This window comes from Xenopus laevis, chromosome 5L (genome assembly GCF_017654675.1).
Source record: "Xenopus laevis strain J_2021 chromosome 5L, Xenopus_laevis_v10.1, whole genome shotgun sequence".
NCBI classification, from domain to species: Eukaryota; Metazoa; Chordata; class Amphibia; order Anura; family Pipidae; genus Xenopus; species Xenopus laevis.
The window spans coordinates 101,443,954-101,516,042 of record NC_054379.1 but is presented as its reverse complement, the minus strand read 5'-3'; the positions used below and the strand labels follow the sequence as shown (position 1 = coordinate 101,516,042).

The window sequence follows — 72,089 nt, the reverse complement described above, 5'->3', positions numbered from 1 at the left end:
ATGTCTACTCTTTCAGAAGCAATGTGACATTTGAGTGGATACACCCCCTCTTCCCTTTAAGCATGCATGTGGTCCTCTCTTCCGACACCCCTGGGCTCAAATGGTTTATAGTTTAATTATTTTTTCTTTTTCTTGTTTTCTTTTATATCTGCATAATGCACTAGTCTACGGTGTACGACTCATATCCATCTCTGTTTCCTACGTTTACACACTAATGGTATGCACCCATGGGCGTTACTCCATAGGACCTATTTGTACGATTGTGAATGCCTTACCATTGGATTACCTAATCTGATGTGAAATGATGAGTCTGAAATGTGATAATATGCAATGATTTGTTAAAACTTCAAATAAATAAAGAGTTATTAAAAAAAATAAAAGTATCAATAACGATAAATTGGTAGTTTTACAGAACAGTTGTATTTAGATGTGCTCAGTAACCCCCATTTGAAAGCTGAAAAAAGTCAAGGCCATTTAAAAAGTTGTTTAGAATTAGCCAATCTATAACATAGTAAACGTTAATTTAAAGGTGAACCACCACTTTAAAAAGAAGGTAAAACCCAACAAGTGAAAATACTTTATATATATATATATATATATATATATATTATTTATAATAATAATTGTTTGTATCTGTTTTTTACATAGCACTGTACAGCATATATATATATTAAAAAAAGCATAAATCTATATGCTGCAGTGGTGCAACTAGAGTCATATGGACCAAGTGTGTTTTTTTCACTCAGCTCTAAATGAATAAATTATCCCCTGTGCAACAGCATATTTATCACAGTGGACAAAATGTTTCTATTCTGGCATTTAAAAGGTAGCACCCACTTCCATGTAGATGTAAAAAATTCACTGCTATAAAATAAAGGCAATATGCAATAAATATACTGTTACTTGTGCCAGAAGAACTTCATAAAATCAGTCAGTTGATTAAAGTCATTTAGCATAATCTTGCCATCATTGATTGGACTCAAAATTAAAGTTTAGCAAGTAGGCTTCAGGGATCAATTACAGAGGATCACAACAGAGATTTGCTTCCAGTGGGAGGAATGAATACCAAAGCAATTTGATATACCTGTGATTATAAAACCTAACATTAGGTTCAACTGCCTTAGGCCATCAGTAGATTAAATTCAAGGGGCCTACAATTGCTTAAGCCCAAATAATACTGTACATTTTCTGTGCTGGATCTCACAATTGTCCTTGCTGCGTACAATTCAGTATTTCTGATTTATACTATGCAGTATCAATTATATGTAGAAATTGTATCTTTCTGAGACTCATTTGCAAATAAACAATTTGATAGCTCATAGAGTTGATGATAGTGCAGTTTTCTTTCATGGCATCATTAATCTTGCTGTTCTGAAGTAGCAGCAATGATGTTTTGTGCTGTTTTGCAAGAAAGTATCCCCACTGAGAGTGCCTGAGTATTGTTATTCCATATACAATTGGAAGCAGTAATAAAGCTTTAGAGCTATCGGGGTTGGAATGACTTCCCAGAGTACTACAGGGTCCCCTTGTAGCTTGCTAATAGAAGTGAATTGCTGCTCAGTAACAGGGTTGCTGGAGTAGAATAACAAGACTGCTCACAATAGACTCCTGCATAGGATAGAAAAGTCTAACTTTGCAAGATCATTGGGGCAAATTCACTAAGCAACGATAATACGCTAGCAACACCTTTGCCGCACTTCGCCAGGCGATCCAAAGTTGCACTCAGGGAAGTGAAAGGTAGCAAAGTTGCGATATCATTAATTCGTCAAGCAAAGCGAAGTTATGCTAGTGATGCCTAATTTGCATATGGTGCCAAGTTAAAGTACAATGGACGTATGTGTAGCAGCAAATACATGATCCAAAGAAAATTCACTGGCACACAGGTACAGCTAGCAGGGTAAACCCTTGCTAATTTATTAAATGGTTTGCAGCAAACCATTTAATAAATTAGCAAGGGTTTACCCTGCTAGCTGTACCTGTGTGCCAGTTAATTTTCTTTGGATCCGTCATTTCAAGGTGGGACGCCGATTCCGCCATTGCTGTGCACCAGGGATTATCTTTGATTGAAGGCCAGGGTGTGCGAGAGCATCTCGCTAATTTAGCAGCAAATACATTACACTACACAAGCCTGGGAAAGCTTTATAAAATAAAATAAAGTTGTAAAATAGAGTTGTTACTGTATATTGCCCTAAACATGTGCCCACTGTATAGTTTAGGTGCCATATGTTAGGAAATGTAGGGGGAAGGAGGGTACCCCCAAGAAAATTTACAATCTTTTTCAGCCTATCACCCTTAAAAAAGTAAAAGACACCAGCGTTTTTTGGGACATAGAAAAAAATTTCAACTTTTTTTGAAGCAAGCCCTATCTACTCTATTGCACTTCGCCTGGTCTGAGGTGGCGAAGGCAAGTCTGGCACAAGAGGTAACATTCAGTAAAATGCGCAAGTTAGTGAATTAGCGTAGTTACGTCCCTTCGCCATGGCGCAACTTCGCCTGGTAGCGCTAGAGTAGGTCCACTTCTCTAGCGAAGTTACGCCAGCACCCTTAGTAAATGGGCGATGTAACAAAATGATGTCACTCTGGCGAATTTGTGCTAGCGTTAGCCTCTTTGCGCTTTAGTGAATTTGCCCCATTGTATTTCATTACTGTTACACATGCAAATACTCTTCCTCTATGTCCTTTATGTAATGTGCACCTGGATTCAGGATAACATAGGGAGCTTAAGGCAAAAAAGGAAAAATGTAAGGCAAAGTACCATTGCAAGGCCTTAATTTTGTAGAATGGAGACAGACAGGGTTGTGATTGGTTAGGCTGAACGCATGCTTAATTGCAAATAGGCTATAACTAGAGTGAGAAGGCAAAGCTATAAATATGAATCACTATAACACAAAAACAAAGAAATAAATATAATGCATTCATATTAAATATAACTATAATGTGTTCAAAAAATGTTAAAATTTCAACACAAGCTCTGTGTTCAACTTTGTTTAACGACCAGGGGCTTGCTAGCAAAAAAATGGAAAGGACTCCCCCCAACGATGCAGGAAATTCGGAATAGACTGTGGTGGACTATTGAAATGGAGAAATTAAATGCTCTTATGAATAATAGATTACACAAATTTGATGAAGTGTGGAATATCTGGCTATTTCGAGAAGGCTTACTGCATAGACAGGTATAGCGTTTCAACCACCAAACTTCCTATCCTCCTCCCCCCCCAGTTTTCTCCTCCCCCCCACAATATAGTTTTTCTCATGTTTGAATATGACTATACGGTATTTCACTGCTTAACAATAAGAAACGAGAATATTCAGGATGTGAATGTATGTCAAGAAGTTCTTTATTCATAACTATATGTTTACATGTAAGAAATACATTCCATTGTATGTCTTTTTTCGGTCAAGCTTTAATAAATACAAAGTTAAAAAAAAAAAAAAAAATGTTAAAATTTCAAACACAATTTAAAAATTCCTCTAGTTCCCTTTAACAAAGAGCTCAATTGAAGAGAAATATATACAAAGGGAATTAAGAGTGTAAAAAACATGGCTCAAATTTCCTACACTGTCATTTTTTCCTTTGTCCCCCTATTATCATATTATATTATTCCTATCATTGTCATACCCAGTGAGACTCACTCTGAAAGTTTTACCAGGGGAGGTTGTTCCAACATTTGGATTTGTTAAGAGTATCAAAAGCAATTGAGTTCCTCTACCCTCACAATCCCTTTCTGTAGCAGCAGAAGAAGAAGAGGAAAAAACAAGTGAAGAACCAAGTAAAGCTGTTAGCAGGCTTACCCCCTTAGGTAATAAAAGGCACAAAGTTTGCACAGGAGCATTAACCCATAGCAACCAATGAGATGTTTGCATTTAGACAGATGGCCAGTATATTCTACCTGCTGATTGGCTGCTATGGGTTACTGCTCCTGGGCAAACTTAGTGCCTTTTATTACATATGGGGGTTAGTACTTAATCAAGAGTATCTTTTGATGTATCTAAGAATCACTTCCATGGTGGTTGTGTAAGATGTAAGAGAGAATATCCCTCCTCGCAGAATACTGTATGTATTAATTTTTCAGCAGTGGAAACCCCAAAGCATCATCCAGCAGTAAGATCATTTTACTTCATTCCACACCATCAGCAATATCCACTGACTACAATGTCTTCTTTGCTTTCTTATTGTCTAGTTCAGTGATCTCCAACCAGTGGCTCTTGAGCAATTGCTCCCAATGGCCTTTAAAGCAGGTGTTTCTATTTGAATTCCTGGCTTAAAGGCAAGCTTTAGTTGCATACAAACTAAGTATACTGCCACACAGAGTCTCCTGTATGCTGCAAGTCCACATAGAGGCTACCAGTAGCTATTTACAGCCCACATTTGGCATCCCCAGGAACTTTTTCCATCCTTTTCATGCTTTCCAACTTTTTTTACATTTAAATGTGGCTCATAGGTTGAAAATGTCGGGGGGCCTTGATCTAGTTGTTGAACACAATCAGATAACTTATAGTTTAAAAAACACTACCCCATCTTCTTCACTTGGAAACTTGGAGTTCAGAAACAGCAAAAATCCAATTTATATTTGATACCTGACCATTTTTAGCCTCATTAATAATAGCAATTATGTATACACCAAGCTGCACACAAACAGTTCATCACACAATTCAGTCATTTCAGACTCAGCAATGTAAGGTAAGACTCATAACTAGCAGCTTGGTAACATATGCTGTAATGTAGTAACACAGCAGTTGTCTGAACAAAACACAAAATCAGGTCAATCAGTGAATCTCCATCTGTGCATATGTAGTTCATCTAACATCCTAAAACATTACTGGGCTGTACTTTTGTATGGGTATCTAACCAATTGTCCTGTATGGTGATCAGTCTAATTAGTGCAATATGAAGTCCCCCTCCTCAGGTTTATAGTGTCAGGTAGATTGAAAGAGGCATCAGTAGCTCTGGAGTTGACCAAAATGCTGGAGCATGGGTAGTATCACTTTCAACAAGTTTTAGTGAAGTATATATTGTAGAAAAAACATTCTTCTTTCACAAGTAAATAAAATGTTAGAGAATGATTGGAGAAACAAGTGGAGATCAGCAACAAAAGAAGCAGTTGTTTTCATGATCATTCATACACGGTTTCACAACTGTGTATTACTGAATATACTGTGGGAGTCTAATCTAAAGAAACCATCACATAGAAGCTTTCCAGTATGATATACAAAAATAGAACTCTAATGACCATATAATAACAATAAAAATGCATAAATAAAGTCGTTCAGCCCACTTTCTGATTGGAAGGGTCAGTGGACATAGCAGCCAGATAGCGGGTAGACATTGGATTGAAGAAGGGAAGTGAACTATTCAACATGTCTTTTTTTCAGTCTTTAATTGAGACATCTGACCCATCAGAAGCGCCTCTGCTGTATTATGTAATGTTTTCCTGTTCTTAATATCCTTATAATATCCTTATATAAAGTCGTTTTTGCTTTTCACTTCTTTGTTTGGGAACAATGCTGATGCTGATGTAAAATAAAAATAAACTGCTTAGTCCTTATAATAGTTTTTACACTGGAGTGTGCATGGGGCACTGACGAAGGATGGGGGTACCCATCCATCGCATGGGGCACTGACGAAGGATGGGGGTACCCATCCATCGCATGGGGCACTGACGAAGGATGGGGGTACCCATCCATCGCATGGGGCACTGACGAAAGATGGGGGTACCCATCCATCGCATGGGGCACTGACGAAGGATGGGGGTACCCATCCATCGCATGGGGCACTGACGAAGGATGGGGTTACCCATCCATCGCATGGGGCACTGACGAAGGATGGGGGTACCCATCCATCGCATGGGGCACTGACGAAGGATGGGGGTACCCATCCATCGCATGGGGCACTGACATTTGAATATCTATGGGTGTTGAGAGGTGTAGTTTAACACCAGCTTGGGGCTGCAGGACAGTGCTGGGCCATTCTGGCCGGGCTCCCCAGGCAACTCGGCTGATGGTTTCACCCCCTCTGCTCCACTGCACACGACATGGGAACGAGTGCTGGAATGAGCGCGCACGTGTGCGGTTGAGTGCAAACAAGCGATCACTTGGTTGTACGCAAGGGAGCATGTGCAGATAGGCACGCATCAGCAGGAGTGAGCTTGGCCCCATTAATGAGGTAATACTGCCGGACTAGGGGTAGGCGACAGGGAAGGTACGTGCCTGGTGTCCCCCAAGGTTTGCACCCTAGGCACGTGCCTCTTCTGCCTACCGAAACCTTAAAAACAAAGGGAACCAATGGCTCAGCAAAAAGGAGATAAAAGTAGCGTCTGTATCCAATCCAGGATTTGAACCCGGAACTACCAGTCTATAAACTGGTTACCTTACTTGTTGCACCACAGTGACTACTCTATATGAATGGCTTCCTGATGACCTCCTGATGACCTATGTGTTTTCAGCCTGGGTTTATGAAGTATTACTATATGTTACATGCAGTTTTGAAGCAGATAAAGCATTGTTGTTAGAGCTATTCTAATAATGCTTATGATTCAGGCTTAAAATCATTATACACCAAACATACTTTGTATAACGCTACACTCTGTATACCTTCAACCCGTTTCCATATCAGCCATCCTTTATATATGCTTTGCTAACTGCTTTACTAGTCAGGTAGTAACCAAGCTAGAGGTGTCTCTGATCTAGAGTTATCACAGCCTGGAAGTGTAGCATCTATGCTTTACGGCTCTCTAAAAGGGATATGGTGATGATTGACTCGCTACATGATAGTGAAGCATAAATTATTCCAAATAGCATTAATTAGCAGCCACATTTCTTCAATGGATGATTACAACATCCACTGTGGAAACACTACAAACACAGGGCTCTTGTCAAAGGGCACCTTAAATGTCAATGCCGTGTGTTCAGCAACTTAGCAGTGAAACTCCAGCGTTCCTTGTGATGAAAATTGCATCCAGTCCATCCAACGGAATGTCTCTTTGAAATCTTAAATACAAAGGGAACCAATGGCTCAGAAAAGAAAGATCTAAAGCACACATTCAGGAAGATGGGAGAACACAGGATTTGAACCCAGGACTCTCAAACTATAAATGGGTATGGATGGGTAGTCTCAAACCATAAACCAGTCACCTTACATGCTGCACCACAGGGTTTTCTCTTTATGAAACTGCCTCCAGATCACCATAACAAAAGAATGTCTCTTTGAAACCTTAAATACAAAAGGAACCAATGGCTCAAAAAAAACCAAGCGTTCATAAACTGGTCACCTTACTTGCTGTGCCACAGTGTATACTCCAAACATAACTGCCAATCCATCAAATCCATAAAATGAATCCCATCCTGGGGTCCAATGGTACCCCCATCCCTCGTCAGTGCCCCATGCGATGGATGGCTACCCCCATCCCTCGTCAGTGCCCCATGCGATGGATGGCTACCCCCATCCCTCGTCAGTGCCCCATGCGATGGATGGGTACCCCCATCCCTCGTCAGTGCCCCATGCGATGGATGGGTACCCCCATCCCTCGTCAGTGCCCCATGCGATGGATGGGTACCCCCATCCCTCGTCAGTGCCCCATGCGATGGATGGGTACCCCCATCCCTCGTCAGTGCCCCATGCGATGGATGGGTACCCCCATCCCTCGTCAGTGCCCCTTAGATCTACCAGGCAGCTGTTTTCGTGTGTTAGTGAGCTGCTATCTGGTTACCTTCCCATTGTTCTTTTGTTTGGCTGCTGGGGGGGGGGGAAAGGGAGGGGGTTGATATCACTCCAATTTGCAGTATAGCAGTAAAGAGTGATTGAAGTTTATCAGAGCACAAGTCACATGACTTGGGGCAACTGGGAAATTGACAATATGTCTAGCCCCATGTAAGATTTCAAAATTAAATATAAAAAAATCTGTTTGCTCTTTTGAGAAATGGATTTCATTGCAGAATTCTGCTGGAGCATCAATATTAACTGATTCATTTTGAATTTTTTTTCCCATGACAGTATCCCTTTAACTACAATTCCCAGCACCCCCTGTGGCTGACTTGTAGTTATAGAATATAGTGTGTTTGGTATTTCTTGTTTACTTGTTACAGCTTTTGAAGTGTTAGACCATTTACTCTGCTGCTCTTTAGCTTTTAATGTCAACTGTCAATTTCCAACTGCCATTGGCCAACTGTCCCACTCATCACTCATCCTAGTGGCCTCAGCATTACAGTAGATGATAAGTAAGAGAGGACCCTAGAAAAAGGACAAGTAGCACAAAATGGTTATTTATAAGGCACAACCATATTCAGTAGCGCAGTATTGAGCTATTAAGGGAAATCCAGTATTTACAGATTTATATAGCAAAGAGGGTTCAGTTCACAATCTCTTCTCTCTCTCTTTGTCTCCCCATAAAGTGAAATACAAGCGATTTCTAGTGATTCTCAGCGATTCCTAGTGACAACCTCAGCGATTCCCAGGAGCAGAAGGAGATAAAGAAGAAACACAAAAGTCTTTTTAAAGACTATCAACTTTCATCAGTAGCAGAAGAACAACTTGCCCAACCCATTGTGGGTTATTTAGAGGAAGGTAAGAGTCCTGCATTTTCCCATCCAGGGCCACCATCAGGGGGGGACAGGGGGGACAAGTGTCCTGGGCCCAAGCATGAGGGGGGGCTTAGCAGTGCTGTACCTTTGAAAGTGCCAGCCCCCCTTGAGATCGCCCGAGCAGCGCGGCCATTCTTCAAGTCCCGAACAGCCGAAATCCGGAAGTGCCGAAAAGCCGAACAGCCAAAGGACCCGAAGTCACGAAAACAGCTACGAAAATAGCCAAAGTCCTGAAGCACTGAAAAGACCTGAAGTCACGAAAACAGCCGAAATTGAAGTCCTGAAGAGGCGAAAAGATCCAAAGTCTACTGAACACCAATTTGTGGGGTTTTTTTTGTGTTTTTTTTAAAATCCACCAATGTATTATTTTAATATTCTAGAGGACCCTGCCACCAATGTTTTTTTAAAAAAAAAATTTGGGGCCCCAATTTTTTTTAACTTTTAAGGGGGGCCCTGGAGTCAATGTTTTGTTTTTTTTTAATATTCTTTGGGGCCACAATATTTTTTTTTACTTGTAAGGGGGCCCCTGGCACCAATACTTTTTATAAAAAACTTTTATGGGGGGTCCTGGCGCCAATGTTTTTTTTTAACTTATAAGGGGGCCCTGACCATCAATAGCTTTTTTTATAACTTGTGTGGGGGGGTTACTTTTTTAGCGCTGATGTCTGTGTCGTCTTTTAACTGTGATGTGGTGTGGGTGAGATCTGGGGTGGGGCTCGGTGCAAGTGTGGGTGGGGCCCAGGGGCCCCCGAAAATTTTGTTGTATGGGGCCCCGTGATTTCTAATGGTGGCCCTGTTCCCATCTGTAATATGTATTACATAGTAGATGAGGCTGAAAAAAGACACACGCCCATCAAGGTCTACCTTTTTGTGTAACTGCAGATCCAGAGGAAAGTAGGGCTCTGGCAGAAATAATGGGCTGATTTGTGGACCAAATAAAATGGGATGGTATTGTCTTAAAATGGGAACATGAGGAGCTGGTGGGGAGGGGCATTCTATATACATAAGTTAGCATTTGTTTCTATTTGGAACCATATTAAAACCATAGTTTCTGAATGAAAAGGGTTCTTATTAAATAAAGTGTAAATATGCTGCTGTTTTTACCTCTGCTCTTTATTGTGTTTATTTGGGGGTCTTACATCTTTATGTTAACTCTAACCTTCCCAAATCTCTATTTTATATTACAGGAACATCAAAGATGGGCATGAGTGCAAGAAGCAGGCTTTACTAACAGTGGCGCTATGAAAAGGTAAAGGTGCTCACAGCTAATTTCCTTTCCTTCTTTCCATTTTATTTTCTGACTGCTGAGAAAGGTATCCAAGGGGTTAAAGGAGGGGCTAACCCAATGCTAAACATGGCATATCTTCTGTGTAAATACAATGAAACAGAAATTTGACAGGGTTTAGCATAGTGTGTGCCCTGACCTCAATGTTTTCTTGCTTCTTACATTTTTCTAGCACTCACGGTGGATCTCGCCTGATCTGAACATCTTTGAGATCAGGGATTTTGAGGATCCACTCCCGGGCCTTATCTCAAGTGCATCAGGGACAAGATCACCAATGGCATCGAGTTTGCTCTCTACGATTTGTGGATGGCCAAAGACTGTGTGAAGATTACAAAATGGTGGAAATTACACCTTAAAGGGATACTGTCATGGGAAATTTTTTTTTTTCCAAAACACATCAGTTAATAGTGCTGCTCCAGCAGAATTCTGCACTGAAATCCATTTCTCAAAAGATACATGCACAAAAACGGATCGCTGGCTCCAATCTCTGATTGGACCAAATTATCTATAATCTGTTATCTTGCTAATTAGATTGTTGAATGTTTAAATACTTCAAATAAATCGAGCATAACGCTCATAAACAAAAACATCAACAAAACCAGCTAGCGACCACTAGGTAATTCTCACCGAGTGGAACAGGATGGCCTGGGTGTCCAAACCCCAAGCCCTTCACTTGAAAGAAATCGTTCTATTGCAAATAAGGTAAATTCAGCGTTGCTTGTCACTCACCACGTTTGTCAAATGGCCCGGGTGCCGTGCCCCGAACCCGTAGCTTAGGCGAAACCAATCTTCAGAAATAAATATACACGCACTCCTGCAGCCGTGACAAGTTGAGGTAAAAATTGTAGCTTTATTCCATCATGTTTAAAAGCAGCGTCCTAACGCGTTTCGTATCAAAGGATACGTAATCATAGGCACTAGTTTGCATACAGCCGTTACAACTATTTAAACATAATTAAAGGAAATGACGTCCATATTAACCTTACATAGGTGTTCTCAATGGACTCAAAAGTAAAAGCAATCAACTCTTAACAATCGGAACAGTAAAACTACAGAGTAACTTTTTCTAATACAAAATGTCATCGTGTGAGGAAACACTTAAATATGTGTCATTTTTTAAGATCTACATCATTGTAAACTGTGCATCAATTTAAACCATACATCAATTAAATAGATATACAAATCATTTACATGACACCAGATCAATTAAATACTAAAAAACGTAAAACACGATTAATACATTAGATTCTACAGATTACACTCAAATGCAGTTGCTATAAACCTTAAATGTATACATTAATAATGATAATAAGCCAAAGCATCAAATGTCTAAGGCCTATGTAAAAAATTACTTTTCTACACTGGATAATTCATATGGATAAGTGTCATCATACAGTTAATTTACATTTTTCGATAGTACCTGAATGCTAAAAGACATAAATTCTACCGGACAGCTAGACTGAATTCTAACCTTAGCCGTCTGGTCTGGATTCACAAGTATCAAGATTCTGATAAAAAACAGCAAAAATCAGAAATGAGTGGAGAGGCATATTTGAGTTTCAACAGAATTTATCATGTTACACATCCATTGTCAAACGTGACACGCAATATCAAACCGAAGGTTTAACCCTTTCGGTTGTCTAGTGTCCAATGTAAAGATCCAATATGCTTCTCTATGACGGAGTTTTGAGATTTTATCTCCGCCTCTCGAGGATTCATAAATCTTCTCAATTCCCTGGATTTTAAGATATTTAATGTCACTATTGTTGCAATCTAAAAAATGCCTGGACACTGTTGTACTGGTACTATGGGACTCAATACTATGAATATGCTCACGCATCCTGCATTTTAAGTTCCTAAACGTACTTCCCACATACTGAATATTACATTTTTTGCAAGTTAGCAAATACACAACATATGTAGTGTTGCAATTAATGTAACATTTGTTACGATAGATGTAAGCAGTACTACTGCTGGTAAACTCAAGGGATTTATCTATATATTTACAGGTTACACAGCGACTCGCTCCACAACGATAAGTACCGACTGTGCTCAGCCAGTTTTTGGGACTATTTAATTTTTCACACACATCACTTGGTGACAACATGTTCCCAAGTGTTCTTGCACGTCGGGTTACAAACCTACACCCATTTTCCATTACTACCCGTAGTTTTTCATCTCCATTCAAAACCGGTAGGTATTTTTTAACTATTCTCTTGATCTTATAAAACTGCTTACTATATGTGGTAATGAACATGGGTGCGGTACATCTTGTGGACTTATCAGGAACTTTTTCTCTATTCAACAATGCATTTCTATTTTCTCTCAGTGCTCTCACAAATGCTGTTTCTAAGGATGCTAAGGGATAGCCTCTAGCTAAGAATCGATCTCTCAATTGTACTGACTGTGACAGAAACTCAGTTTCCGTGCTGCAATTTCTTCGCAGACGCTAAGAGTTGATTGCTTTTACTTTTGAGTCCATTGAGAACACCTATGTAAGGTTAATATGGACGTCATTTCCTTTAATTATGTTTAAATACTTGTAACGGCTGTATGCAAACTAGTGCCTATGATTACGTATCCTTTGATACGAAACGCGTTAGGACGCTGCTTTTAAACATGATGGAATAAAGCTACAATTTTTACCTCAACTTGTCACGGCTGCAGGAGTGCGTGTATATTTATTTCTGAAGATTGGTTTCGCCATTTCTCAAAAGAGCAAACAGATTTTTTTATATTCAATTTTGAAATCTGACATGGGGCTAGACATTTTGTCAATTTCCCAGCTGCCCCTGGTCATGTGACTTGTGCCTGCACTTTAGGAGAGAACTGCTTTCTGGCAGGCTGCTTTTTTTCCTTCTCAATGTAAGTGAATGTGTCTCAGTAGGACATGGGTTTTTACTATTGAGTGTTGTTCTTAGATCTACCAGGCAGCTGTTATCTTGTGTTAGGGAGCTGATGTCTGGTTACCTTCCCATTGTTCTGTTGTTTGGCTGCTGGGGGGGAAAAGGGAGGGGGTGATATCACTCCAACTTGCAGTACAGCAGTAAAGAGCGATTGAAGTTTATCAGAGCACAAGTCACATGACTTGGGGCAGCTGGGAAATTGACAAAATGTATAGCCCCATGTCAGATTTCAAAATTGAATATAAAAAAATCTGTTTGCTCTTTTGAGAAACGGATTTCAGTGCAGAATTCTGCTGGAGCAGTACTATTAACCGATTCATTTTGAAAAAAAATTTCTGGCAGGACTACAGATACATCAAGGCCCACCTGAAACACCTCTACAAAGACCTAGAGAAGATCAACAAGGCCATACTGATTAAGAACAATGAGAGATATTCAGTTCTCCAACAAAGGAATTACCATCTTATCCCCAAACTTTGCAATAGCAGGCACTCCTTTCAAAGGTCACACCGTATAGACCTCACACTTGAGAAAGGGTCCATGTGACTCGAAACATGTCGTGTGTACAATAAAGCACTAACGCAGCAGAGCTCTGCAGTCTATGGCATCCTTTCACTATTCTTTTGTTGAGAGATATTCAGTTGCAGTATATAATCCATCCTTTTTTTCCCCACACTTGGTCAATCATTTAATTTTGCTTAATCACCTGATTTGTGCTTAATATGCTCCTAGATATTACAGGTATGGGATCCGTTATCCAGAAACCCATTATCCAAGAAGCTCCAAATTACGGAACATCCATATCCCATAGACTTCATTTTATTCAACGTTCCATGTACTTGATTCAACTAAGGTATAGTTATTGGAAGCAAAACCATCCACTGCACTTTTACCAGCGGTGCTTTCAGCCACCGTAGTTCCACCAGTGGTTCCTCCCCTTTATCCAAAGTATGGTGTTACACACAGGAACTCCTTTAAGCCACTTGGTAGACCATGCATTCCTTTTCATTCCATCCCTCAGACTGCAAATGCCAGGGTCTGCAAGCTGCCCGGGGTCCAATAGAATGGAAAGGAATGAAGCATTCATAGTGCAGCTTAAATGTGCCCGTGTTTTTGCTGCCATTTTCCCTTCTCTTTCTCATCCTTTCACCGCAGTCCCTTACCTTACCATATTCCCCCCTCTGCTTCCCTTAATTCAATGTGGCGCATTGATCATGGGAGCAAATCCGATCGCCTTTAAGGGGTCAGGAAGGAATTTTTCCCTCTAGTGAAGGAAATTCGCTTTTCAGAGCTTTTTTGCCTTCCTTGCGATCAAAAAGTGCAGTTTATCTTATTATTAATAAAGCTGTGGATTACACAGATTAACCACAGTAATTGTGTGTATCTTTATTGTGGGTATTGGGCTAGGGATTTGGCAGGGATAACATATAGAGGGGGAGGGAGAGAAGTTAGAATAAGGCTCTTATAGAGCAGGAAATTGTTGCATTGGTTATGTTTCTCATTGGTTCCTAACAATGAACTGAAACAACATATAACTGGTGTGTCAGTCCTATTATCCTCCATATGACTTATAGGAACCTATGTAATACTGAGAGCCAATAAACATCCTTTCCAAATCTCACCCTAACTGGCCTTTGGACTACGCTTCCCTTTGGACCTTTGGAAAAGGGCCGGCCCCACAGTTTAGAAGGGCCCTGATGGTCTGTGTTGGTTTAAGGAAGCCATGAAAATTTAATATTTAGAGAGAAAACCATTATTTGCAGATCTGCAACCAAATTCTGTTTTAGAATCATCATCTCATGCTCTTTTACCTTAGTTGTCTAAAATTCCCTGGAATTAGGAAGGAATCTACTCATTTAGCCTCTTCAGTAGATAATAACAAAGGCAAGTTATACAGGGTTACAGCTGGATTAGGTGGGATATTTATATAGACTTGACACTGCCCAGCCTTTATCACACCCATTTATTAGTGTAAGAAGGTATAATCTATAGAGGTTTTATGAAACAGATGTTGAGAATAAGACTCCTGGAATAAACACAGGGTTGAACATAGCTAGCTGTACTGTATGGAGGAAGGTTATACGAGCTAAAAGTGCATTACACAATTCCCTCTGTAAAAAGCTGATAAAGCAACAGGGTAATACTGAGACTGTGGGTGGTTAAATGACAGCAAGACCAGCAGTTTAGACATACAGTATGAATGAGGGTATTATAGATAAAGGGATCATGCAGGCAATTGGTTGGCAGAAGTGATGTCATGTGCACAGTGTAGGGGGCGTGTTTAGGTCAGGTGCCTAGGGTGGCATCGAATGTAAAAACAGCCCTAGGAGAGAAACAAATTATCTGAAATGAAATGTTAGAACCTTAAAATATTCAATATCATGAAATCTTTATGAGTAGTAAAGGGAACCAAGAGCACTGCTTGTGGCATTTATTTCAGAACATGGAATAGTACATTAGCTCTGATCTCTGTTTGCAAGTGATATCTATTGTTAATGTGGCTACACTTTCGAACAAGTTAAGCCTATTGTGTGTATGTCAGAGCACTGGAATGAGATACCTGTACTCGGATTCTTTCTGGCACATCTAGATAAGTACATCAAAAGGGATTCTTTACACTTACATATTACAGCAGAGTTCTGGTAAGCCCAGAGGAATGCACAAGATGACAGTTTTATGGTATTTCTCTTCACCAAAATGCACCATTTCAGGGGCCCCTAACTACTCAAAAGAAATATACTAATTTTTGAGATACTATCTAGGCAGTTTTTATTGTGCATCATAGTGGGATGTCTAAGCAGTTACTGAATGAAGTAACATTGCAGTGAGTTGGGACAAAGTGTATCATTTACGTTATATAAATACTTGAAGTCATATGGTGTCTGAGCAGCACATAACATTTTACAGACAACACAAAGACAAAGGAGGTATGATAATAAAAAAACTTTCACCAGGTGTAATTACTTAGAGTCAGCCCAAGTGTCAGTGGGCCCTCATGCTGCTAAACATTTGGCCTATTTCATGGCCATTCCCTATTTCTATGAGAACAAAGTGGCTAAATAGATGGAATGATAGATTATAGTATGTAAAGAAAATAGACTAGGGGAATAGAGGTTGAGTGAGGAGAGGAAGAATAATAGTACTGAGAGTGGGCCCCTGGTCTAAGGTTTTTGGGTGGGCCCCTGGTGTCCCAGTCTGACACTGATGTTTGTGTGGCGGGGTAAGTGTCTTCTCCCTCAGGGTCCCGGGCTGTGTCATTACAGATGCACATGGGCAAGATAGGCATGAAGTACAAGTCCAGGGGGGGCAGAGCCCCCCCCTATATGTGGACGGCCATGGGGGGCCCATGAAGCCCTAATTCATATACAAATTCAATAAAAATTTATACAACAGATCAACCTCTAGTCTAGACATGTTGGGGGGCTTGAAAAATAATTTGCTGTGGGTCCCTGTAATATTTAGTTACTCCATACCTCCCAACTGTCCTGTTTTCAGAGGGACAGACCCTCTTTTGACAGCTCAACCCGCAGTCCCTCGTTTGTACTGAAATGTCCTGATTTTCTCTGCACAGAACAGCTAAAAAAAGAAACAATGTTTCTAACTTAATTGGCTTTTGGCAGAGAGCCCAGAACAGCCACAGCTGCAGATAGGATACTTTTGTAACAATTTTGAGATAAGCAAATAAGTAATTGTAACAATATAAGAAATATGTTCAAACTTTCATAACCTGCAAAATTTAGTAAAATGAACATGGTAATTAGGGGGTGTGGCCACAAAAACGGGCGTGGTCAAAAAGTTATTCTACTGGAGGGCCATATTCTGTTATGAAGGACTTGTGGGCCACAGTGTGTCATGAAATGATCAGGGAAATGCTAAGGGACACAATATATATAACAAATCAAATATATTATAAAATCTGTGGGACATAACTTGTCTGGCCAATCACATACTTCCCCTCAATTTAAAAATGGAATGAGGAATAAATTAGACCTGCCTGGACACTCCCCTGATTTTTAGGACTGGGTTTATGTAACTTCTTCTACTAACTTACTCCAACAGAGGGAAACACGATACAGTCCCATTAACTTGCAATAACGCCAATGATCAGTAGATGGCAGCAAAGCCTTAGGAAAAAAAGTTCTCCCATTTTGAGTCCCAATGCAGGAAAACGAAAGTCTATTTGCGTAGGCGGCACTTCCGCAATTGTAAAGTTTAAATCGCAAATAATAATAAACCATAAAATCCTTAATGGATTGTGTTTATTGTCAGCAGGACGTGTATGTGTCTCACGACTGAATATATTCGCTCTGAAAGCGGCTGAACTTTCTTGGCCAATCCCAGTGCAGGTCGCGGTTGAAAGGTTAGTAGCTGGAGGCGGAGCCAAGAGAGGTGAGGCTCGGGCTCACGGGGCGCTCGGGTGTTTATTGATTATATAATGTGTAGCAATCAGAGGCATAATCGTCATGTCCAACTTGCAGCCGCGGCTCTGTTGCTGTACTACAGCTTACAACATTATTGCTGCGAGAGCATAATAGTTGGAAGTAGGGTCGCCACCTTTGCTGATGGCTAAACCCGAACACGGGGGTGGGGCAGATAACATTGGGGGTGGGGCAGTGATGTAAGAACAGGCATGATGACATCAGAGATGAGCACAATGATGTTGGTGGAGTTATGACACCAGGGCAAGGTTAGGGTTGCCATCTGGCTGGTATTTTAAAAATGATGGTTGATCCCAATGTTAATAATAGGAAAAAAAGATAAATATATAGGAAGGCTAGTATTTTTTTCCGGAAAAGGTGGCAACCCTAGGCAAGGTTATTGCATCACTTAGATGCAACTGGCTGGATTTCTATCAAGTATTCTCAATGTTTTAAAGTGTTGATGCCCAGTTAAAAACCACACAGGTGGCAACCCTATCTCTCGCTATATTCTGCTTGATGATTAATGTCACGAAGTTTCCGAAAAAAGAAATCGGAAAGCATTTGCCGGTATGGAGCTGCTGCACATGCGCCCGAAAGTCACAAAGTTTCCGATTTCTTTTCTCTGAAACATTGTGACTTTCTGCGCATGCGCAGTAGATCCACATCGGCAAATGCCTCCTACTGCGCATGCACCAGAAAACGCTGCTGAATCCAGGAAGTCGCTCGGGAAAAGATGGCTGCTATGAACTCAGCAGGAGAGGACCTGCACAGAGGGGTAAATAGCAAGTTAGGGGCATTTGCCCGGGGGGGGGGGTCTACACAGGGGAGGAGGGGGGATTTTTGCATGTAGGGGTTGACTTTTCCTTTAAACCCAATCCTTTAATTACAGGTAGGGTTGCCACCTGGCCGGTAAAAATGATGGTTGATGCCAATGTTATTAATAGGGAAAAAAGATAAATATATAGGAAGGCCGGTATTTTTTTTCCAGAAAAGGTGACAACCCTAACTACAGGTATGAGAACTATTATACAGAAATCAGTTATCCAGAAAGCTCTGAAATACAGCAATGCTACTTTAGAAAAAAACATTCTTATTTTTGATTGATTTGCTTTTTTTTGTATCTGTAATAATAAGAAATGAACTGCACTTGATAGTAACTAAGCCATGTTGAGGTGAGTATCTCAGTGTTTAAATGCTTTTGATGTATTGCCCAGATTATTGTTCCGGTTTCTTAAGGCTGAAAACCGAACAGGAAGATCAAAACCAAAACCGAACAGGTGGCAACCCTAGCTGAAAGGCTTAAGGCTGTGGGTCAGACCCTGACTGGTAATCTGTAGATTCTGGCAAATGCCAGAGGGGCTGCTGTAAGTTGCCATTTTTGGGCTGTTGGGGCCTCTGTGTACTTGAAATGGCAGGGCCTATTTTGAATCTCAGTCCAGACCTGCTTGGGGTATGTAAGAAACTTGTTTCTTGATATTTTAATTGTTAGGCTGGTGACTGCACACATTGCCTGTGCCTTATCAGGCCTATAGGGTTGCCACCTGGCTGGTATTTTACCGACCTGGCCAGAAAAGGTGGCAACCCTACACTCCTATGATGGTAGGAGGAATGTTGTAGTTTGATAGGTGAACATATAGGCAAATTAAGCTCATTTATAATGCAGGGCATGCAATGCAAAGTCCATGAATTATGTAAGTTAATTAGTGCACCATTCTCATGGGAGTGTCAGGAGATGCATCCCCAATTGGGACCCTGTTCTTACCGACTGCACCTCCTGCCCACCACTGGATTTTAGAAATGCCCATTGGTGCAGAGAGCAGCATTTCCCAGGGTGCAAGTGAGCATTAAGTCGGGCGGCCCCTTGCACCCTGTATTGCTCTAACACTTGTGTCCTGGGGGATAATAAATTGGGTTGGAGTGGGCCATCCAGGGCACCAGGACTACGAATGAAGGGCCCTCTTCCAGGTGTACAACCTAGGTCCATCTCCACCCCACAGGTAGGCTTGCCACCTTTTCTGGGAAAAAATACCAGCCTTCCTATATATTTATCTTTTTTCCCTATTGATAACATTGGGATGAGCCATCATTTTTACCGGCCAGGTGGCAACCCTACCCACAGGCCACATACGATGGTTGGTAGGCATCTTTAAAACACAATACCTGTGCTCCACATAGCCAGAGACATTAAAAGATACATCAAAGAAAGGCACAATGTGAGCACCCATATGTTCATAATGGTTCCCACACCGTTTATGCCCTTCTTGTTGATCATGAGTCATTTACGAACATAAGCAGAGTTGAGGGCCCACAAATTTCCCTGAAGTTGAATTTCTCATTAATTTAAGGTATTTGTGTCAACATGCATTCGATGCACTTTCGTATACGCTCAGAACAGATATCAAATAGTTACGTCAGCAGATGTAGCCCAATGCACCAAAAGAATAGGGTGTACATGTCATTCTCATGCCAAGTGTTGGAAGTGAAATCTATAGGGCTTAGAAAACTTTCATACATTTACATACATCTGATTAGAAGAATTTATCCGGAGCTCTGGGCAATTTAAAGTTTAACATCTTATTTTTTTGAGGTATCTGCAACAGTGCTGAAAACAGTGCAAAAATCCGTACACAGGCCTCTTCATAATTTGAATTCTTAGTTTCATGGTACCATCTATAAGGATAAAAGCGCTGTACTCAAATGAAGGGTCTCAGCAAGAAATTCCTCAAAATGGCAGCTGTATTGTAAGGTGTAAAGTGGGCACTTATTTAAAAAATAATGATTTTTCTTTTGTTTTTTAACTATGTAGAAAGATGGCTATAGATTGGATTGGTTTTGGCTATGCTATCCTTTTAGCTGTTGGAGGCTACATGGGATATTCTCGCAAAGGTAAATATGGATGAATTTTGTGCAGGGATGTTGTTGTCAAAATTACTACAATTCCTGTAATGTTCAACCAGCAAAGTTTGTTGAGCAGCTTTAGTACATGAGCCCCCCCCCTTCAGATTTCTATAGAAACTCTCTTTAGGTGGTAAAAGCCTTAAGCTACCAGTTGGCTAATTTTGACCATGTAGTCTAATTATCTGGACTGTATGGTGGTTAGTTTAAACAGACCATCTTGTGATCTTTTTGGACTGCAGTTGGTTAAAGTCAAAATCGTATCTGCTGATACCGGTATGGGATATATTATCCGGAAACCCTTTAGCCAGAAAGCTGTGAATTACGGGAAGGCCATCTCCCATATACTCCATTTTATCCAAATTTTAAAAAAGGATTTCCTTTTTCTCTGTAATAATAAAACAGTACATTGTACTTGATCCAAATCAAGATGTAATTAATCCTTTTTGGAAGTAAAACCAGTGTACTGGGTTTATTTAATGTGTACAATTTTCTAGGTATGAAGATCTAAACTCCAGAAAGATCTGTTATCTGGAAAACCCCAGGTCCTGAGCATTCTGGATAACAGGTCCCATACCTGTACCCTTATCTTTAGTTTAAAGGGACATTAGCAGAAGAAGAAGTGAGAGGAGCAGCAGCCAATCGCCTCATTTACAGCACAAAATCACGCATTTTCCAAACATTTATCCACAAGGCTGATGTAGCCAGACATGAAAATGTATTGGGGCATTTAAATGCTTTGAGAAAATCTCACATGACTTCACAGCATTTATATATAACTGTATTTGCCCCTTACTAGCATTTAAACATTGTGAGAAATTCTTAAATATGTGCCTCTGTGGCCAGAGCAAAGCGTTAAGCTGCAACTAGACAAGCTCAAGGCAGCTGAAATATCTTTAAGGCCTACAGGTGCCTTCAACACGTCAGTCATTTCTGGCTGAATAATACGGAAGTGCTAATTGCAGGCTTATGGCAAAAAGACCATAGCACTGAACCTTGTGCAATATCAGTAGCCTCAGAACCTGAATACGTGCAGTATTCACTTTCTAGACAGTTGTTAGTTACATTGAATAGTGTCATGTCAGATACATTGGAATTACAACTTTAGGGATAAGTTTTAAACATATTTGTGCAGACACTTGACAGATTTGTCATGTGTTGTGCTTTGTTGAGGTGCAGAGATATAGCTGGGTCTGAAAACGCTTATGGATTATGGATCAACCTTTGTCAAATATCCTAACTGCCACAGAGCTACAGCTCAGATTGCCATACATTGTGTGACACAACAAAGGAACAAAGAACAGGGTAGGGGTGTTAGGTAAACAATTCAGCAGTTATTATTAATGATAGCGGCATCAGAATGACAAAGCAAAAGGGGCAGAAACACAGTGATACAGCTACTCTCAGAGTAGACTACAATGTTCACTTCTTTTGTCTGGAGCAAGTATAATATTATACCCTGATAAGAAAGAAACCTATATCTAGCTGACCACAAGTACAGAAGCCATAAGGTTAATGGCTAAACCAACAGGAATGGAAATGCAAAGTGATAGACACACAGTGACACAGCATAGTATCAAAGGGCTGAGAACCAACAAGAATTGTGTGATGCTTAGTGACACTGCAGGGCAATAACGCATTGTGTTGAGTTAGGGCCACAAGGGGCCAAAATCAACCTGCTGAAATCTGCAGGCCCGTTTCAGCCCCTACCGCCGGCAGTAGCCTCCTTCTTTTGTGTCCGGAAACCAGGCCCTTTTCTCATTGGCAAAAACACTTATGTTTATTGAAAATGTATCATGGAAACATGGATTAAGGAAATCTTACCCTTAAATCACACTTGTAAAACAGTATTTAATAATTAAAATTATTAGTTCTGTTCACACAAATTAGGGGTTATCTAAACTTGCAGTGCAACATATTAGTGACACACGGTGACAATGCAAACTGCAATGTACACAGTGACGGGGCGACAAAGAACAGCGTGAGTGGTGTTATAGATGCTACTCCATGCATATAATCTTTGGGCAGGTCCACACATACCCAACATTATCCTTTGAGGAGAAAGGATTACAAAAATGAACTGCTGAAACATCTCAGCACAATCAATGTATGTGTGCAAACATAGGAAACTGACTAGTCACAGTGATCTGCAGACCCACATTTAGGTTTACATTTCCCAGTTTTCCTGTTCATATAGGTGAATTATCTTGGCTGTCCTGACATTAGCCTTATTCCTTCCAACATTCCACTTGATTTAAGGTGGCCATACATGGATAGATCCGCTCGTTTGGCGATGTCGCCAAACGAGCGGATCTCCCTCCGATATGCCCACCTTGAGGTGGGCAATATCGGGCAGATCCGATCGTGGGCCCTAGGGGGCAAAGCTCTCTTGATTTAGGAATATGCCTTGTATTGAAAATCACACTAGGTACAATACTGACCGAACAATAAGAACAAGTACACTTAATACATATGTTGGTCATTTCCAATTGCCTAAACTGTGGTGGCTTGTATAATGTAGACACTGTTCACTTTTGGGTTCATGACTACTGTTTTTTGTTTGCAGGAAGCATAGTATCTTTGGCTACAGGTCTTGCCTTTGGTTTGCTTGCTGGTTATGGTGCATACTGTGTGTCACGTGATCCAACAGATATCAAGATATCATTGAGTAAGTAAAGAAAACAAAACAGTGAAAGCATGGTAAAAAAGGTATAAACAGGAGAGTTACAAATGTAATTTATTTAAACGGCAATCGCCTGTGACCACCTTTAGGGTGGTGGCACATGGGGAGATTATACAAAAGAAATACCAGTAGACGTAATATTGTGTCGCACCATCTATGTACCATAATTATAGTGTGATAAAAAGGAGAAGGAAATTGATGGAATAATTCAAGGTGAAGGAAAATTCTTGTCTCACCTTGAATTATTCCATCAATTTCCTTCTACTCTTTATCACTCTATAATTAGGGATGCACTGAATCCAGGATGTTTTCACCTTCCCACCCCTAATTTGCATATGCAAATAAGGGTTCGGTTCAGTATTCGGCCGAATCTTTTGCGAAGGATTTGGGGGTTCGGCCGAATCCAAAATAGTGGATTCGGTGCATCGATAACTATAATTATGGTACATGGATGGTGAGACACAATATAACTCTTCTGGTATTTCTTTTGTATAATTCAATTAAGGGAGTTGTCTGCACATCCATTGTCCTCTATTTTCTTTTTCTTGGCCAATGATAATATGTTAGAATGTGTGGAAAAAAGACACCACAATACACACGGGGAGATTAGTTCACCCAGCGACAAATCTTCTCTACTGAGGGCAACTAATATCCCCAATATCCCCGTTGGCAAGAATATGAATCGCTGGTGGGATGGCATACGTAACGCTTTGGTTTTCTGAAGTTGCCTCATGAGGAAACTTCAGACGGGCGACTTCAGAAATCTGAAAGGGATTTACATATCATCCTGCCGGCGATTCGTATTCATGCCAGCGGGAAGGCATTTGAGGAGATTAATCGCCTGCAGCAGAGAAGATTTGTCGTTCGGCAACTAATCTCCCTGTCTGCCGTCACCCTTACACTTGAGAGCACAAATAGAAGCAAAAAAGGTGCTTATATGCATGATACCCAGGCCAATGCATTAATAAGGTGTACATCAATGTACTAAATGTCACGTGTGTTTGTTCAGTATTGTGGGTAGTATACACCCCTTTTCAACATGCCCTCTAATAATGAGCCCTCTCTGAATGAGCTGCTCAAAAGCTGGAATTTAGGGAAGGGTTTCTTTGTTCAAAGGCAGATACGGATCTCTGAACAAATTGTCCTGATTATGGGGGAGGACATTCAGTGAAAGATCCCAATTTTCAAAGTTTGCTTTATAAAGGTGAAAATATAGATTTTTTTTAAATTAAAAGAATGGCAGAATGCATTTTTAACACAAGTTCTACTTTTGTGCTAATTTTTAGGTGTATATTGTCCCTTTAAGTATAGATATTACAAGTGAAAGCTGTTTATGCTCTGTAACAGGGACACTCCATGTAAGGTTGCTTCCATGCAGTAATATAGGAAACAAAGTACCCTGTTCTGTAAAATATAAGGATATTAATAGTCACCTAGGAATTCCATATCCATGTAAACACTTGAGACTGCAAATTAAGTTCTTGTGTGAAATGTAGAAAAATGTTTTGTTTAAAAAATTTATTCAAATATCTCCAAATACAAATCCTGTGCTGGATGGGGCAATGATTATGGGAGAGCAGAGTTTTTGGAGTCACTTACATAGAAGCTACAGGCTGGCATGCACAGCAGTTCTAGGCATTTCTGGACTGGGGTTCAAAATAGGCCCTGGCTTTTACAGTAAGTACACAGAAGCCTAAACAGCCTCCCACAAGCCCAAAAAAGTGACTGTCTATGGCATTTTATAGAAGCCCCTTTGACATTTGGCTAGAATACAGTAGAACTCCCATTTTACGTCTTTCAGGGGACCAGGAAAAAAATAGGTAAAATCCGGTAAAATGTAAAATCAGGGAAATGTGTTAAATAAACTTTTATTAGCACAGCAGTCAGGGTTAATGTTACACTATTGGGGCATCTGCAAGACTCTCTGTCAGTCACATACACAAACTAAAGCAATAAGTGATTGGTGCTGGACTGTATAAGGGGCAGACTAATTGGAATTGACCATTTATAGGCAGAACCATTGCAAAATATACTGTACATTTGGTTAGTATTTTAAGCCTCTTTATTTTACAAATAATAACATTCATAGAGGGGAAAAAAAACAGTTTTTTGGGAACATCAGGGCACAATTTTGATTTAAATTCCATGAAAACATTACTTAAAATCAGGGAAAATGCACCAATTGAAATGCATTATAAATTGGTGGGACCACAAATAAAAAATGTAAAATGCGGGAAAACTTAAAATCAGGGGACTTAAAATCGAGGTTTCGCTGTATACATTATTACACTGCAGATGTTAACTAAAGATCTTAGTTAAATAACTGTAAGGGCTGCTGATATTACTAGCCGCCAGGGCCGCCATTAGAAATCACGGGGCCCCGTACAACAACATTTTTGGGGCCCCCTGGGCCCCGCCCACACTGACGACCAAGCTCCGCCCCATATCCCGCCCACATCGCAGTTAAAAGACCACACAGACATCAGCGCTAAAAAAGTAACCCCCCCCCACACAAGTTGTAAAAAGCTATTGATGGTCAGGGCCCCCTGTTAAAAAAAACTTGGGGCCCCAACAAAAAAAATGTAAAAAAAACTAAAAAATAAACAAACATTGGTGGCAGGGGCCCCCTTCTAAGTTAAAAACAAATTGGGGCCCCAAAAAAAAATTTGAAAAAAAATTAATTTTTTTTGAAAAAAAAAAAAACATTGGCGGCAGGGGCCCCCTTATAAGTTAAAAACAAATTGGGGCCCCAAAAAAAATTTGAAAAAAAATTAATTTTTTTTTGAAAAAAAAAAAAACATTGGCGGCAGGGGCCCCCTTATAAGTTAAAAACAAATTGGGGCCCCAAAAAAAAAATTTGGAGAAAAAAAAATTTTTTTGAAAAAAAAAAAAATGGTGGCAGGGGCCCCCTTACAAGTTAAAAACAAATTGGGGCCCCAAAAAAAATTTAAAAAAAAAATAATTTTTTTTTGAAAAAAAAAAAAACTGGTGGCAGGGGCCCCCTTACAAGTTAAAAAAATTTGGGGCCACCAAAAAGAAAATTAATTTTTTTTTTTTAAAAAAAACCCAAAAAAAAACAATGGTGGCAAGGGGCCCCTTACGAGTTAAAAAAAAATTGGGGCCCCAAAAACAAAAGTTTTAAAAAAAAGATTGGTGGCAGGGGCCTATAGAATATTAAAATAATACATTGGTGGCCAGGGGATTAAAAAAAAAAAAAAAACACAAACTGGTGTTCAGTAGAATTGAACTCATGGCTTCAGTACTTCAACTTCGCCTCCTTTCGTGACTTCGGGTCTTTTCACCGCTTCAGGACTTCGGCTTCGGCTGTTTTCGTGACTTCGGGTCTTTGCGCTGCTTCAGGACTTCGGCTTCGGCTGTTTTCGTGACTTCGGGTCTTTTCGGCGCTTCGTGACTTCGGCTTTTTCTGTGACTTCGGGTCTTTTCGTCGATCGGCTTCGGCTTTTCGGCACTTCCGCATTCGGCACTGAAGAGGCAAGACGTACGGCTCGGGCGCTCGTAAGGGGGGCCCGGATCTTCAAAAAAATGCAGCGCTGCCGGGCCCCCCTTCATGCCCGGGCCCGGTACGCTTGTCCCCCCTGTCCCCCCCTGATGGCGGCCCTGCTAGCCGCATTAGGGTTACTATAAATGGGAGAAGTTAAAATAATAGCATTCAGTACTAAACAAAGCATAAAATAGAACTGAAATATTAGGAGAAGCTTTTGTTTGCCCTTTTGCCTGTAACACTATCACTTCAGGCAGCTGGCATAGCTCTATGTGGCTGATATCACAAAGCACCTTGTTCATACTTGTATAAATATTGCTGTTTGGTGCTGCTGTTTTAATTGTAGACTAATAGAATAGAAGAATAGAATGGAAATCGAACAGAAAGGTAAAATAACCAGTTCTCTCTTGTTATCCGGTCATTGACCTTAGCAACCAGATAGCACCTTAAACTACAGTTAGCAGCAGAATTATCAGGCAGTGTAAATGCTAAACATCATCATGGGACATTTATCTAGCTTCCTGTTTTACATTTTCAGTTTGTCATACTAGCGGTTACTATAGTTCTGTTTATTTTGTTACTTAGTTACCAGCTGACTGTATTTTTGTCATTTCACTATTTTTTCTTTACTTTTGCAGTTGTAGCTTTTACTCTGGCTGTAGTGATGGGTCTGAGATTCAATCACTCTAGGAAAATAATGCCTGCTGGGCTTTTGGCAGGTATCAGGTGAGAATTTGGTTTGAGTTACATTAACCGCATTCTAGATGTGTGTGTGTGTGTGGTATATATTTGTTGTACTGAAATGTTATATGTTCCAGTGCATAAAGCTATCATGAGAAAATGAGTAAAACACCAGGAGACATTGAAAGTAAATTGATGACATAGTAGACTTAGCTTTTAACTATGTATGTGGACTTTATGTTAAGGTTGATGGCTTCAAAGTAAATCAGATCATTTCTGATAAGCAACCATAAGGCCTCCTTCATCAGTATGTAGTTCTGGCAATATGAGGTGCAGGGTGAAGTGCCCATACGTGGATCGATAGTATATGCCAACCGTCATTTTTAACTAAATCAACAGCCTGTTGGTCAATGACTGTATCAGTATGTACATGCAGTCATCTCTAGATAGATTTTCATGGACCCTCCATATAATGTCATTGTTTAGATCAGTGACTTCACCAAATGAGCGGATATTTTCAGGTATGGCCACCATAATGCAGGTCGCGAAGGTGTAATTTCATACATGGCTTTCCATGGAAACAATAAGCCTGCATTTTTTTATAAGCAATGTCAAATTAAATAAACTAGACTTTAACCCTATACCACACATTGCCTACAAAAAAAAAAGCATCAATTTAAATAAAATGCTGAAATGTAGAACCCACATTGGCACTTTTCTTACTGGAAATGTAGATTCTTGGTCACTAGCAATTATTGGGTTAAAATACATGAGCAAAATAATTGATAAATAATGATGATGCTGCCATATTGCTCTTTCACAAAAACATTGTTTGCACAAGCCCAATGCTGAATTTTATTATTATTATTTTGATTATTAGTGTCAGTGCCAGGAAAAAATGGCTAGGCAGCTTGATGGCAAAAATGGGCAAATGTAGAATCATAGTATTATTATGTAGGAGTGATGACTGCACACTGAGGTGACTGACTTGTTTTGTTGTTTTTTATGCAGCTTATTCCTGATCTTGCGACTGGTACTAAATGTTCTTTAAGTTCAAGACCTGCTGGGGAACTTTATTCACATCACTTGGCGGCCTTGAAACTATGTGGCTCCTACAATACCAACAATTTCTAACACGGAATTTGCACTGATTCTTCTTCTTCCAGATCTACAATGAATATTTACTTTTTTTTTTTTTTTTCTCATTTTGATTCTTTCTTAGCTGGGTATAAATGTTAATTAAATGTATCCAACCCCTTTATGGCTAAAAATGTATTTGATTATCTGGCTAAACACAAGCCAACAACAACTATGTATGGGGCCAAAAACAACTAGACTTTAGATAAAGAAATATCTATTAAGCTGGCCATAGACGCAAAGATCTGATCGTACGAATCGAGAATTCGTATGATTTTCGGAAAGTCCCATCATTTTTCGTCCGGTGGAGATCGGTCATTTGGTCGATCGGATAGGTTGAAAGATTTCCGTCGGCTGCGGGTAATATCTCTGCATGTATTGCCTATCGTACGATTTTCAGAGGGAGACTGTCACTAGCTTTGGTCGGACATAACTTTCAACGTTTGCTGTCAGGGGCAGAACATCGGCTGATGTGTTCTTTTGTGCTTTATTTGATCAGAATGGTTAGTGGCAGGTCGGGAGATGGGGAAGTCCGATCATACGTTGATTCGTACGATCGGATCTTTGCGTCTGTGGCCTGCTTTAGACTGTTTTAAAAATCCCATTGGACAAGAACTGCTTTGGAGCATTGATGGGGTCCTCTCCCAATTGGCTAACATAAGTTCCTATTATAAATATGATTCATGACACAGGGGCCAAAAATTGGATCATCTTGCATTTCCCCACCACATGGTTGGCCAAATGATACAAAGATCTACAGAACGTCACAGGCATGGCCAGCTGTATTCTGACTTTTACTCTGAATCTCTGTAACAATGGGAATCTCCTTTTCTTGTTCATTGTAGAATAGTAGTTCAGAATTCTAAAGACAACCTCCAGAGAAGTACATTGGAGGTTGTTTTAAAATGTTCTACTTTGCTTTCTTGCACAATTACAGATGTGCCACAGACAAAAGAAACATTTCACAATGGTTTTGGGCAGTAATTCATCCCTTTCTTTAGCCTCCATCATCACCCAGGGTAAGGCACATTTTGAGACTGTAAATAGCTTAAAACATTGTGCCAAATTGACCAAAACTAGCCCCTGTAGACTTGCCTGGAAATGCATTACTGCATTTTTCCAGGCAGCTATTGCCTGACAAGCTTTGTGCCAATACTACTTAAAAACATTAAAGCTCTCTAGTGCCCCATGTGCCATTATCCTTAACTGTCCACTCCCTAGGGTATATACTAAAGCTGGTGCAGATTTATCCCTATGTGGAAGAACAATCATCCTTTGCAATCTTCCAACCTACAACTAACCATTTAGATTAAATAATATAGTAAAGAGAACAAATCGGACGATGTTCTGGCCAAGAATTGACAGACTGTGGTCATACGAAAGTTATATTCGATAAATAGTAGTGACAGTCACCAACGGATATTGTCAGATAGGCAATACATGCAGAGATATTATCATTAGCTGACAGAAGTCTCCTAACCTGTCCAATCGACATGGTACGATAAATGTCGGGACGTTAAATACACGGTCTGAAATTCATATGAACCTTCTTTTCATACGAAGTTATCTTTGCTTCTATGGCCAGCTTTATCCTGCTTCCTTAGACTAATGATCTATTTTGTCTAGTCTGCTCATCTGTCTGTGTTGTGTGCTGTTTCTTGTTTGAGGAGTCTGAAATGACATGCAGTATTTGGATCTTTAAATGTCGTTATAACAAAAGGTTGTAATTAGTCAATAACAGTATCACTTTAAGTACAATAGGCCCCATCAAAATTAGCTTTTTCTTCATTTGAAGGTAGGCCCTGAGTTTTAGTTTGAGGAATGTCACAAAATAAACTTATAAAAGACACATGGAAAATTCTACATAGATAGCTTATTTTTAATTAGCAGCCATATGTATTACTTATGCAAATTTTCATCTAAATGCAGTTACTGCACAGCACAGTCACGCTACAAGACAGAAATACTTTACATGGGTTTAAGCAATATATGCATCTGCAATGCTCCCTTACTAGACTGTTTGCCTATCTAAAAAAAACAGTTCAGTGTAAAAAGAAAACTGGGTAAAAAGGCTGCATAAAAAAAATGTTTCTTATATAGTTATCCAAACATTTAATCTATAAAGGCTGACAAACATAATAGCCAGAACACTGCTTCCTGCTTCAGTAACCAATCAGTGACTAAGGGGGGGCACATAGGACATAACTGTTCAGTTTGTTTGCTTTTGTTCCTTAGCATGCAGGTCAGATTTGCCTAACAAATTTGCTCTTCTACCTTTTGCCTTCTTTGTCTCTTGGGCCACAGGCTATGGGGTATATTTATCAAGTTGTGTAAAAAGTGGAGTGAATCATTATTGGTGATGTTGCTCATAGCAACCAATCAGATAGTTGCTTTTGTTTTCTAACTGTTGAAATCGCATTGCTGATTGGTTGTTCTGGGCAACATCACCAGTAATGCTTCACTCCACTTTTTAAACAGTATGATAAACAGGCCCCATATTTACAGATAGCAAGTGTCAAACAGTTTGGAGTCTAAAAGGGTGGGGATTGTGTGTAACAAACTTCAGATGAATGCAATTAGAAATCAGATGCGCAAATATGTCTGGCTGAAAAAACATTAAGATATATTAACCAGCACTTTGTTTTAGTATAAATTTGGTTTGGCATTCCATGTCCTTTAACCCCTTTAATGCCATAGAACATGTAATCAAAAAGACTACAGTGCCAGATTCTGGTGACTTTGATCTATTCCGTGTGGTTTTATTTTTACATGGCACCACATGGTATGGAAGAAAGTGTTACATAAATCACACCCTTGTCATACTTTCTGTTCATGTTATTATTACTGCCTGTACCTGAATATTTTTTGTTAATGCGACTGCTTATTTCGTTGCAGTATTCAGTGTTCTATGCAATTTATTTTTTACAGTCTGATGCACTTACAGTATGAAAAGCTTTTAATCAGGTTTAAGGGATCATTCAGTTATTAAAGTAACTTGCAAATCCTTTTTATGTAAACTATTCTTTTTGTAACTTTTTTTACTATTTTGTAAAATTCATGAAGTTTTTCTGCAACTATGTATGCAACAATCAAATAAATTAAAAGCACCATAAATTTATATTGATGTGTTGTCCTTTAAAAATGCTATAGTTTTATGTGACTTTCAGAAATTATCTGGCAATCTCTGCTTTGTGTTCTAACATTTGGTCACGGCCCATTAACATGCCTACAGATATATGAAAATATTGTAGAACCAATCCTAGTTTTGTTAAGGAATATCATAACCAATAATTTCAGCGTTCACCTAAAAAAACTGACATTGCTGTCTTTCAAGCAAGGTATCCAGAAATTTCTAGTAAAGTAAAGAAGCAGGATGGATCTCCCCTACCCACTGTTTGGAACAGCTCTATGGTGCATTATTTTTATCCAGTCACTGTGCACATGTATAACATCATATCTGAAACATGTATATTGTATAATTGCTATATTATACACAAGAACCATGAGTTTCCTGTAAGTTATATCTTTATAAATGGCCCCATCTAGAACATGTTGTATAGTTTTGGTCCCCAGTGCTCAAACAGGACATTATTGTATAAGAGAGGGTACAGAGAAGGGCAACTAAGCTGGTAAAAGGAATGGAAAATCTTAGCTATGAGGAAAGACTTGATGGAAAGTTGGAGTTGTTCAAGCTGGTAAGAGGGTTTAAGGCTTGATATAACTATGTATAAATACAGTCATGTGAAAAAGTTTGGGAACCCCTCTCAGCCTGCATAATAATTTACTTCACTTTCAACAAAAGTGGTCTTTTATTTCCCAGGAACATCTGGGTGTTTTGTGAACAAAGATTAGTGAAGCAGTATTCAGTTGTATGAAATTAAATCAAATGTGAAAAACTGGCTGTGCAAAAATTTGGGTAATTTGAATGCATGTAAATGCGCAATACTGATTACTGGCAACACAAAATCGGTTGGATTAGCAAGCCTTGAACTTCATAGGCAGGTGTGTCCTATCACGAGAAAAGGTATTTAAGGTTGCCAATTGCAAGTTGTGCTGCTGTTTGACTCTCCTCTGAAGAGTGACAGCATGGGATCCTCAAAGCAACTCTCAAAAGATCTGAAAACAAAGATTGTTCAGTATCATGGTTTAGAGGAAGGCTACAAAAAGCTATCTCAGAGGTTTAAACTGTCATTTTCAACTGTAAGGAATGTAATCAGGAAATGGAAGGGCACAGGCACAGTTGCTGTAAAACCCAGGAGCAGCATATGCGGAGGATTGTAAGAATGGTTCAAGACAACCCAAAGATCACCTCCAAAGACCTGCAAGAACATCTTGCTGCAGATGGTGTTGGATGAATTTAACCCTAACAACAAATTCTTCAGGATAATGTTCAAGCATCTTCCAACAAGACGATGACACTTTGAAATCTACAAAGGCATTTATGCAGAGGGAGAAGTACAATATTTTGGACTGGCGTCACAGCCCCCTGACTTGAATATTATCGAAAATCTATGGGATGATTTGAAGTCGGCTGTCCATGCTCAGCAGCCATCAAATTTAACTGAACTGGAGAGATTTTGTATGGACGAATGGTCAAAAATACCACCATCCAGAATCCAGATACTCATCAAAGGCTATAGGAGGCGTCTAGAGGCTGTTACATTTGCAAAAGGAGGCTCAACTAAGTATTGATGTAATATCTCTGTTGGGGTGCCCAAATTTATGCACCTGTCTAATTTTGTTGTATAGTGCATATTTTCTGTTAATCCAATAAACTTTATGTCACTGCTGAAATACTACTGTTTCCATAAGGCATGTTATACTGTATATTAAAAGGAAGTTGCTCAGCCAATGATAAACAAAACTCCAAAGAATTAAGAGGGGTTCCCAACATTTTTCATATGACTGTATATATGGGGATCATACAATAACCTCTCTAATGCTTTATTTACCAGTAGGTCCGTCCAGCTGACAAGAGGGCACTCATTCTGATTAGAAGAAAAGAGGTTCTGTCTAAATATTAAGACGGGGTTTTTTACAGTGAGAGCTGTGAAGATGTGGAATTCTCTCCCTGAATCAGTGGTACAGGCTGATTCATTAGAAAGCTTTAAGAAGGGGTTGGATGGCTTTTTAGTAAGTAAGGGAATACATGGTTATGAAACATAGCTTATTGTACAAGTTGATCCAGGGACTAGTCCGATTGCCATCTTAAGGTTGAACTTGATGGATGTCTTATTTCAACTTAACTTACTGTGTTACACAGGGAACACCATCCAAGGGGTTGATGAGCAACAGGCTGCTCATGTGCCACTGATTGACAATCACTAAGTTTGAGTATCTTTAATGTTCTAGTATTATCTGTTTGATATGCATTTAGATGCTGAGTGCATTTCAGGTGAAATTCACTAATAGAGCAAGAGTGTGGTAAACAAAAGGAAGATGGGATGCATTGCCAAGGTCAGATAAGGGCACATCCGTTTCCAAGAAAAGCAAAAACATACTGCATATAAGTAAATTGTGTACAGGCATTTGATACTGTGACCCTATATTCTTTGCATTTTTCTCTGCCTGGCATGCCAGATTCATTGGTTTATTATTTTTCTTTGGGGGGTCCAGGGCCCCCAGGGCTGCCACCTTAGGGCCCCAGCACAGTCCAACACTGGTAGTAGACAGAGCAAATGTAACCTCTTATTGGCTTCTGTGGCTTTCTGCATGGGATCAAATTAATGTTACTAAATATAGGCCCAAGTATCATCAGCAAATTATTTTTGGCCAATACTAAAGTGTGAACGTTGTACCTTGTAGATGTATAATGATCATCAGGTGTGTAATATATTACCTGCTCCATTTGTAATAAACATGCTGCCATTATGCACATACATTTATATTTATTATGCAATTTAATCAGAGCACTAACAAAAATGAAATTCATTTGATGCAGTAAGGCAATCTGTAGTCTGCACTATCACATATTAAGAACAGTCTTCACAGTGGTCACATATTTCATGTCTGGAAAAGGTTTCTTTGGACTTCCAGGCTGAAGGAACTTTGCAATTGTTGGTATTTGCTTTATTCTCTCTTTGAAGTCCTAAAATGTATACACAAAGAAGCATTAAATTGCATAAAAAGGTACACTTTTTGCAGAGTGAAAGAAAATGTAATTGTAAGAACTTTCCAATATTCATTAATTACACATTAACAATAGTAGGGGAAAAAGAGCATATCTCAAAATCCAATCTTGTAGGCAATAATGAATCCGATATGGCGGTGGTTTCAATCAGGGCCCCTTCACTCCCCACAGATCTTCTCTGGTCCCTGTCTGTGTTTCAATGATTTGTGAGTGTATTCTATTGCTCTTCCTTCCAAAAGCACAGTAGGTGAGTAGCCAATTATAGCCCTGCATTCACAAAGGCAAAAAAGACTACAATTCCCTATGATGTGAGCGTAACTACTGATTGGTTGGCATTCTTATAATGAAGTAGCACAAAGTGCAACTTTCCTAACTACGCACCTTCCTTCTATAATTAAATATAAACATAAGAGTAATTGTCTGTGACACTATAAATGTGCCTCGTGTGTCCTTAGCCTTAAAGGAGTATAATGCATTTGCACATGTTTTTTTTTACTTTTGGTAGCATGGACAATACCCAGTGTCAGATTGGCCCACCAGGATACCAGGAAAACTCCCGGTGGACCCAGGGGTCAATGGGCCCTCCTGCTTTTAAGCATCTGTAACAATTTCATGTTCATTCTCTAATTCTTTATGGAAAGAAAGGGGCCAGATAGATGGAGAATAGAGTATATCATGTTAAGAAAAGTACCAAGTAAATAAAAAGGTTGAATGAGAAGTGGCGGAAAATTAGTTTGGAGAATGGGCCCATAATCTAAGGTTTTCTGGTGGGCCCCTGGCATCCCAGTCCAACACTGACAATACCTCATCTTTATATTGACTAGATGTTTTAACACCATCAGAGTTTATCTATGACTTCCATATATAATATATTTACACACCAAGGGGCAGATTTATCAAGGGTCGAATTGAAAATTTGAATTTTCAAGTTTTTTTCTGGTCAAAACTGTCAAATTCGACTAGAGAGAGTTATTCAAATTTGGATTCGAGTTTTTAAAAAAGATTTGAATTCGATTTTCGAGATTTATTATTTTCTAGCCCTTTAAGAACTTGAATTCAACTATTCACGACCTAAAACCTGCTGAATTGTTGTTTAAGACAATGGGAGATGTCCAGAGATCCATTTGGAGTTGTTTGCAGCCTTCCTGACATTCGATTTATTAAAATTTTAATCAAATTCGATTCAAGTTTTCGGGCCAATCCTATTCACCCGAGTTTAAAAAATTACATTTTTATAAATAATTGAGATTGGTCGAATTTCGAGTTCATAGGAGTTTAAAAAAAAAAAAACACATGAATTCGAAATTCGACCCTTGATAAATGTGCCTCCCTGTGTAATGATGAGTTAATCTTCATTATTTACCTTCAGGTTAGGAAAGCAGGATAGGATGTCACTGTGGAACTCTTCTGTCATTAAAATGGCTTCCATTAATTGTACATCTGCCCAGCTAAACTTGTTCCCAACAAGATAGTGCTGATCTTTCAAAACCTGGGCAACAAAAAAAAACAATAAGATATTAGTCATAATACAGAAAAAACCCTATTCTACTGTCACCAGGGGACCACATAAATATTGTGTAAATTCCTGGGAAAGATACAAAGGCAAATTACCTGTGTGGTAATGTGAAAATTGGTTCCGGCAAATAGTGATGCGTGGGCTAGCCCAAAACCCATGGGACCCGCGCATTCGGGCCGGCTCCTGAACAAAATCTTTAGGTATCGGGTGGGTTTGCGTTGAGCTCTTCTCCTGCTCTTCATGCCTGCGACCTAGCAGTGCCTGCTACTGTCTAGCAACACAACATGTTTTTCCATTTCTGCTGTCATTTTCCCACTCTTTATTTCTCCTTTCCTCTAACTCCCCAAAGCTATGTCAATTTAGCTATGCTCCACTAATTCCTTTCATGTTCTCCTTCATTATTCTCATTTTCTAATTTACCTTATCTTGTGGTCTCTTACTGTTTTTAACCTCTTTTTCCCATGCATTTCCCATGCATTTCTCCTACCCCACCCATATTGTATGCTCTACCACACCTCTCTTCTACAAATGTATCAATTTGCATTCCCTCCTGTTTTTGAATTTAAATGTTTAAAAGTTTTCATTACACAATGTACATCATTAGGAGTTTATCAGCAAATATTGTATCTACACAGAGTTTTTACCATATAGCTGGTGTTCCCAAACTGTTGGCTGGGATAAAGTGATATAAACGACACCAATAATATACAAATACAGCCAACTGTATAAACCTTCCCAAACAAGACCATAGCTGTGACTTTATATATTCTTAAATTGAATCTGCAAGTATAGCAGCTATGGGGTAAGAATTGCGCATGGCAGAACTATATATATATATTTAAAAATTTCCACACTTTGAATAAAGCCTAATTCTATTTTCAAGGAAAGCCTTTGTGTTCTCTGGAAGATCTAATGGTAAACAAGATATCAGAGAACTTATATGGCTGCCTTATATATGCTTGTAAAGTGATAATAATTGCTCCCTAAAATTCCTCTTTTACAATATAAAAAATCTTCATGACTACTATTACCATTTCCTTTATTGGAATTGAAACCTTCTCTGGAGTCACCCTATTTCAGTAATGCAACTTGTGTGTGCTGGAGGCAAAAACGGTTTTGTATAATTTACACCTGTGCTGTCACAGTTTTCCATGTAGTTGGGTAAATACAATTAATCATACTTTCAAAATCTAGATTATGTTAATTGCTTGATCACCTTTGAGTTAAATGTTAGAATGGTGTAGAGAGCAATATTCTGAAACAATTTGCAATTGTTTTTCATTTTTAATTACTTGTGGTTTTTTTAGCTTTTTATTCAGCAGCACTCCAGTTTGCAATTTCAGCAATTTGATTGCTAGCGTCCGAATTAGATATATTTTATTTCTATTTTCCGCACCTCCTAACACATCATCATTGCCAAAACAGAGAATTGGAGGAAAATGGATGTGCAGACAACTCCATTAATGAATTATACAAAAAGAGAAAACTATCAAAGAAGAGTTACAGTATATCGTGTCGCACCATTCATATAACGTGATTATAGAAATGTATAAAGAAATGTAATAAATATATTTCATGGTGAAAAAATGTATATGAATCTCAGAAAAGAATCATTGTGCATCAATTACAATAAAATTCATTTGTATCAAACGTGTGTGTCAATCGTGTAATTGAAACATTTGATTAATCCATTAAATAATTAAATATAAAGTGCTTCCAGTGAATAAAGTGCCCTGTATTTATTCATTTCAAGAACCGCTTAGATGGTTCATGTTGAGCAACAATTCTGTACTATAACAATTCTAAAACTTAGCATTTCATAAATCAGTTAAAAACACATGGACAATTCATATGGTTAAAAACAATTACAAAATATTTTGATTTATTGATCTGGTTTTATGGGATGCCATGGGGATTATGCCTAACACTTTGGCCTCTCAGAGGCACATATACGTGTGATGACCTAATGCCTATCACTTGTCCTGTGGCACTCACAGCCCATTATGTACAAAAGCATAATCGGTGGCAATTTAAGTTTAGAACTGCTGGATTTGCATGAAACATCACCCTTCTCTTGTTTCCATTCACCCACCTCCCCAGCTCCATTTGAAATAGCAAGTTCTAGTAAAGAGTTCTTTGGTCAGATCTAGGTGGGATTCATTTACCAATTATTGCTCTTTAGCATGATCCCATAAGACCAGATCAATGCATCAAAGTATTTTTAGTAATTTAATAACCCTATGAATTGCCCATTTGATTTAACTGATTAATGAAATGCTAAGTTTTAGAATTGTTAGAGTACATGAGCTTTGCTTAATATGAATTATCTAGGTGGTTATTGAAATGAATACATAGAGGGCACTTTATTCACTGGAAGCACTTTATATTTCATTACTTAATGAATTAACATCAAATTTCTGATTACATGATAGACGCACGTTTGATACAAATTAATTTTATTGTAATTGATGCACAATGATTTTTTTCTGACAGTTATACAATATTTCACCATGAAATATATTTATTCAATATCTTTCTTTCTTATATTACACTATAATCACGTTATATGGATGGTGCCACACAATATAACTCTTCTGATAGTTCTCTCTTTTTTTGTATAGTCTTCAAATTCCCCTAGCAACCATGCATTGATTTGAGTAAGAGACTGGAATATGAATAGGAGAGGGCCCAAACAGAAAGATAAGTAATACAAAAGTAGCAATAACAATACGTTTGTACAGTGTATTTGTTTTCTAAATTAGGCCAGTGACCTGCATTTGAAAGTTTGAAAGAGTGATAAGAAGGTAAATTATTAAAAAAAATATAAAAACAATTAAGGAAGACCAATTGAAAAGTTGCCCCTACTCCGTTGATATCAGGTCATCAGATTGATTGGCTAAACAAGCAGTACAAACATTTATCCCAGTGATAACTAGATGATATTCTTTCACATAAAAGATTTACATAGTTCCTTTGACTTTTGCTGTAGAGTTCATGGCCCAAGCCACTGACAGTGAAGAAATGACCATGTTAAATAAGATTTACTGAAAAGATAAAAACACTATATTCTTACCTTTTCATATATTGGAAAATATCTTTTTGTTGCTTTTTCCTTAATATTTGCTTTTTGTTTTTCCTTGCCAGCATCATCAAGAAAGACATAGACCGTACCAAGACTCAAAAGGTCACCTGTGCCATCTACATACATGTCAATACTAAAATGAAAATAAGATATGAAATTAGGTTCAGTTCATATAAAACAGCCTTTTTTTCTCCAAAAATGGCCAAAACATCAATATCTGTTACAGATTGAAAGTGCAGTTGCAGGTATGGCTCATAAGCAAGGTACACTATTTTGTAACAGAGATAGAGATATATTATATATATATATATATATATATATATATATATATATATATATATATATATATATATATATATATAGAAAATTCTGTATGAAATTTTCGAGCAGTGTCGGAACTGTCACAACAAAATTGAGTTGTAAATTTAAGAAATATTTCTGTCTGCATAGTAGAATGAAACATTTGGCAAAGCATCCCTGTACATTACATACATAGTTACATAGTTAAATTGGGTTGAAAAAAGACAAAGTCCATCAAGTTCAACCCCTCCAAATGAAAACCCAGTATCCATACACACACCCCTCCATACTTTCACATAAATTCTATATACCCATACCTATACTAACTATAGAGCTTAGTATCACAATAGCCTTTGATATTATGTCTGTCCAAAAAATGTCTGTCCAAAAAATCATCCAAGTCATTCTTAAAGGTATTAACAGAATCAGCCATCACAACATCACCCGGCAGTGCATTCCACAACCTCACTGTCCTGACTGTGAAAAACCCCCTACGTTGCTTCAAACAGCCTGTGAAATTATTTAAGGTGACCATAATATATATATATATATATATATATATATATATATATATTAGTCCATGAAAGCACTAACAGCAATCCCCATCAAGCATGTATCAAAAACTCATTTATTGGTGCATGGTGTATCCTTTTTTTGTTTGCCAATATCTTGTAAATTATATCCCTATAAAAGGTGAGTTCTGATGTCATCAGTTATCAGTCATCTGTCACATGACTCACTGAGTGTATTATAATAAATAAAGTACCCCCTCTTGTAAAATATAAGGATATTATAAGTTACCAAGAAGTTTCATGACCATATAAAAACACGAAGCCGAAGGCCAAGTGTTTTTATAAAGGTCATGGAACTCCGAGGTAACTTCTAAGATCCTCATATTTTGCAACTGGGGGTATTTTTTTTATTTTTAATACACAAGTTTCAGTGAGTCATGTGACAGAAATGACATCAGAACTCACCGTTTATAACTGATGACATCAGAACTCACCTTTTATAGGGATATAATTTACAAGATATTGGCAAACATATGCACATGTGAATATATTGCTTATTCACTGAAACCCTGGTGTTGCTGGTCATTTCTGCACTACATATTTTTTTTACCGGGCACCCAGGTATAGAACCAACAAGCGGTGTGCCACCCTATTGATTAGATATATATATATATATCATAGCAATATGCATAAATGAAAACAAAATGGCATCTTGTCTATGAGTAATGAGACAGCAATACAATTATTTAAAAATATCCTATTTAAAAACTATTTCCCCACAAACCAGCAAGCCAAACGTCCTTACAAAAGTCTCTCCTTCAGGTCCTTTCCATACATGTTGTATTTTCCAGCAATGTAAGATAAAATGGCTTTTGTTTGTATCAGATTCATCCCATCCATTTGAACCAGAGGAACCTGTTCGAACATCAAACTTCCATCTGTGTAAATAGAAACAAAATGAGCATCCAGGCAAGTCTGATTTTACCTTTATATTATATTTTTTTGGTCAAAAAAAATATATTGATTTTTTTGGTCAAAACTCGCATTTTCTGGATAAAACAAAATTTAAAGTTTTGTTTTTTTTAAAAAAAATGCCTCAAATTTTTAGAGATTTATTACACCCCGACCCTTTAAATAGCTTTAATCTGAAAATACACCATCTAAAACCTGTCTAGGTCATGTAGGAGTCAATGGAAGAGGTCCCTTCGACCATTTGAAGATGTTAATAGCCTTCATGATGTTCGAGTTTTTTTCTGAGGGTTTTGCCCAAAAACTCGAAACATTTGAGCGATTAGAGTTTTTTCCCCCCAGAAAACTTGATTCATTTTGAGTTTTCGGGTTTCACAACTAGAACTCACAGAATCAAGTTTTTTCCATTTGAGTTTTTTCTTAAATAAGATAGCATTCCAGTTTATTCGAGGTATAAAAAAACTGTAACATTCGACCTTTGATAAATAACCCTTTTGATGTTGATAGCAGGGTGTTCAGAACTCATTCTGCAGCTGATACTTTCTCATACACTGCCACTCCCTAGTCTAATTAAGTCATTTGTGCTCATTTACGTTCACAAATGTAGGGAACAAAGTACAGTTTTCCCTGCAGTCAGTTGCATGTAAAAGCAATTTCATTAAAGGCACTCCTCCCACTTCTCTATAGTTTTGCTCTGCTCTGTTCAGTCCTTCCTGATTATGCTTTACTTTTGATTGGTTTCAACTGCAACTTGGTTTCAGCTCCCCTCTAGGTCCTGAGATGCCAGTTAGGGATATACTGACTTATTATGGTACTATGTACTTTATTGCTTGACCAGGTACTCTATAGGTCTGATACATTTTTTGGAATGGGGTTGGAGCTAATAACACAAAGTGGGCTAGATGTATGTGCTCTGCCAGCAGTAAGACTTATCTGTATGTGGCCAAGTCCTGCAAGATATTTGGTGAGGTGCCTAAGTAGTCATAAAGGCAGGATACCAAGGTAAGTCCATAGTACAGACTCTGATGCTTTGTGGTACTGCTATGTGCAAGCCCTGTGCAATATAGGCTGAGCTGTTTACAGAGGAATAATGCCATCTCTCTAATGATGTGGACATGCCATACAGCAGTCTGGTTGCCATGGTGACCCGAATGGACCAGATAGGGAATTGTCATGATGCAATTATTGGGCTTTGCATATGTTAAAGAAAACCATTTAATGAATCTTCCTGGCTTTGTAGAAAATAATGAATACTATGGCAGGGCATGTATAAAAATATAATTCACTTATGGTAAAATTTCATTATTACTTTCCATGTGTACATGTACATGATCTATCGTATGATGTACTGTTCAGGTTTATTCTCTGGTCTGCCTGTGTCATGAGATGACATAATAATCTATTTCTTTTTTTAACATCATAACCTTTATTGCAAAGATTGAACATGACATACAGTAGTACATACCAACATTGTATTTATGGTATTACACACTTTGTAAGGTACCTTCAGTTTGCGAAACTAATTTAGCCTGTTGTCAATCGCATGTCACACTGATATTGTTCATATAACGTGTGAAACAGATACAACAAAATAAAACATCATCAATCAAATAAAATGGGAGTCTGTGATACGTAACCTCTCACATTGGGGGTTTTAGAGAGTAAAGAGCCTCTTCGTGTCTACATAACTACTAGGAAGGGGGCCAGTTTCCCCATATTAAGTCAAATTTTTCAGAGGAGGCTCTTTTGGTGAATAAATAGTGCATCCTATCAATATAGAGCTTCATTTGTTCCAACCAACCTTTGTGAGTCGGGGCCTCTGGACTTTTCCATCCCATAGTTATTTGTCTGCGGGCCTGGAAAAGACTTTGCCTAATTGTAATCAATTGATATTTGTTGTATTGGAAGCTTTCGCCTATGTTTAGTATAGCCAGTGCTGGGGTGGGCCGTATTTCCACTGATACTGCATTCGAAATAGTATTGAAAACCTCACGCCAATAAAGAGTCAGGCTGGGGCATTCCCACAACATGTGTATAAAAGAGCCGGTATTTACCCTGCACCGGGTGCAAGTTGGTGGATGCTGTGTATTCATTCTGTTCAGCCGCACCGGTGTGAAGTAGGCTCTATGAATTATGTATCTCTGAATCATTTTATGATCAGCATTTGGCGAGACAAATCTAGGGGCTTCCAGAGCATCCTGCCATTCCTCGGCTGTCAATGTGGGAATATCTTGCTGCCAGATAGCAAGTAGATTGGGACTAAGTCTATCATGTTTACAAAATCTCAGCACGTCGTATAAATTGGAAATTAAGTGTTGGTTGTCTAGCAACTCTAATATTCTACAAAAGGGGGGTTTACCCAACTTAAAGGGATCAGCAAGGAATGCGTGTTTAACCTGCTCATACAGTAACCAGGAAGATTCCGAAATTCCGAACTCCTGTTGGAGTACGACAAACGGCTTGAGCGAATTGTCAGAAATAATGTGAGCAATAGTCGATATTCCTTTGCTAGACCATGGCCCTGCGGATTCTATGTTGTGGAATTCTTTGAGTAAATGGTTGTTCCATATAGGGGTGTCAGGGTGCTTCGTTTGAGTAAGGCACAAAGATAGAGCGCGTAGCCACATTTTTTGACCTAGTAGTATTAAGGGGTGTTCTTTACTGGTGTTTCTACCAGTCCGATTCCTTAGCAACCTTTGCGAAGTTGGCATCCCCTGTTCCCCTGTCGACTCCAAAAGGGCGGCAGATAGGCAGCGTGGGTCCGCAGTGATCCATGGTTTGATGTGAGCAAGTTGGGAAGCCAAAAAATAAAGCTCAAAGTCTGGCAAAGCCGCACCCCCATGCAAAGCCGATCTCTTTAGGATTCCAAGTCGTAATCGGGGTCGTCCTGCTCCCCATATAAAGGGTCCCATTAGTTTATCCAAAGCCCGAAAATAGTTTGAGGGGATGGCTATAGGAGAGTGTGATAGTATATAAAGGATCTTAGGGAGGATGGTCATTTTTATCAGACTAATTCTGCCTTGTGGAGAAAGTGGAAGTGAGGCCCATTGCTTAAATTTGGATTCTACCTGGCCCAGTAACGGGGACACATTCAGGTCCCAATAGGATGACGTTGGTAGTGAAACCTCTACCCCCAGGTATTTAAATTTTGAAACCACCGTCAGTGCAGGAGTAAGGAGAGCATTAGATTTAGGTCCGTAATCTACTGGAAGCACACTAGATTTGGATATATTGACCTTTAGGCCCGAAAAATTACCGAAAGTGGAGAGAACCTGTGTCAGTCGTTCCAATGATTTGCCGCTATCTGCCAGGTAGACAAGGGAGTCATCTGCATACAGTTGAATTTTCTCCTGGATATGCCCAAGTTTCCAACCAACTATATCTGGATCGTTCCTTATAACGGCCGCTAGAGGTTCGATTGCCATAGCAAATAGGAGTGGGGAGAGAGGGCAGCCTTGTCTTGTTCCCCGCGTAAGAGCAAAGTGAGGAGAGGAAATGCCGTTGACAGTTACCAGTGCTGAAGGTTTCGCATATAGCAGCTGGGTAAAAGCTAGGAATTTCGGACCAATCCCCATTTTGTCCATCACCTGCCACAGGTATGCCCATTCGACTGTGTCGAAGGCTTTAGCAATGTCCAGGGCCACCAACAGTCTATTTCCTGTGTTGTCATGAGTCGTGGACAAGTTTGTGTATAGCCTCCGTAAATTCACAGCAGTGCTTTTGCCAGGCATAAATCCGGACTGGTCTGGGCCAATAATGCTTTCTATCGCCAGCATAAGTCTCCGAGCTAAGATTTTAGCAAGAATTTTGGCGTCACAATTCAAAAGCGAGATGGGTCTGTATGAGCCACATTCCTGCGGATTCTTACCAGGTTTTGGGAGAACAATAATGGATGCCTCTCTCATTGATGGGGGAAGTTCTCCAGTATCTAGCGCTGCTGAGTAGACAGCTAGTAACTGGGGAGCGAGAGTTGCAGCATAGGTTTTATAAAGTTCGATGGGCAATCCGTCTCTGCCTGGTGACTTCCCATTGGGGAATGCCCCAACAGCTAGCTCTATCTCATCAACCGTGATCTCAGCGTCCAATGCTGCTCTCTGATCAGGGTTTAAAGTTGGCAATTCAATTCCTGCTAAGTAATGCGCAGTTGGTGTCTATATGGCCCCAGCTTGGATTTATACAAGTGCTCATAGTACGACCCAAAAACACCACTGATGTCTTTGGGATTATCAGTGACATCCCCATTCATGGACCGAATCAATGGAATTATTGGGGGGGAGGAGTCTGCTCTGGCCAAGTGAGCCAACATTTTCCCAGTCCTAGCCCCCTGCTACATAATAATCTATTTCACTATGCCGCTGATAGGGTCATAGATCACTTTTGGGAAACTTTCTTTTATCTGTATCTTCTTTGTTCCTTTTTCTATCTTTACTTTATCTGTTCTTCCTAATTGGCTAACAATGGTGCTCTAGACCTTCTTAAAATGGCAGCGTGGCCTTTCTTTTTCCCTTTCTTTTTTGGGCACTAGGAAAGTGATATACAGATGATATACAGATTGCATGTGATTTCTTATCCAGTTACAAAAATACATCTAATGATTACTTATAGTACTAGAAGCACTATGAAAAAGTGGGTGTGGTTACATTGTATGAAAATCTGATGCTGAACTGCACCTCCAGTGAGACCCATCTAGGCTTCTGTCCTGGATACTCACTCTAGTGAATGTTTAGACCTTAGCCTTCAGTGGCGTAACTAGTTGTTACTGGGCCCCATAGCAAATTCAATTTAGGGCCCCAAAATATTTATAAGTTGGCCTATTTTACCAAGATATACTAAAATTGCTAATTAATTAGGGTCTCACTGGGCCCCCTACACTCCTGGGCCCCCCTGCAACCGCAGGGTCTGCTTCCTCTATAGTTACGCCCTTGTTAGCCTTACTTTAATCCTTCACATTTTAACCATGATTTCTTTGTATATATGCTTTTTGTATAGATTACTGGGGATGTATTATAATGGTTATTTTCTCTTTTTGGATAGTTTTCTGTTTACATTTGATTTTTTTTTTTTGCGCAGCAGCTCCACTCAACTAGGCAGTGGTTTAAACGAAACTTAAATATAAACAGGAAAGGGCCTGCATAGAAAGATGAGCAACAAAAAAAATACAAATAAAGTTGAAGCCTCCTAGAGCAATCATTATTTGGCTGCACTGGGTATGAAAGCTGTCAAAAGGCAGAAGAAGACAAACTAATAAAGACCAATTGAAACACAGAAATGAACAAGACATTACCATACTAAAAGTTTACATAAAAGTTGACCTATGCCTTTAAAGGGCAACTATCCTGAAACAAATAGTTTAATAATTAAAAATGCTATGCCATTTCTGAAAAAAATTCACTTATTCTTAATTAACCCATTCTAAGCAATCTTTCTACATACAGGCTTTGGGTCAGAGTCATTTTTTTAATTATAGTTAGCTATAAAACATCATTGGCCTGTGGTGCCTTTAGCTAGAACAGTGATCACCAAGCAGTGGCTCTTGAGCAGTTGCTTTCCAACCCATTGGATGTTGCTCCCAGTGGCCTCAAAGCAGGTGCTTTTTTTTTTTTTAATTTCTGGCTTGGAGGCAAGTTTTGGAGGCTTAAAAAACAGGTGTACTGCCAAACAGAGAATCCTATAGGCTGTCATTCCACATAGGTACTACCAATAGCCAATCACAGCTCATATTTTGTACCACTATGAACTTTTTTATGATTATGTTGCTCTCCAACTTTTTTTACTTACTTAAATGTGGCTCAAGGGTAAAAAAGGTTGGGGACCCCTGATCTAGAAGATACATTAGTGCTAACTGTATTTTGTATATTTGTTACAAAATTTACTACAGACAGAGAACATGGAGGTCTGTGGCTGATGTGATTTTTCATCTGTATTTAGGTCTCCTATGTTTCCTTGCTTGTTATGTTCTCCCCATCTGTCAACTGCTGACACTATACATTATAGTCCCCTGACCTAAATTTTGGGCAATGTTACATAGAACATTATTGCATTAGAGAGAAGAGGAAAACAGTATACCTTTAAGTAGCTGTTCATATTGTTCCCTTGTTTCAATGTATTGTTCATCAAACTGCAGAGACAAAAAGTCATATATATATATATATCCGTGATTTGTTCAGATAATCATTTTTAAAATAAACATATCTAATGTCTTCATAAGTAATACTGGGCCTACAGCACCCCCCTTAAGTAGCAGACCCCTGGCTGCTCTAATCAAGATGAAAATATGGCCAACGTACATGCCTGCTTTATATTTAATCATAACAGTACAGTACAAAGACATACAGCAGATTATTGTAAGCACACAGCATGCTTTTCTGTATATTTACCTGTGAGGGGGGAACTGCCATCTTCCTTTTTTCCCATTTTACTTTTTAAAAGGGCAGTTTACTTGCACAAAACTTAAATGACTATTTTCAGTTCTTTTCTATAGTTTAATGTTTTTTGTAACAGACATTTTTCCAGTAGTAGCTCAGTAAGCCTCATTGCTAACTCTCTAAACTGGTACGATTTGATTTATTAGTCAATCCATTTCCCAGCAACATCACAGAAATGCCAGCAACTTAGGTATCAGATTCTAACATTGGCTCTGCAAGAGACTCATGTCACACATGGGATATCTCCACAGGAGTTTTTATAATGAATTAGACCCAAAGATTGATTGTTGTGCATCTTGGACCTGAAATCCACAAAGCGTGAACACTGATAATTGGACGTTGTGTCTGTTAATGCACATCAATTAGGGGGTGGATGACAGTTGATTTGCCATTTGCTCTAGCAGTAGAACACCACACTTGACATCAGTCAATGGCTTAAAGGGATACTGTCATGGGGAAATTTTTTTATTTTCAAAATGAATCAGTTAATAATGCTGCCCCAGCAGAATTCTGCACTGAAATCCATTTCTCAAAAGAGCAAACAGATTTTTTTATATTTAATTTTGAAATCTGATATGGGGCTAGACATATTGTCAATTTCCCAGCTGTCCCAAGTCATGTGCTCTGATAAACTTCAATCACTCTTTACTGCTGTACTGCAAGTTGGAGTGATATCACCCCTTTCCCACCCAGCAGCCAAACAAACGAACAATGGGAAGGTAACGAGATAACAGCTCCCTAACACAAGATAACAGCTTCCTGGTAGATCTAAGAACAACACTCAATAGTAAAAACCCATGTCCCACTGAGACACATTCAGTTACATTGAGAAGGAAAAACAGCAGCCTGCCAGAAAGCATTTCTCTCCTAAAGTGCAGGCATAAGTCACATGACCAGGGGCAGCTGGGAAATTGACAAAATATCTAGCCCCATGTCAGATTTCAAAATTGAATATAAAAAAATCTGTTTGCTCTTTTGAGAAATGGATTTCAGTGCAGAATTCTGCTGGAGAAGCACTATTAACTGATTCATTTTGAAAAAATATTTTTTTCCCATGACAGTATCCCTTTAAGATAAGGGGAAATGCTCAGCACTTCTAATAAGAAATCTATCAATTAAGGGCTGGGGCAGGGGGAAGGCAGTTTGGGGAGATTGCCGCCCCACAGAAAAGTCTCACCTAGTCATATGAAAACTTCTCACTGAATCCAGACATACACTAGTAAGATGTAACTTATTGGGAGTTAAAATTGCCCTTAACAGGTCACAGAAAAATAAATATTGTTAGGAGTCAATCACAGCTTACATTTTGCTCAATTAATGATTCATAACTTGAACACACCAAGGCACTGTCTGCTCTCTTAACTAAATGACATGGGAGGCACATTTATTAAAGGTCAAATTTCGAATTCATGTGGGTTTTTTTTAAACTCTATTAAATTCAAATATATGTGAAGTTCGACTGGGGGGTTAGTTATAAAAAAAATACAATATCTAAAACTCACGATTTTTACAGACTCAAAAACTGGAATCGAAATCGAATCAAATTCGATTAAACTAGATTCACCGAAAAACACTTGAATGTCAGGAAGGCTTCTAACATGTCCAAATTGGTCCTTGAGCCTCTCCCATTACATGAGCTTGGCAGGTTTTAGGTGGCTAAATAGTCAAATTTGAGTTCTTAAATGGCCATGAGTATGATAAATATTAAAATTTGCATTCAAATTAAAATTCAAATGGAGTTTGGATGATTCACAATTCAAATTTGAGAGTTTTGACCATAAAAAAAATTGAACATTTGAATTTTCAATTCGACCCTTAATAAATCTGCCCCTTAATAATTACTCACCTGTGGGTGGGGGGAAACTAACCATAAACAATGCAAGTTTGGAGAACTTCACTGACCTCAACTCCAGCCGCAGCCAACAGCCATCTGATTGACTCCATGCGCCCTCTTCCATTAAAATAGTGCAGTACAGGTTTTTCAGCCATTTTGTTGGTTTTCTTAATGTAAGAAAAGAATAACCATAAGAATAATGCAGATGTTTCAGTGACAGTTGTTTTTAATCAGTTGTTAGGATATTCACAAAAGATTCTTTTCTACTGCAGTTTTCCCAAAAACACATAATTTAAAGTCATAGCAACATAACACATCTAAAATCTGGCTGTTGGAAAGCAGATTGATTAAAAATGGAACAATTTATTTTTCTTGTTGTGTATGTACACAAGAAAAGAAAATCACAGTGATGCGGATATGTAGGTCTTGACCTTCAAAGGCAACCTTGGGAGATGACAAAAGCGAATTTTCCAAAAGAACATTGACTGATACTGTTGTGTCGTCATTCGGTTGTAAGCGATTTCCCCTACAAAACAATGAGGGCACTCGCAATCCAGTTGATGCTGTGCTAAAGAGAATAAACTGATAACCCGTGGCTCATTCTGTATATACACTATACAGAGTCAGCTTGTTAAATTATTTATTCATTCAGGGCAATCTGGTCAGATTTTCCAGGATTTAACATGGATATTTTAAAAGTTCACACTAGTATTAGTAAGAAATCTTCAAGGTGGAAATTCTAGAAAGAAGGGATGCAGGATAAGATTTTAGCTATCATAAGAATACAACTTATTTAAAGGACATTAGGGTGCCAATTTATGCAGTAACATTACTCAAGTATAATGTCCTTTTAACAAGTTAAAAAAAAGCCAGTGCAAATTAATAACAGGAGAACAGATGGATTAGAAGAATTTTTTTTTAACATTAATAGAAAAGGAAACAAACAAGGTGTTTTCCATAAACGCTGATTTATGCTATATTACTTAAAATCAATCACAAGGCAGTAAAAGGATCAGAAAACCAGAAAAGAAAGAATAATTGTTAATTAAACAATACACTGTGGGGGTCTGCATTGCCGGTTTTCGAAGCATTCTGAGTAACGGGTTTCCGGACAACAGATCCCATCCCTGTAAACAAATATAAAAATATGATGCACAGAGGGACACTTCCATGGAAAGTAGTGGAAGACAGAATGCAACTTATAACCCAAAACTGGATCATAAATATTACACCTAATGTTTTATCTTAACTCGAGATTTCAAAGGTTGTAATCCCTACAATTTCACTCAACTTTATGTTAGTGTCCATGTGTGACTTAGTCTGCTATCATGAATATGTTCATTTGAAGTGATTTTACATATTTAAGTGTGACTTAGTCTATAGTCCCAAATATCATCATTTTAAGAGAATGGACCATAAGGAGCACCTGAATGAAGTAGAAGGAGATTTGGACTCGAGGGTTGAGTATAGATATACATCCGTTCATAAATTAACACCGTTCATCACAATTTCTGAAAGTGTGTATTTTTATTTACTGCAGAAATGTACAGTGTTAATTGACACCAAGCCATAGCTAATGTAATCCATTAGGGCAAGTGCACACTATCATTCCCTCCGGCTAATGAATATAAATGAGGAGGAGAGAAGCGGATGTGCTGCAGCACTGCATTTAAAAGTTCAGTTTCCGCTTGTGTGCAGCTACACAGAACCAAGTGGAGATTGACTTCAAAACGCCTGCTTTCACATATTTCAGGTGGATTTCTGCACCCCTCTGGTCTGTGTAACTGCACACAAGCTGAAACTGTACTTTTAAAGGAAACACTGATTTCAGCACATTCGCTTCTCTCTGCGTCATTAATATTCATTAGGCAGAGAGAAGCGGTGGGAACGCTAGTGTGCCCTTGCCCTTAAAGCTAATAAAGTAGAGAAGGAAGTCTTGACAACAATGAATGACTTTACAACTGAATAAATACAGATAATGATCAATTGAGACTGTATTTCCATTATTACTATTTAGCATAAAGAGGAAATGAAACTTGTTAAAATCCAGGACCGGATCATTGTCTCCTTCATGATATTGGATTGGTTGATATCTCTGCATACATAGTGGCTTATTAGCTAGCAGAACAAGTGTCTGCAGCATGCATTGGGAATACACATATCAGACATTATAGAGAAGAGAAGTTTTGAAAATATGCAAGTCATCCTTAGTCAGCTTTGCACAATTTATAAATCAGGCTGAATGAGAATGAGGCCTCTTTAAGGCAGCCTGAAAGAGGGAAATTGGGCCTAATCCCTCAGCTACCAGCAAAAGCAGAAACAACATAAACTATTATTTCAGTCTGTGTTTTAGACTTCTTAGTATTAGGCAGAACAAAAGTTTGGCCAAAACTGACGGTATCCCAGTATATTTCCATGATAGGTACAGGTCTCTAGGTATTGCAGAGAAATTAGCCCTTGGGGTAAAACATTAAAAGCAATAAAAACAATTTTTTTGTTTAGCAAGTGGTGCCTCAGCCTTCCTGCAGTACCCTGGAACCATTTAATCCCTGTCTTAAGCACAGGGAATGAGGTGCCCTTATTAACATACATTTCTTTTGTCCATTTGATGCCCGTTTCAGAACGTAGGTACTCCTAAAGTCACGTGCTTATTTTAATGATTCAATGTTACTATACCTGTACCTGGTTTAGATTTGTGTTTTAGCACCATCATGTTCCAATATAATATACATGCTGTATAATTATGTAATTGATGTGTAAATTGCATATAAAACATAATATATAGGTCATTTAAAGTGTTCAGCTTGCAGTTTGGTTGACACACATAAGGTCCTTAAGAGGTGTAGATGTAACTACAGATGGGAAAATTAACTCACTTTTGAAACCCATGTGGCTCAACAACATAATTAGCTCCTGATGCAATGCTGAGTAATTCCAATTATATATGCCACATGGGGTTAAAAATGAACCCAGTACATCTTCATTTAAATGAAACTGGATTTTTTTAATGAAGAGTAGAATTTTATCAACAGCTTTTTGTTGTTTTGACCCAAAACATTTAAAAAGTTGATTGTACAAGTAGTTACATGTTCACTAATAAAATACATCACCAAAACCAGAATGCTGTTTTATGAAAAGTATATACTAAACAACTATTCATCAGCAGTACTGCACCTTCACAGCTCATGTCGTCTCTAGTTTCTCATTAGTAACGTTAACTGGTCCTCTGAGAATATGTACTTCCCCTTTCAGGGAGACAGAAACATGGTTGCTTATTACCATTACATATCAACTGTGAAACTTGCTTTCGGCAGATTTGCGCCAAACACAACAAAGGTGCACAATAATCTTCCAGCCTAAACTTTAACATGGAGATGAGTATCCATCAGACAGTGCATATCTTATAGTCCTCCACTTTGTTCTCTAGATACTCAGTAATGTAATAACAAAAAATAAAAAAAATATAAAAACATTCACAACCCAAGAGGCAGAAGAATATCTCTTCTTTATTTTGTTAAAGCCACGGATGTGACATTGAATAGAGATTCATTGTTTTGGGGTAAACAATTTTCATCCAAAGATGTCAAGCAACACCATGTCATAAGGGAGATAATGATTCACATCTGGTCTTTTTGAGACTTTATTTCATATTACCATATAGAGTGAAAAGGAATTTAGGCTAATTAAAATCCAGGATCAGAACATTATCATTGGTTGACATCTCTGGCATGCAATTTCCACTCCCATACAAGTGAGGCAGAACTTGAAAGTGAGACCATGTGTGACACAATGAAAAGTACAGACAGAAACCCTAAAACAGTGTATTGAGAAATTCATTATCAGCCCATACTGTAGTGAATAATTCCTTAAGTTTGCATTAATATATAAATACATATAAAATTCCATAGTAATCAGGTTCCTGACCACATGCACAGATGTAATTTAATAAACCATCAAGTGATATACCCTATAATGAGCATAGATTATGCCTCCTAAAAAGCCAGTAGGAATTTGACTTAAGGTTAACTATATATATATATATATATATATATATATATATATATATATATATATATATAAGTAAAAAAGATCGCACTCGCAGGTCTTAGGTGTAGTAATTAGATATTTATTGTGGACAATCTCTGACGTTTTGGCTGATACAACATGATATCAGCCGAAACGTCAGATATTGTCCACAATAAATATCTAATTACTACACCTAAGACCTGCGAGTGCGATCTTTTCTACTTATATATATATATAATGCGATCTTTTCTACTTCTATTGATTCTACTGATTGAGGACTGCACCCAGGCACCGATGACCTCAATATCGTGAGTGCCGGTTAGAGTCAGCTAGACACCGGGTGACAGCCCCACTATTTGAGACTAACAAAATCCCATTTCATCTACAGTACCAAATTTTCTACGGGTTCCAATATGATAAACAGCACTATTAGGAAAAATTGGAGTATTATTCAGGCAGATGGGGCCCTTAACAAAGTGATCCCAGAGAAACTCAAGAAACAGAGGGGCACAAATCTAAGGGATTTCCTAGTAAAAATTGATCCGGTGAGGTGCTACCAGACTAGACAGGACACTTGACTTCGAAATGACACACCTGGTTGCTTCAAATGCCCAAGCTGTACTTCATGTAGGTTCATGACACCGGGCAGTAGTTTTTCACATCCCTACACCGGTAAACGGTTTTTGATAAGGCATCATATTACTTGCACAACAAGCCATGTAATCTATATGATCACTTGCCTGTGTGGGTTAGTAATAGTAATTAGGAGTGCTCTACCTTCATTAAACCCGTGTGGGTCTCAGGTGCTGAACTGGAAGACCCTCGCCTGCTTTTTGGGTACAGTTTACATCCAGAACAAAAAATCCAGCAGCACACTTGAATTGATGCAATAATCCGTAGTGTTTATTAGCCCATATATGAACAAACAAAAGGGCGACGTTTCGGGCCCTACTGGACACTTTATCAAGCCTTGATAAAGGGTCCAGTAGGGCCCGAAACATTGTCATATGTGGCCAAAACTGATCAAACATTACGTCTAAGGATGGATGGACATCGATCCGCAATTAGTACAGCGTTTCGGGATGGCCACACGAATAAACCAGTAAAATCATTTCTTTCAAGTCGCCCATAGTATACCTACCTTACTCTACATTGCCATTGATCATATTCCTCCCCCTAGAAGAGGGGGTGATAGATCTAAAATGCTTTGGATTAAAAAGTTGAATACTTTAGTACCCACAGGGTTAAATGAGCATTGCTCTTTCTTATGCTTTCTGAAGCAAAGATAAAAGCAACATTGTTAAATGATCAAAGGTTATTTTGTTGGATTTTGTAACATTCCTATTTGTGCAATACCTGCCAAAAGATTTTGCTACCATGTAAATAATGACAAAAGTGTTTCTTCCTTTTCTTTCCTATATGGTTCAAGTGGTGTCTGGTTTAACCCCCGGTAGGGGTGGAACTTCGCATCACATGTCCCATGGGGCTACACGGGATTGGGTGAGTGCTAATTGGTTTTACTTATTTATACAATGTTTTTTAGTGTGTTATTGGTCTTGATAAAGGTCTTAGGAACAGACCGAAACGTTGACCCTTTTAACATGTATTTAATAAAACTTATATTTTAAATTGTACAAAGTATCCCAGTGTGCACCTCACCTTTTGGATTTTTGTATGCAGCTTTAATTGGTAGCACCTGGGTCCATTTTTTCTGGAGTAGTGGTGTGATGAACTATATATATATATATATATATATATATATATATATATATATATATATATATATATATATATATATATATATATATATATATATATATATATATATGAACAGAAGATCAGCACTCTCTGTAGTTTGGTGAAACTGTGTTGATTTATTTTACAGAATATCACATCTTATCCAGATAAGATGTGATATTCTGTAAACAACACAGTTTCACCAAACTACAGAGAGTGCTGATCTTCTGTTCATATATTATCCTATTTTGGATCATGCACCTCTGGCTTCATCCTTTGGATTGAGTGCAGGCACTGTGGGACTCTATATATATATATATATATATATATATATATATATATATATATATATATATATATATATATATATATATATATAATCACTATATATATATATATATATATATATATATATATATATATATATATATATATATATATATGCTACTCGTTCAACAATTTGTATTTCAAGACAACTACCTTTCCTGTGGAACAAACGTAAAGACATAAATAAAATACAAGTTACTTGGAAATAAAAGAAACTTATTCTTTGTGCTAATGCAAATGAACATGTAACATATAGAACGCAAGGAGATAAACACACACACACGAATGAGAAAGGGCAGCATATAAACTTTACCAACACCACACTGTCTGCAAAACACTATTGTACAGATTAAATGTTTGTTTTTTTTAAAAAAATGAAGTAGAAATTATTACGTTTTCAATTGCCCATTACAATTATATTAAGAAAACTACACAAAAGAATACTCTAATTTCACTAACACACTACACATTAAGGATATGTTTCTCTCACACCACGTAAATCAGGAATTATATCACATAACTAAGCACAGGTATGAAGATAAAATCAGTTCTTACCGTGAAAAAGATGCAGAATGTGCAAGAAGAATGTTTGCTTCCAGTGCCGACTGAACTCTCCTACTTAAAGGCTGCAGCTTCAAGCCAGTTGCTCCCTGAGAGGCGTAACCCAACACACCAATCAGAGGCCACTATATTCCTCTATCCATGACATACAAAGAACCGTTCAACAGAATAGAAAAAGTAGAAAAAAAATCCAAGTTAACTCTGAGATAATGTTTCAGTCACATGAAAAAAAAAGTGCTTTGTAATGATGTGTGTGTCAACATGAAACCAATAAATAATTTTGGTGTTGTAAGTGTGTATTGTATATTCTTTAAATGAAGCAATAGTAGTATAGCAACCAGGAAATTAACGACTCCAGGGGCAAATCCATTTAGGGCCCCAACATGATTCCTAATTTGCCATTTTTTTTGGACTACATAACTTTTTACCTTACACCCGAGGCAAACTCCAAAAGCGGAGTGCTGCCAAACAAAGATATATATTTATCAGGACCTGGGTTTTTCAGGATAACGGATCTTTCTGTAATTTAGATCTTCATACTAGTCTACTAGAAAATCATGTAAATATTAAATTAACTCAATTGGCTGGTTTTGCTTTCAATATGGATTAATTATGTCTTTGTTTCGATCGAATACAAGGTAATATTACAAAGTTAGGGGCATTTCCCCGGGGGTGCAGTTAGGCTGGGGGGATCAGGGAGGGGGTCTACGTGGGGTGGGGTTTTTTTTTGCTAAAGGGTTGAATTCTCCTTTAGGGGTATATTTATCAAAGAGTGAAGTTAATAGTGAAGTTCCGCCACTAGAGTGAAATTCCGCCACTTCCCATTCATTTCTATGGGGTTTTTAAAGGCGTATTTATCAAAGGGTGAAATTTCACTTTCACCCATTGATAAATACGCCTTTCAAAATCCCATAGAAATGAATGGAGAGCTGCGGAATTTCACTCTAGTGGCAGAACTTCACTCTTTGATAAATTTACCCCTTAAGGTGAAGTGCTGATCAGGGAATGTCTGAGTGTACCTGAGCTAGGTTAGAAGTGGTATAGGACAGGACATAACACTTCCTGATTTTCCATAAGGAAATGTAGGGAAATACTGTATGCCCAAATGATGCAACCTTAAAGATAATTTGCAATAGCATGTAATGGGATGGTGCAGATTTCATGACCTGCACTGCATTATGGGTAGGCAGCAGAGATACGTGTTCAAACGGTCTGGGCGCACTAGGACCCTAGGCACATACCTGTGCTGCCTTCTCCAACTCTGGCCCTGCACATCCCAAAGAAAAATGAGCAGAGGATTGAGGTTGGTGGTGGTGGGGGAGAGGCAGCAATTGGATGATTGCCTTGGGCGCCCTGCCCTCTATATTCCTGACACAAAGGGTTCATACTGTCATCTAGAGGAAATCATTATAAAGAGTCCAATTCTTCTCTAGCCATCAGTAGGAATTGTGCTGCTATGGTTAGCACTCTTTCAGATATCCCTTGCAAAGCCCTGGGCAAATTACACAAGTACTGATTTTAGTCATGTGTGGGGTGTCTAATAAATTGGCTGACCACAATACATTTTTTTTTATATATTTTTAATTTATTTAGTTATTTGTAAATGTAACTGCTATTGAACACTGGTATGGGTCTGTCCTTTGCAAATTACTGCAGATCTTAACTACATATGGTACATATACCATTCAAACAGTGTTGCAGTAGCTTCACCCTAGGAAATAGTTGCTGGCAGGCTACACTAAAGGAACCTGAAGCAGGTTGGTCAGGATTATAACTGTGGGAATTGGCTGTGGTGGCTTATACCATAGTACCAGGGCCGCTTCTGCCATGAGGCAAGGTGAAACCCTTGCCTCAGGCGGCAGCGAGCGGCCAGTTACAAGGGGCAGCAAAAAGCCGCTTCTTGTAACTTTAAGAGCCGAACTTCCGGGTTTTAACCCGGAAATTCTGCTCCGCTAGTGCAAAGAGCGCTCTAGCGCTCAATGCATTAGCGATACTGCCCCCTGAAACCCGCTCCGACGCTACTTTTTAAGCGCGGAGCGGGAGAGGAGGGGGGCGGCATCTGGGCTGCCCAGAATCGGCGCTGCATAGTACAAATGTAAATAGAAATTGTGCTGTGCCATTACTTAGGCAAGCAGCTTTTGACTTGCAAAGCTGGCTATATGTAGACTCCCTGGAATAGGAGGGATGCATTAATGATATAATATATATTGATAATAATATATATTGATAAAGCAATTTACTGCTCTCCAGTGCTCTCTGTCTGCAGCCTGTTCTTCATATCCATCAGCCTCTAAAGAAACAGATATTCAAGGAGTAAAACTATAGAGCCACATGAAAAATTATGAAAAACATGCATGAAAAATCATGAAAAACATGCATGAAAAATCATGAAAAACATGCATTTTTTTGAGCCCTTCTCTCCTCCATTTATCTTAACTGAGGCCAATGTTGTGCTTGTCAGTGCAACTAAATATGGAAACATATAGAAACAGATCCACTCCTCTTCAAAATGAGAGAAGTGGGGAATAAAAGAGAAATAATGCTGAAAGCCAATTTTTACACTACCAAAGTGTAGTACAGTAAGTGCAATATAAAAAACAAAAATCATAAAGAGGAGGATATACTCACAGTTCACTCCAGTCTATAAGTGCATGTATCTGTAACAACCTCAAAAAGTTATGAGCAAAAAAAAATAAAGCAAAAGGGAGTAAAATTACAAGAATACCACTGACTTGAGGGTCGGTTTGGGTCCCCAAAAACCAAGTGATGCTGAAAATGATATAATGTATGACTTGCAAAATGATATTGAGTCACAGCCCCAAACTCTGGAAAAGGGTAATAAGGTAATTGAGGAGCCTGGTCAGAGGACCAGGCTGTCAGAGGACCAGGCTGTCCTCTGAGGGGGAGGATTTCCCCCCGTTACAGGTAATGCTTGGGGAGGATGATTCATCAAACCCCCATATCTCCTCATCTGGATGTGGGTCTGGGAGCCTTTCTATCACAGCTCATTGATGAGGAAGAGCATCCCATAGTTTTTCTCAGTTGAAAGTGGACAATTGAGAGCTGTGAAAAATTATGCGGTAGTGGAGCTCAAATGCCTGGCTATCAAGTGGGCATTGGACTCCCTCTGTTATTACCTTTAAGGAAGGAGTTTCTGATTGATCTCTGATCATGCTCCCCTCTCCTGGATGAAACAAAACAAAGGGTCAAATGCCAGGATAACCTGTTGGTTCTTGGCACTCCAGGAATTCAAGTATACAGTAGAGCACAGACCCGGGAACCAGAATATGAATGCAGATGCTTTGTCCCGAGTCCATTGTCTAGGGCGGCTCTACTAGTGCCTCCACCTCCCATGGGTTAAGGCCAGGGCCGCCTTCAGAAATCACGGGGCCCTGTACGGCAACATTTTCTGGGCCCCGTGGTCCCCGTCCACCCTCAAGCCCCACCCCATATCTCGCCCACCCCACAGTAAAAAGGCCACACAGACATCAGAGCTAAAACATTAAACCCCCTAAGCTATAAAAAGCCATCGGTGGCCAGCCCCCCTCCCCTAGGGTTGCCACCCGGCCGGTATTTTACCGGCCTAGCCGGTAAAACACCTGCCAGGGCCGGGATTACAAATTTACCGGCAATGTAGCTGCCAGTAATTTGTAATACCCTTTACAAAAGCCCTTGCCCTCCAGTAAAAACGTACATTTCCTTTGGCTTCTGCGATGTGGCCCCGCCCCTTTTGCGGCGCTACCCTGTGGCTCTGCCCCTTTTTGCGTCACTGAACGACGGCTCCGCCCCCTTTGTGTCACAGCCCACCCCGTTTTTTTTTTTAAATGTGGCAACCCTACCCTCCCTACATGTTATAAAAAGCCATTAGTGATCAGGGGCCCCCCTGCAAGTAAAAAAAATTGATGGCCTTGGCCCCCCATCCCACAAGTTATAAGAAGCCAGTGATCAGGGGCCCCACTGCAAGTAAAAAAAATTGATGGCCTAGCCCCCCCCTCACAAGTTATAAAAAGCCAGTGATTAGGGGCCCCCTGCAAGTAAAAAAAATAAAATTGATGGCCTGGGCCCCCACGGTAAAAGCCATTGGTGGCCTCCTTTAAGTTAGAAAAAAATTGGAGGCCAGGGTTTTGTGTTTAAGGCGGGCCCGACCATGCTTCCCTTACTTGATTAGCATGCTGCCAGCTTCAGAATATAGGACAGCAGCTCTGTGCACACAAGATTTTTCTCCTATTCAGATTCTCTGTACTCTCATTGGTTCTTTAAGGATAAATTCCGGTAAAGCTGCATTGGGATTGGGTAGGCTGGAGGGGAAGTTCCTACTACACCTAACCAATCTTTAGGTTCCATTCATTTAAGAAACACCAGAGGGTTAACCAGCCAGAGGTGTGGGCTGGTCAGCCAAGTGGTGTTTAAGGGAGTGAGCAGCAGATGTGTAGTGTGTGAGTAGGAGCTGCCCTGTATTTTCACCAGCTTTCTGAGACCAGATGGCTTGGGGTCTGCTAGCAAGTTGGAGATTTGGCCGGTAGGTTTTCCCAGAGACCAACCGGGTTTAGGCTGGCTCCTGTACAAAATCATGTTTTAAAGAGACAGTAATTCAAAAAAATTCGACCTTCGAATTTCTACGTTTTTTCAACTTCGAATTGAAGTATGACTATTCCCTAGTCAAAGTACACAAAAAATAGTTTTGAAGTTTTCCACTTCGAAACTTCACCTCAACCTTTGATAAATATGCCCCTTAGAGACAGGAACATTTTGGAAAAACGGTAAAAAATAAAAAATGGAAAGCAATTGAAAAAAGTGTTTATTTCTGGAGAACAATCTGAAAACAATTCAACTAAAAAAGTGTTTGGAAGGTAAACAGCCCCTTTAAAGACATTACATTATGGAAGCAAAACTAATATTTATTGGATTATGGAATGTCCCAAGTAGTCCAGGTAGATGTTGATATATAGTAAACAATTATCCTAGTGATAAGAGAAAATATTTACATACTTCCTTTGACTTTTGCAGTTGAGTTCATGTTCCAAAGCCACTGCAGAAATGACCATGTTGAACAAGAATTACTGAAAAGATAAAACTATATTCTTACCTTTTCATATTGTGGAAAATATCTATTTGTTGCTTTTTCCTTAATATTTGCTTTTTGTTTGTCCTTGCCAGCATTGACAATGAAGACCATACACATAGTCAAAAGGTCACGTATGCCATCTACATACATGTCAATACTGAAATGAAAATAAGATATGAAATTAGGTTCTGTTCTTATAAAACAGCCTTTTATTCTCCAAAAATGGCCAAAGCATCAATATCTGTTACAGATTGCCAGCGCAGTTGCAGGTATGGCTCAAAAGCATGTACATTATTTTGTATGCCGGCAAATGTAGGGAAGCTGTAATGGCGGAGCTCTACCTGCACAAGCTATCTCACCTCATCAGTCGCATACTCACTACTTAATTTGTACCACCATGGATGTCTTAATAAAGCCTTATTGATCTTACTTTATGCGGGTAAAGTTTTACACTAGTTTGTAACAGACAAAATAATATTTTTGGGGTCAACTGCCCATAGGTAACTATAACCCATTTATAAAAAGGGATCATTTACCATTAATGTTCCTATACAGTATGAGGGCATAGCAATATGCATAAATGCAGACAAAATGGCATATTGTCTATGAGTAATGAGGCAGCAATACAATTATTTTATTAACTGTTTCCCCAAAAACCAGCAAGACAAACGTCCTTACAAAAGTCTCACATTCAGGTACTTTCTGTACATGTTGTATTTTCCAGCAATGTAAGATAAAATGCCTTTAGTTTGTCTCAGATTCATCCCATCCATTTGAACCAGAGGAATCTGTTCAAACTTCCATCTATGCAAATAAAAACAAAATGAGCATCCAGGCGAGTCTGATTTTAGCTTTATATTATATTTTCTTAGCACACAGGTCCATATCTGAATAAAGCACTGCCACTGTTGACAATGGAAATTTCCTACAAGCGAAAGCTGCAGAATTGTAATTAAATTGTATGCTAGAAAGGAATAAATGTTTTTCAATCTCAATAATTCAGTCTTCCAATTAAATTTTTGGTCAAAATTCACATTTATGGGTAAAAAAAATACTCATTTTTTGAGATTTATTATACCCCACCCCTGGAAATAGCCTGAATTCGAAAATACACCATCTAAAACCTGTCGAGGTCATGTGGGAGTCAGTGGCAGAGGTCCCTTGAACCAATTGAAGGTCTTAAAAGCCTTCATGATGTTCGAGTTTTTTTCTGAGGGTTTTACCCGTAAACTTAAACCATCTGAGATATTCGAGATTTTTCCCACAGAAAACTCGATTAATTTGAGTTGTCGGCTTTCGCAACTCGAACTCACAGAATCTAGTTTTTTTCAACCGATGGGATGCCCTCCAGTGATGTCACCAGCCTTACGCATTTTGTCTGTCTCTGAGTAAGTCACAGACGAAACGCGTAAGGCTAGTGATGTCACTGGAGGGCGCCCCATCGGTTAACACAAGGAAAAGAATGCTGCTAGGAGTTCCAAAGCCATTTTGAGCACTCTGGCCAAAAGACTCTGTGTGGACATTTAACTGAGGGAGGTTCTCAACAGGACAAAACATAGATACGCATTCAAATTGTGAATGCCATGTGAGCGCATTTTAAACACTTGTATTTTAAAAATAAAAGGGTTATATAACACTATTGCTGCTGCATTTATCCTACAGCCCGCACTGGGCGGCGTGCTTCAAGATTGAGGAGATTAATATACATGCATTTGAACATAATCTGTTTGTGAGTACCCATCTGGATAGCCTAATGTAAGGAGAGTTATAAATAAATCCTTTATATATATCGCCTATGGCAGTGGTGAAGAAGGGTCTACAATTAGTGTGGTAATTATAATTAACATCCTTCGAGCACAAAGAAAAGGGGTCATATACACCAAACAATATTGCCCTGTCTGTTTGTTTTGTCCTGTGCCTCTGGTGCTAGCTTCTGTTATAGGTATTAGTATTCCTGGAACCTGGCTATAACAGATACTCATGGCACAACCTCTGATGTGCATTCTATAAGAAGGGATTTCACTGTAGTCATTTACCTGCAGTAGAGAGAAGTCTGAGAGCACCTAAGAACTTTGTTCTTCTATCATTAGTATAGCTTCTAGAAGCTATATATCTGCCCAACTGAATTGATTTCCAACTAGAAAGTCCTGCCCGTGATTCCTTAAAACCTGCAACAATACATAAAGATCTGTTACACAAATTGATCATTCTTATTTTCACATATTTAAAAATAAAATCATCATCATTATCAACCAAATATATGACACACTGCTTGCCTTTTCGTAAACTGAAAAGGTTTTGGCCTTCTGTATAAAGACATCAGGTTGCATTCCCTTTTCTTCACAAATCAGATTCAATCACTCTGGAGAACCAATATCATCAAACAAGTGATCATTTATTTGGTAGCACTACATGTGCCAGTGTTCACAGTGTGCATAACCCAATAGCCCAAAATGTAAACACAAGATTAAACCAACAAGGCTGTCAGTTCCACAATGGGGCCAGACATCATATATTACATTAACAAATTCAAATGCTGTACTGCCCTCCAGGGGCCTACTCCAGAAATACACGACAACTTGAGGCCATAGTTACAATAGTATCTGTATAAACATTGTTGCAGTTCTTTCCTACCTGTTACAATCTATCAATATATTCAGTGTTGCAAAAGTTCATTTCCCTGTAATAAATAAATAAAAAGCTTCATTACAAAAAACATTTGAGGCTGTGTGCATCATTTAAGCCATGTGGTTCAAGTGTATTCAGTATATCAATCCATTTTGCCTCACATTGCAATAACAGGTTTTTTCGGTCACCTCCTCTAATTGGTAATTTAACCTCTTCTAGTACAAGCCACCTAAGGCTCGCACTGGTGTGTTTATATTCAAATAAATATTTTCCCACAGGTGTATGGGTTTTTATTTCATTAGGATTAAAGTTAGTTACTGATCTCTTATGTTTGTTAATCCTTATTCGCACCTTTCTGGAGGTTTGACCCACATACATTTTGCCACATGGGCATTTCAGACCGTATATTACATAATCCATATTGCATGTACAGTATTGTTTAAAGGGATCCTGAAAACACATCAGTTAATAGTGCTACTCCAGCAGACCTCTGCACTGAAATCCATTTCTCAAAAGAGCAAACAGATTTTTTTATATTCAATTTTGAAATCTGACATGGGGCTAGACATTTTGTCAATTTCCCAGCTGCCCCTGGTCATGTGACTTGTGCCTGCACTTTAGGAGAGAAATGCTTTCTGGCAGGCTGCTGCTTTTCCTTCTTAATGTAATGGAAGGTGTCTCAGTGGGACATTGGTTTTTACTATTGAGTGTTGTTCTTAGATCTGCCAGGCAGCTGTTATCTTGTGTTAGGGAGCTGTTATCTGGTTACCTTCCCATTGTTCTTTTGTTTGGCTGCTGGGGGAGAAAGGGGAGGGTGGTGATATCACTCCAACTTGCAGTACAGAAGTAAAGAGTGATTGAAGTTTATCAGAGCACAAGTCACATGACTGGGGCAGCTGGGAAATTGACAATATGTCTAGTCCCAAATCAGATTTCAAAATTGAATATAACAAAATCAGTTTGCTCTTTTGAGAAACGTATTTCAGTACAGAATTCTGCTGGAGTAGCACTATTAACTGATTCATTTTGAAAAAAAAATTTTTCCCATGACAGTATGCCTTTAACTGAAATTTTGTTGCCTTTTAGTGGGTGGGTTACAAAATCCCCTTTTATAATTGAGTTACAGCAACCACAGTTAAGGCATGGAAACATCCCCATTTTTGGTGTGCTTAAGAATCTAGTTTCATTTTGTCTTTTATATACATCAGATCTGACCAAATTCCCTGCTAGGTTTGGGCCTCTTTTGTATGAGAATAATGGGAGTTCCCTACAATTTTTCCAAAGTACTGCATCTTTTTGTAATATGGACCAATGGTGATTAATCAGTTTCTGGATGGGCTTACTGTTAGATCCAAATTTAGATACAAATGGTATTTGTTCAAATCTTTGTTTTTTATTGTTTTATCCAGCAGGGTGTCTCTTTTAATCTGCAATACCTCATCCCTTATTTTTACCAATACATCTCTTTTGTATCCCCTTGCTACAAATTTTTCAAGAAGGCTATTTGCACTATTTAAATATTTCTGATCTGTAGAGGCAATACGTCTTACCCTTAAAAATTGTCCCTTAGGAATGCCTTTTATTGTACTCGGTGTGTGGTAGCTATTCTTATGCAGCATGTTATTACGCTTAGTAGGTTTATTGTACAAATCTGTTTCTAGTGTTTCTTCTTTCTTTATTAAATTTACATCCAAAAAATGTACTGCATCACTACTGTATTCCATAGTAAATTTTACAGTTGGATGTTGCGTGTTGATAAATTGCAGAAATTCATTTAACAATGTTTCACTAGAATCCCACAACAAAAAAATATCATCTACAATGCGTAAGTAGCATTTTATGTGGGTTTTGAAATCATTCTGTCCCAGTATTATATTCTGCTCAATGTAATGCATGAATATATTTGCATAACTAGGTGCTAGGTTACTTCCCATAGCTGTACCCTGTGTTTGAATGTAATAGGTATTATAAAACCGGAAGTAATTTTTCCTCAGTACTATGGAAAGTAACTCTAGCAGGAAGTATAGATTGTGAGGCAATTTCGTGGCCAATAGTGCTTCTTCAATGTAGTGTACGCCTTCTATGTGTGGGATCGAAGTGTACAGGGATTGTACATCTATACTACATAGAATCCAGTCTTTTCCCACTTTTGTAAATTCTTTTAATCTGCATAAAACGTCGGTAGTATCCCTCAGGCATTCTGGTATGTTTATTACAATTTCTTGCAAGAATGCATCAACAAATTGTGATAATGGTTGTATTATGGAACTCATGCCCGATACAATTGGTCTGCCTGGGGATTTACTAAGCTTTTGTGTATTTTTGGTAGTAAATATAATACAGGTACACGGGGGGGGGTGGTTATAAGAAACTCTTTGTTATTTTTTGTAATAATGCCCGATTCAAATGCACTTGTTGTGGGATCTGAGTATAACGTTTCATAATGGTCTGTATTATTTAATTGTCTCAATGCCTCATCAATGTAATCACATCTGTTTAGAATAACAATGCCTCCCCCTTTATCTGCTTTTTTAACTATGATGTCGGCATTATTTTCCAAACTACTTAAAGGGGAAGGAAACCTAGTCGGCGCAAACCCCCCACCCCCCCTCCCGTTTGTTGCCCACCCTCCTTCCTCCCCCCTGGCCTACCCGTCCCGCTGGGCAAATGCCCCTAACTTGTTACTTACCCTTCTGCGCAGGTCCAGTCCAGGGAGTTCACCGACGACATCTTCTTCCACGCGATCTTCTTCCTGCTGTGAACGGCATTTTGGCGCATGCGCAGTAGGATAATTTCGCCGGTACGGATCTACTGCGCATGCGCCAAAAGTCACGCGCAGTAGATTGTACCGGCGAAATGATCCTACTGCGCATGCGCCGTTCAAAGCAGGAAGAAGATCGCGTGGAAGAAGAAGTCGTCGGTGAACTCCCTGGACTGGACCTGCGCACAAGGGTAAGTAACAAGTTAGGGGCATTTGCCCAGCGGGAAGGGTAGGCCAGGGGGGAGGAGGGAGGAGGGAGGGTGGGCAACAAACGGGAGGGGGGTGGGGGGTTTGCGCCGTGTAGCTTTTCTTCCCCTTTAAAGCCTTACGTTCAGCTGTTGTTATATTATTATGTTTCTTATCAGTTTTAGGGTTCCAAATTTTCCCTACCTCATGTAGAACTACATCCTCAAACAGTGTTAGAGCATCATTATTTATATCAGGTACAAAATGTTTAGGTTTAAATTTCGCCAATCAATCATCAGTTTAATTTTTAGTTTAATTGACCTTGTATCTTCGCCGGGAATCAAAATGAATTTTTAATTTCAGTCTCCTTATGAACTTAAAAAAGTCTGTTTTCCATTCAAACAAATTGGTCTTATATGTGGGTATAAATACCAAACCCTTATTTATCACATCCCTCTCTTTCGCAGTTATGTTATAGTCTAGGAGTTTTATAATCAAGCCATCCGCCTTAGTGTCAGTGTTCAAAGTATCTGTTACCTTGTGCAGAGGTACAGTCTGTCCTAAGGTCGGTAGAACTGTCGAGGAGTCTGCTTCCTCCCGTTCCTCTGGGATTTCCATCTGCACCGGGGCCTCCTATGGTGCTGCGATCGGTGGTGCGCTTCCTGTATTCTCCTCCCCCAGCATCTCTCCTCTGCCATCCCTGACTGTAATAAGATTGCTGGCGTTAGGGGAACTCTTCCACATCGCTGTTTAGCACTTCTTCTGAATCGCTGCCTCCGGAGCTCCACTGTGATGGTCCAGTATGGTGCCGCTCTCTCCAGGAGTCACGTGGTCTATGGCGTCCCGTCAGTCCAAACCTTTTCTTCACTTTGCAGGAAGGGTTGTGACATTATAACCTCCATAAATTCAGTGGTACCTTCCACATACATATCAATCCTGGAAGAGAACAAAAAAAGTATACACCCCTCTATAAGGGGATTCTAAATCTGTATTATCCAGGAAGACCTTATGGGGAGAAGCCTAGTCATAGCTAGGAAGTCACAAAGGAAGCACTGCAGGGATGGGGTTCCATTTCCAGATAAGCACATGGTAACAACATGCCTTCTACCCACCCTAGGTAATGAGTAGCAAAGTTTGGTGCATCTCAGCTAGATGAGTGAGGCTGTAGAATGTTTACCATGGTACAGGCTTCTAAAACACTAGGCCCATGGCTAAATCAGTCAGGTGTGGTTAGTCTTCTGTACAGGCCTGGATTCAAGGAGATATGGGTTCTGGTTGCCTGCTCCTACCCATGAAATGGATAGGGCATGTAAGAGTACTGTATATCTTTATATGTATAAGTCTTTTTATTAAATTTATTCCAAATAATTTGTCCATTTGGAATAAATAAAGCAAAATGTGGCAGGGTGTGATAGTTATGCAAAAACTGATTCTACCTAGGGCACCTGTCTGGTTTTGACCTGGACAGCCCAGTTTTCAGGAGGGCTGTATGCTCCCACATCTACCTGATACCTCTTGGGTATCTTAAAGAAAAAGGAAAGTCATTTATACTTGGGGGGTGCCAAAAGTTAGGCACCCCAAGTGGTTGTTTTTACTTACCTGACACTCCAGGCCGGTGCTCTGATCAGCAGAAAAATGCACCGGCCCGGGGTTCATCCAGTGAGTACCACAGAGTGATCATATACTTCGCTTTTCAAATTTCCCAGGGCAGATGCATGTGCAGTAGAACAAAATACAGGAAGAGGATCACTCTGTGGTGATCGCTGGAAGAAGCCAGGGCTGGTTTTCTGCTGAATGTCAGGTAAGTAAATACAATCACTTGGGGTGCCTAAATTTTGGCACCCCCAAGCATAAAAGCACTTTCCTTCTCTTTTAAGGAGGGACATGGGTCTGACTTACCACTGTGTGAGAGGCTACTTTATTCTAAAAGAGTGGCAAGGGGCCAGTTTGAGCAAATCCCCACAAACAAAGCAATTTATAACTTATACTCATAACTACACATAATTAGCATAAGTATTACTTTACATGTACAGTATAAATACTGGATAATTTGTCACTACAGAAAGATTACATTGCTACCTTTACCATTCCCCTAACTGTCCTGATTTTCATGGGACAGTCCTAATGTGTGCACCACAGTTGAGGACCTTCAGATTTCCCTATTTACATTAGAAACCTCTGAACAAATCAATAACTCTCTGGGGTTTCTACAGCAGCCTGCGTCAATAGGGGCAGCACAGATGATCCAAAAGTATCAGGCACACATGTTACTCTAATGCCAGAAATGATCCAAACAGAACCTTTTAAAGAGTAATGGCATCGGATTCATGTCAAAGTACATTTGCTAGAAAAGTAAAGCTTCATCTTTGAGAGAATTTTTTTCTTATAGAATATTGTGTTTCAGAGGTGCAAATAAAACACTTTCCATAAGTATGCATGCCTTTATTACAGATTATCATTTGATTTACACTATTATTACTATAAACATAACACTTAATAAAATGTAACAAAAGAAGATTGGAGAAAAGAAACTTAAAGGTTAAAGGGGACCTGTCATCCGAAAAAAAAATATTCCAAATCCTATTTTTCACATTAGTCAAGCAGGCAGGAGCCATTTTGTGGATACTTTTATTAAGGCAAGTCTTGCATCATATCAAAATCTTGTTTGCGCACCAGAATACACAATTAAATTATAAAGAGAGAGGGGGAACGTGGAGAGTGCAGTCAGGCCTAAGGCATAGAAGCGGGGCAGGCAATAGTTGATTGCAGGGATGCACCGAATCCAGGATTCGGTTCGGGATTTGGCCAGGATTTGGCCTTTTTCAGCAGGATTCGGCCAAATCCTTCTGCCCAGCCGAACCGAATCTGAATTTGCATATGCAAATTAGGAGCAGGGAGGGAAACCGCGTGAATTTTTGTTAGAAAACGAGGAAGTAAAAAATGTTTTCCCCTTCCCACCCCTAATTTGCAGGGGGTCCGGCCGAATCCAAAATAGTGGATTCGGTGCATCCCTAGTTGATTGACAGCTAAGAAATGTAATTGCATTTACAACAGCTATGAATGCTAAGAATATTAGCAAGAAACTACTAAATGTCAAGTGGTACAGAGGCGGAGTTAGTCTGGGATAACAGACAATTACATGTTAATCTCAAACGCACCTTGAACTAATGCTTCAAACTGTTCTCTGGTTTTTAAAAACTCTTCCTCAAACTGCCAAAAGGAAAAACATGCAAATAATTGTGCTAGAAGAAGTGTTATATTATTACAAGTCTTTGTGACTGACACTTTAGAGCAAGATAATTCTTAGCGGGCAAGTAAAGGCTAAGAATATAAAAATAAGCGTAAAATTGTGTATTTGCACTAACCTCAACCCCAGCTGCTGCTAGAAGCCAGCGTATAGATTCCATTTTGCCTCTTCCATTTAAGTAATAGAGTTTGGGTTTTTGGGACATATTGTATATTTTACATACCCTACATGACAATAGTTTATTAACTAATGCATATCAGACAAGATAAAATACAAGGAATTGTGATGGATATTAGTCAAAAAGCACCACTTTTTTTATTGTTAACAACCTAATGTCTACATAAAGCAGAGTAGCAGGGAAAATGCACAGCCAAATAGAACTGATTGGTCAGATAGGTGTGTGGGTGGCATTATGACTCAGTTGGCCCACACACAAACCCAAATAACATACATAATTACTGTAATTTGGTCAAACTGTATGAAAATCTGGTATGAATGTGGCCATCTGTTTTGCAAGTATAAAATAGCATTAATGATTTAACCAGAGTAATGTTTTCTAGTCCTCTTCATGTTTTAAATGTAGATAGAATGCTGCAAACAAATAATTTAATATAAAAAGTGACAAGCAAGAAACAGAATGCAGGCTCTGCAGTCAGTTCCTAAATGTGTAGGATCTACACCCCCGTAGTACTCTAGGTACATGTTCTAGGACAAAGGTGCGAATTGAGATATGGAACCTAAAGAAGTAATGGGATCAAGCCATACATTTGAGCTGATATAGCAACAGCTATTCATTGTACTTAATACATCCTTGTTTTGATCAATGCAATGTATTATTCTATTTTTATAAAGCCAATATCCCCTGACTAAGGTGCTGATGCACCAAAACTATATTTTGAGCATACATTGTTCAGTTAGTCTCACCTATGCCATGCTGAGGCTAGGAACCCTTCTGTATGCAAGTTCTGTTTAAACTTTGCACTTTTCCTGGATTTGCATAAATTGAGACAGCAATGTGCACAACAGATGGACAAAGAGCAAGTCAGCCAAATGAAAACTATGTTCAATTGTGAGGACTTGCTGAATTATGTAACCACAAAAATCTAAAAAAGAATCTAATCATTACAATGGCTTGGAGTTCTCAGTAAATGTCACATAGAAATAATTGAATTCCCGTGAGGCTTAAAACAAAGAAAGTGTTGTTCAGATTAGGCCATGGGTCAGTTCTCTGTGAGACTTTTGTTGCAGCACAAGCGGAGAAACTACAGCACCGTATTACCAACCTCACCATCTTATCTGCAGGGAAAATGTTATTATGTGAGAAAAGAAATAAGTAATTCACAAGTCAATGTCAGCAGACATTATTAGAGGTCCTAACCCAGTAGGGACATCTTGGGAAGAAGATTTGCCCAGTGTCTGTGCCTGACACCTTTATCCTATCAGATGGATAGATCTGCTTCATCAGGCCTGTGTCACACAAGGAGATTAAGTGAGTCAGGCTGTAGAAAGAAGAGCATGAGGAGAATGGCTTACAGATTTTGGATGAAACAAAAAAGAACCCATGGCCAATGGAGTTATTACTTTATATGCTACCACCTCTGTATTAACTTGGTCATACAAGCATAAGCATACAACTGTATTTTGAGCAGGTCAATAAAGGAGTAGGTGTTTCCCAAACTCAGCACCAAAGTGTAAGACCAAATCGGACCGACGCTAATGTCTGCTTAATGTTAAACTAAATATTTAAGTCTCATATGCAGCCTGAATGGCAATGTTATGCACCTCGATATGGTCACGTTTCTATAAATTTAGTGATGAGCAGTAACTAAAGGTAAAACTATGCATAACTGGGATGTTGTAGAACTACAGCTCAAGTAATCAAAACAAAAAAATGGAAGAGGAACTCCAGCAGAATAACTGCAAAACATTTATTCCAGGTATAAATAATTTGCAGTTATTCTGCTGGAGTTCCTTTTTCATTTTTGGTTTTGATTCACTGGTATAGTTGAGTTGCAAGCACAGAGCATCTACATGGAAGTCGAACGCAACACTTTAATTGTATTGTACAGACCGCCAACAACCTTTTTTTGAACTACAGCTCAAGTAAGTACAAATGTCTTCCTTTTTCTAGAAAAGTACATTTTTAAATACAAAATATATATAATGTGCCTGCAGCAGAGAACCTTTGTTGCATCTTTAATAAGTATGTAAACTCAAAAATAAAATGATGTATAATAAAAAGAAATTGTATTTGTTAACGTTCCAACATTTCCATTGGTTTTACAGTTGTTAATACAACTGCTACTGAAAGCAGCATCGGTCTCCTTCTGTTCTCTGCCCTGGTGCTTCTGACCTTAAAAACACTGTAGCAGAAACCAACTGTTTGACAGCATACAAGGCTGTTATCTGCTACATTGTTTCAAGAGTTCAAACCAGCAGTGCAGAAAGGGACAGAATATACTGCTTTTATTTCAGTTACATTACCTACTGTAATTACTGTCTTGGTGCTTCTTACTTTTGATACACTGTAGAAGAAGCCAACTGATTAACACACAGTATGCAATGCTGTCTTCTGTTACATTGTTTCAAGAGTTAGAACCAGCATTGCAGAAAGGGACAGAATACACTGCTTTCATTGTAGTTGCATTAAAAATGACTGCCCTGGTGCTTCTTACTTTTGAAACACTGTAGTAGAA

General features: G+C 38.9%; 3 protein-coding genes across 5 annotated transcripts; 1 reads left to right on the top strand and 2 right to left on the bottom strand.

The window, feature by feature from the left end:
- Positions 1 to 16,991: 16,991 nt before the first annotated feature.
- Positions 16,992 to 28,381, top strand: tmem14a.L (transmembrane protein 14A L homeolog). Of its 2 annotated transcripts, none has more exons than XM_018263455.2 (5): positions 16,992 to 17,128; positions 19,996 to 20,075; positions 22,651 to 22,752; positions 26,908 to 26,995; positions 27,962 to 28,381. In XM_018263455.2, exons 2-5 carry the CDS (start codon positions 20,000 to 20,002, stop codon positions 27,999 to 28,001), a joined length of 306 nt encoding a protein of 101 aa, XP_018118944.1. In that variant the 5' UTR covers positions 16,992 to 17,128; positions 19,996 to 19,999; the 3' UTR covers positions 28,002 to 28,381. The 2 variants fall into 2 exon arrangements, with proteins under 2 accessions (XP_018118944.1, XP_018118943.1); XM_018263454.2 differs by having other exon boundaries at positions 17,120 to 17,157.
- Positions 28,382 to 33,955: 5,574 nt separating this feature from the next.
- Positions 33,956 to 55,732, bottom strand: gsta1.L (glutathione S-transferase alpha 1 L homeolog). 2 transcript variants are annotated; one of them, XM_018261529.2, is made up of 8 exons: positions 55,501 to 55,732; positions 49,912 to 49,982; positions 48,924 to 49,022; positions 46,663 to 46,714; positions 40,433 to 40,565; positions 38,807 to 38,948; positions 35,581 to 35,706; positions 33,956 to 34,175 (listed from the first exon to the last, which is right to left on the bottom strand). In XM_018261529.2, the coding sequence occupies exons 2-8, from the start codon at positions 49,978 to 49,980 to the stop codon at positions 34,053 to 34,055; spliced, it is 744 nt and encodes a 247-aa protein (XP_018117018.1). In that variant the 5' UTR covers positions 49,981 to 49,982; positions 55,501 to 55,732; the 3' UTR covers positions 33,956 to 34,052.
- A 4,569-nt stretch (positions 55,733 to 60,301) lies between these two features.
- LOC108716906 (glutathione S-transferase 3) lies at positions 60,302 to 71,307 on the bottom strand. The gene is made up of 5 exons (XM_041563194.1): positions 69,512 to 71,307; positions 69,305 to 69,356; positions 61,795 to 61,811; positions 61,250 to 61,368; positions 60,302 to 60,728 (listed from the first exon to the last, which is right to left on the bottom strand). Exons 1-5 carry the CDS (start codon positions 69,596 to 69,598, stop codon positions 60,581 to 60,583), a joined length of 423 nt encoding a protein of 140 aa, XP_041419128.1. The 5' UTR covers positions 69,599 to 71,307; the 3' UTR covers positions 60,302 to 60,580.
- Positions 71,308 to 72,089: the final 782 nt, after the last annotated feature.

Coding starts and splice junctions, on each gene's coding strand:
- tmem14a.L (XM_018263455.2), top strand. CDS start 20,000: ATGGCTATAGATTGGATTGGTTTTGGCTATGCTATCCTTTTAGCTGTT. Junction 20,076..22,650: donor CATGGGATATTCTCGCAAAG/GTAAATATGGAT, acceptor TTTTGTTTGCAG/GAAGCATAGTATCTTTGGCT. Junction 22,753..26,907: donor AGATATCAAGATATCATTGA/GTAAGTAAAGAA, acceptor TTACTTTTGCAG/TTGTAGCTTTTACTCTGGCT.
- gsta1.L (XM_018261529.2), bottom strand. CDS start 49,980: ATGGGATCTGTTGTCCGGAAACCCGTTACTCAGAATGCTTCGAAAACC. Junction 49,023..49,911: donor GCAATGCAGACCCCCACAGT/GTATTGTTTAAT, acceptor TCTTACATTAAG/AAAACCAACAAAATGGCTGA. Junction 38,949..40,432: donor GACCTGAAGGAGAGACTTTT/GTAAGGACGTTT, acceptor TTTTCATTTTAG/TATTGACATGTATGTAGATG.
- LOC108716906 (XM_041563194.1), bottom strand. CDS start 69,598: ATGTCCCAAAAACCCAAACTCTATTACTTAAATGGAAGAGGCAAAATG. Junction 69,357..69,511: donor TAGCAGCAGCTGGGGTTGAG/GTTAGTGCAAAT, acceptor TCCTTTTGGCAG/TTTGAGGAAGAGTTTTTAAA. Junction 60,729..61,249: donor TACCTGAATGTGAGACTTTT/GTAAGGACGTTT, acceptor TTTTCATTTCAG/TATTGACATGTATGTAGATG.